This window comes from Argentina silus (genome assembly GCF_951799395.1).
Source record: "Argentina silus genome assembly, chromosome: 21".
Classification (NCBI taxonomy): Eukaryota; Metazoa; Chordata; class Actinopteri; order Argentiniformes; family Argentinidae; genus Argentina; species Argentina silus.
This window is the reverse complement of record NC_139675.1, coordinates 7,959,361-8,031,449: the sequence shown is the minus strand read 5'-3', so window position 1 is coordinate 8,031,449 and position 72,089 is coordinate 7,959,361. Positions and strand designations below refer to the sequence as shown.

At 44.5% G+C, this 72,089-nt stretch overlaps 3 protein-coding genes across 3 annotated transcripts in view; all 3 read left to right on the top strand.

Annotated features, from left to right (window-relative positions):
- hgsnat (heparan-alpha-glucosaminide N-acetyltransferase) overlaps positions 1–2,916 on the top strand; it is a gene marked incomplete at its 5' end in the record, with an annotated part of 11,445 nt that extends 8,529 nt beyond the window's left edge. Inside the window, 4 exons of the mRNA XM_083693364.1 lie at positions 316–393; positions 894–964; positions 1,497–1,609; positions 1,789–2,916. Coding sequence (XP_083549490.1) covers positions 316–393; positions 894–964; positions 1,497–1,609; positions 1,789–1,970 — 444 coding nt within the window. The 3' untranslated portion in view covers positions 1,971–2,916. The remainder of the gene's footprint in view (positions 1–315; positions 394–893; positions 965–1,496; positions 1,610–1,788) is intronic.
- A 2,984-nt stretch (positions 2,917–5,900) lies between these two features.
- Positions 5,901–16,306, top strand: rbpja (recombination signal binding protein for immunoglobulin kappa J region a). Its single transcript, XM_083693363.1, has 11 exons — positions 5,901–5,948; positions 6,951–6,989; positions 7,507–7,602; positions 8,249–8,414; positions 9,789–9,963; positions 10,991–11,128; positions 11,553–11,665; positions 11,929–12,069; positions 12,470–12,625; positions 13,221–13,324; positions 13,860–16,306. The coding sequence occupies exons 1-11, from the start codon at positions 5,929–5,931 to the stop codon at positions 14,227–14,229; spliced, it is 1,518 nt and encodes a 505-aa protein (XP_083549489.1). The 5' UTR covers positions 5,901–5,928; the 3' UTR covers positions 14,230–16,306.
- Positions 16,307–22,737: 6,431 nt separating this feature from the next.
- On the top strand, positions 22,738–29,394 carry LOC310820995 (stromal interaction molecule 2-like; the record flags this gene model as incomplete). Its single annotated transcript, XM_083692839.1, has 11 exons — positions 22,738–22,866; positions 23,744–23,855; positions 23,991–24,102; positions 24,300–24,415; positions 24,649–24,826; positions 24,922–25,099; positions 25,755–25,916; positions 26,183–26,283; positions 26,691–26,944; positions 27,563–27,749; positions 27,921–29,394. The coding sequence occupies exons 1-11, from the start codon at positions 22,765–22,767 to the stop codon at positions 29,392–29,394; spliced, it is 2,976 nt and encodes a 991-aa protein (XP_083548965.1). The 5' UTR covers positions 22,738–22,764.
- Positions 29,395–72,089: the final 42,695 nt, after the last annotated feature.

Below are 72,089 nucleotides of genomic sequence, written 5' to 3'. Positions count from 1 at the left end.
ACTACACCACTCCTTTTCTCATTCTATCTCTCTCTTGTTTCTTGTTGTTTACTCTGTGTCCATCTCTCCCTCTCTATCTCTTTCTCTTTCTCTCTCTCATCTCTCCCTCCCTCTCTCTCTCTATCATCTCTCTCTCTCTCTCTCTCTCTCTCTTTATCTTCTTATCTGTCCTACTTACTCCTCTCCCCCTGTCCCGTGTGTGCGCGTAATTGCAGACATTGTGGATATCCATCAATGTAATGAATTTGATTAACTCTGGGGCTGCTGGGGTATATAATTTTGTGCTCTACAATTTGTGTGTGTGTGATTTACCAGGCAGGAAAGATTCTCCTACACTACAAGGACCTCCACTCAAGCATAATAGTCAGGTTTCTCATGTGGGGCCTCATGCTGGTAAGCACATTATACCACTGCTTTATTGGATTCTGTGCATTATGTTTACACAACTGAACCCTTACGTTCCTCATATGACAACATTAGGGATTGTGGAAGCTCAATTGGTTAGAGGAGGGTGCTTGACTTTGAGCTTTGGGTTTGCTTTCCACCGACTGGACATACTTATACAGAATAATGTATTTCTGTGAATATCTTTCTGTCACTGATGTCTGTTCACAATCAAATGAAATGTAACATACAGATACTTGAATTGAATAGACATTGCAGAAAGAAAAGATTATACAAATATAATTATTTAAAAAATATATATATATCTTTAAATCACAGTTAAATGCTAAATGTTTGGATATATTATTCTTAAAGAGATAATTGGCTGCTTTCAGTCAACATTGGGTAATGGGTAATGTCTCAGAGCAGTGCATTGAGGCAGAGATGAGTTTGTGGGTAATGTAGTTTTTATTCAACTTTAATTTTCATCCTGATGCTTCTCTATGCAGGGAGTTGTATCAGCCATTTTGACCATGTGTTCAAAAGACCAAGGCTTCATCCCTGTCAATAAGAACCTGTGGTGAGGGGACCTCACACACACCCGCACACACACACACACACACACACACACACACACACACACATGGATATACACATGCACTCACTCACATTACCTTATCTTAGTGACTTCTTAAATATGATTCAATGTGCTAATAGTTTAAAGGGGTAGTTCATTAAATGAGAATATCACATATTTGGATGTCAGTTATTGCAATCAGTTTGTGACAGTGCCCAGATAAACAGAACCAAAGTGGGGATTGAAGTCTGTCATTGTCCATAGACTAGCACTACAGTAGCATTGCATATGATGTACTATATGTCAATTATTAGCCGACAATTTCGAGCTGAAAAAGAATAAAAATGACTATGTAGGTTGTCAGTGGAGTGCCCCTTTAATGTGTGTGTGTGTGTGTGTGTGTGTGTGTGTGTGTGTGTGTGTGTGTGTGTGTGTGTGTGTGTGTGTGTGTGTGTGTGTGTGTGTGTGTGTGTGTGTGTGTGTGTGTGTGTGTGTGTGTGTGTGTGTGTGTGTGTGTGTGTGTGTTGGATCCCAGGTCTCTGTCCTATGTGACCACGCTGGCCTGCTTTGCCTTCGTGATGCTGGTGCTGGTTTACTACACTGTGGACGTGATGAGGTGGTGGTCCGGAGCCCCCTTCTACTACCCCGGTGAGTAACACTATACCCCCCTTGTACTACCCCGGGGAGGAACACTATACCCCCACTTCTACTACCCCGGGAAGTAACACTATACCCCCCTTCAACTACCCCCCCGTGTGCTAGGTATGAACTCCATCTTGGTGTATGTGTTGACCTCTGACCCTTGACCCCCTCTGTATGTGTGCTAGGTATGAACTCCATCTTAGTGTACGTGGGTCACGAGGTCCTGGAGGACTACTTCCCCTTCCGCTGGCGCATGGCCAACAGCCAATCGCACGCCGAGCACCTCACTCAGAACCTGCTGGCCACTTCCTGTTGGGTCTTCATCTCCTTCCTGTTATACAGGAAGAAGATCTTCTGGAAGATTTAGACCCCTGTCCGACCCTAACCTCCTCAGTAGACAGAAACAGGAGAAGAAGAAGTCATTTTTCAGAAGAGAACAGGGTTCAGTTTCTCTAAAGCTTCGTAGTGTAAAGGTCCAGCATGTCGTTTTGTGTGTTGCTGCCCCCGCTGGCTACACTGAGAATTTTAAAACGTGCATCTGCTACATTATCTAAGAGCGCCAAACATGTGCATATCCTTGTAAACAAACCAAGCGTGTAAAAAGGCACGTAAAGGCCAGTGTCCTAACCGACACCAGATTTTAGAAGATGCTTTGTTTGGACCAACACAGCACTCTTCACTGAACGTTCATCATGTGATCTCATTCCTTGACGGCTACCGATTTATAATGCCCATTAGCACTATTTTAAAGCTAAAAATGTACATACTGGACCTTTAATTTCTCAGTGTGAGCAACGGTGTGAGATCAGATACATTCTACCTCCACCTGCCTCCCCTGGATAGTAACAACGGTCAAATCAATGTTTGAAATGTCAAAATCAATCTTAATCTGTAATTGTACATGACTGTACACTACCACCTCCATTTCGTGATGTTTTCTTCAGTTTGGGGTCTACTGAAGGTAGCCCTGGCCGTGGGCCCCAAAATCTGTTCCAGGGTCAGCTTTTTGTGTTCCCCAAGGGGTTGAGCAGTAGATGAGGGGGCATGGAACACTGTTCCTAAGTCAGAGCTTCAGGGCAGCTGTCCTCTTACTTTTCACTCAGGTAAAAAAACTGGTCTGGGACCTGTTTAAGATAAGCGAAGGGTCAAGGGCCCTGTTTGAACACTTGAAAATATGTCCTTCCTTCCTTCCTTGAAGAAATCACTGATCTGACATGACTTGATTGGTTAAGGCAATGCAATGGGAAGCTTGCTTTGACCAATCCCGTGACAGTAGATCAGTGGTGATATCGAGGGAGGGAGGGAGGCAGGGAGGGAGGGAGGGAGGGAGGGATGGATGGATGGATGGATGGATGGATGGATGGATGGATGGATGGATGGATGGATGGATGGATGGATGGATGGATCGATCGATCGATCGATCGATCGATCGATCGATCAATCAATCTCTGAAGGTTTTCCAAACAGGGCCCAAGGACCATGACTGTAACTGACTGAATGCATCTTCTGCCAAGCCACAGACTCTTGAGGTGTTATTCCACAGCCAAACGCTTCCAGGTACCATGCAATATAATGGTTGAACGTACACTAGGGAGCAAACACTTCACTGTTGTTTCCTTATATTGTTTCAAGAAGCTGTACTTTGGTGTGTGTGTGTGTGTGTTTGTGCATGTGTGTGTTTGTGCGTGCGTGCATGTGCGTGCGTGCGTGCATTTGTTTTCTTAGGATCAAATCAACCAATGCCAGACACTTGACAGAACTTGTTTAACTGATTAAGGAGTCCAATGCACAGACTGATATGGTTCTTATTTTAAAAAAAGTATTTGCCAATGTTATCAAAGAAATAGAGTAGATGATCAAATTACCAATTAACTGTATGTTGACCGCTCACATCAACATACACCAACATGCCATATCACTATACCAGGGAGGCTGGTGGAGGTAGAAATCGGAGGATGGGCTCACGTGTTTGATACCATTCCTCATTCCATTCCATGCATTACAATGAGCCCGTCCTCCGATTTCTACCTCCACCAGCCTCCCCTGGTACCATATCACTAAACCACATCATATACTGTAATTGTCCTCTTGGTAGTAGTCAGTGATGCAGAAGGTGGGTAAGCGCTGGACACCAGAGAAAATGACGAACCTCAACGCTATTAACGCTCATTTTAAATTTCCATCTGCTAATTTCCTCAATAGGAAAACAAAAGGCTCATAAGCGCGTTTACCTCCACTGCATCACTGGCAGTAGCGTTGTACGGTCTCATCAATGTCTCATGTCAATTGTCTTGTGACACCGTTTAGTCAAAATCAAGCCAACGCTGCAACGTTTCCCATTTCCATCTCTCACTTTCTATCATGGTTTTGAATGGATTGCTAATGAATTTGTGTGTACATATCAAACTTGTAGCAGCTAAGCATACATAGAAATAACGATGTGATGTGTGTTGTTAATGAGGATGAATATACATTTTCGTACAACCTGTTCAGTAGGGGTGTTCGCAGAGTACATTCACCGTGATTTTTCTTTTGTCAACCTTTTATACATTTGAATTTGGGATGTGATGTACCAATAAAATAAACATTTTTATTTTAATAAAATATACTCAAATATTATGTCTGGTCTTTTGTTATTTGGGCATCATTTGAGTTTGAAGGAATCTCTTTGCTTGAAGGATTATGATTCTATGGTTGATTTAGGACTACCAGGGTTTAGTGCTCATCAGGGGAGGCTGGTGGAGGTAGAAATTGGAGGACAGGCTCATTGTAATACATGGAATGTTATCAAACACATGGTATCAGACACCATTCCCTATTCCATTCCATGCATTACCACAAGCCCGTCCTCCGATTTCTACCCCCACCAGCCTCCCCTGGTGCTCTCTTTAGTAGCCTTGGTCTACAATTTACTGAGTTTATGCATGCAAATCACTGTTAATTTTGGCACTTTTTAAAAAAGAAAAAAAGAAGTTTAGTAATTTTGACTAAAATAGTAATAATAATAATTTTTTTACCTCATTGCCTCATTGAAAAGCCAACATAAATCACTGACTTCGATGTGCGCCATCGTAGCTTGTACTACTAATAACATATTTTTCTGCATTACATACTATCGCAGGATTCTTTTCCGAACAGCCAAATTAGCAGAGTAATGACTGCAGCAGATTAAAAGTCACACACAGGACAGGACACATAAAGGGCAGTAGGCCTAACCAATGCCAAACAAGCTCTGCGTTTGAGAGGATCAGCCTCAGCAAGGCACTGCACCAGTTCTCTGATATTTATCACACAATCGGTGGTTATGTCTTTACCGAAGGTGAGTTGTAGATCAGTGATCTGCGCAGCGCATTGCTCAAACCAACCGACCCTCTCAAACGCAAATATTCGCTGACTGTCTTGAGATTGGGCAGTGTTTCCCCCCGTCAGCTCGTGTGTACAAAAGCTTTCTTCTCCGATGGAAACTTTGCATTCGGTTTAGTTTTAATCGATTTCTCGATCTATTTAGTCAGTTATCGTCTCGTCTTTTGCCAGAGAAAAATAGGTGTTTGACGAAAATTTCCCTCACACTGAATAAATACATTTATAATAAAAAGAACACATATTAGATTGTATATTTACATTTATGCATCAATCTATCCTTAATGTGTATTTATTAATAGGTGTTTGACGAATATTTCCCTCACACTGAATAAATACATTTATCATAAAAAGAACACATCATCAATGTCTGTGTCTGTGGTAACACGGCTGCTTAGCGTATACAAATATGACATGTGTACTATGATTATGAATAAATGATTTTAAAAGGGCAACCTGGTATTAGTACACTTTTTTACTTTTCAAATAAACGATATATAGCCGTTGATTCTTGAATAATATAACTTCTAAATGCTTCATGAGCTAAGTTCGACTGTAAGCTCTCTAGCCCTCCACAGCGGTGTAGTTTATTGCTCCACAAAGGCGTGGGAATCGAGTTGCAGTGTGCAGCACCTTGTGAAAAAAAACCAAAGCAGGTTATGAGGGTATCAGTTCATCTCGCGATAGGTCAGGTTCAATTCCATTCTTGTCTATTGTGAGAGTTTTTCTGTCCTCGCGCGACTTCGGAACTTTCCCACGCCTGTTGTTGTGGCGTCTGCCCTCTGCCCGTCGCTCCCCCTCTTCTCTCACCCATTTACCCCCGTCACACCTCCCCCTCTTTCACTCCCGTCGTTTCTCCTTTTCCTCCAGTCTGGGTTCTGTTGTCCCGACAAGCTTTGGGAGGGGGTTGGGGGTTGGGGGTGGGATCTCGCGATTGTTGGACTTTTTTGGAGAGTTAGTGGAAGATGGCGCCCGTTGTGACGGGGTAAGTGTTGAAATTTAGAGCAAAATGAAGGAATGGAGTTAAAAAGTTCAGTTTGATTGTTTATGTAGATCTATACCACTTTGTTGCAATCATGCATGAATGTTTTTCTTCCTTGATATTGTCGCCCGCGTTTTTTAAATCGGCCCCACACCTCTTGCTACTTTGTCGTATCAATGTTGGTCCAGTTGTTCGTCAAAGGCTCGCACCCTTCTTTGCCAGCAATATTCGCTTGCGATAGCTGCAAAGGCTACTTCTTTTAGCTACTGGATGGCTAGCTTTTCTAGCCATCTTATTTTGAGTCCAGTCCCACTATCTTGGTTTAGCCTATTTGATTGTTTGTCAGTTGGGATCAGCAGCGGAGCCGACTGGCCGTTGTATTTTGAAACTAGGTTTCATATATTATCTTTGTCGTCCAGTAAACTGAAAACAAAGTTGGCTAATGTTGATTGATTGACACGTACTTTCACGTGCAACAAAACTTCCCACCTGCTGCAGTATGATACAACCTCGCCGGATAGCATCCTCCTCTATACAGTCCTACAGACAGATAGTCGGAGACTTTGTCATGACATGGATCGAAATAAAAATGACACCGCAAAGACACAGTTCGTAATAAAATCCTTCTTTCACTGACTGATGGTTCATCGACTGGCTGTCCCCTTTGACGGACATCAAGCTTGCCAAATGTCTCTTGTAGAGTAATGTATTGGCAAGTAAAGGGATTTAGCGACCTAACTTTGACCAAATCCCGAGTTGGAGGTTGAAGTTAGAGTTACAGTTAGTTCGCTAAGTCTCCTACTATCATCTGTCCATAGGACTGCATAGAGGAGGATGCTATCCGGCTATCGAACACTGCTGCCGTGTAACACGTTCTTACCCGTTGATAAACAGTTTGACCATTATCCACTGCTGAATTGATGAATATAGGATGATGTTTAACTATTGAGCTGCTGAGTTTAAAAAAAAAGTTGTTGACACCGCTTGTTTTATTTTGTTTCCCAGGAAGTTTGGCGAGCGAGCTCAACCGCAGCGTCTGACAAGGTACAAGAAACTCCCACGGCACACTTCCGTAACTGTAACATATCTCTGTAAAACTGTATAAACACATAGCGAGGTTGTGTAAAAACTAGAATTCTGTACCATGTGTGGTCAATAACGCTTAGCAACAGCGTGCATGCTTTTGTTCTACCCCAGCATGACACACCTGATAAGACTAGTCAAGTAACCATCAATATTTGTTGATGACCACTGATTTAAATTCTAGCTTAATTTGACGACTCTGAACGATAGGCCTATATAATGAGTGTCAACTTAAACATGTATTCTCAGTCACCATGCAAAAGATGCATGAAACGTATTGCCCCCCCCCTTAACAACTTAAATGTTATGAAGCGCTTTACATTGCTATAAATCACCTCAAAGCGCCTGTTTCTAATTGAACACTGCACTGAGGCAGCACTGCAGGCAGCTGTGATTATCTCACCATCTGTGTTTATGGGGAAGTATGGCAATGGTGAGTACACATTGCTTGAATGTTGTTCTGTGGTTTTCCCCGTAGAGAGGCCATGAGGAACTATCTGAAGGAGAGAGGAGACCAAACTGTGCTCATACTACATGCGAAAGTCGCACAGAAGTCTTACGGCAATGAGAAAAGGTGTGTGTGTGTGGAGGCTTTGTGGAGAGAGAGAGAGAGAGAGCGACAGAAAGGAAGTGATGTTATCGTGTGTGTTTGTGAGCGTGTGCACACGCGTATGTGTGTGCATGCGCAGGTATACTGGGTAGGGCCTCCCTTTGCTCTCAAAACAGCCTAAATTCTTCGTTGCATTGATTCCATAAGAAACAATGTTCCATAAGAATGTTGGAAACATTCCTTTGAGACTGCACATTTTTCAGGTGCACTTTCAAGCTGTGAATCTTCTGTTCTACCACATCCCAAAGGTGTTCTACTGGATTCAGATCCAGTGACTGGGAAGGCCACTGAAGAACACTGAACCCATTGTCATGTTCATGAAACCAGTTTGAGACAACTTTTGCTTTGTGACATGGTGCATTATCATGCTGGAAGTAGCCATTAGAAGATGGGTCAATTGTGGCCATGAAGGGATGCCCATGGTCAGCAACAATACTCAAATAGGCTGTGGCATTCAAGCGATGATTGATTGGTATTAATAGGCCCAAAGTGTGCCATGAAAACATTCCCCACACCATTACACCACCTCCACCATGAGAAGGTGTACAGGTGTGTGTTTTTAGGTCTTAACCACATTCCCTGTGTCCCCCCCCCCCCCCCCCCCCCCCAGGTTTTTCTGCCCTCCTCCGTGTGTGTACCTGATGGGCTGTGGCTGGAAGAAGAAGAAGGAGGAGATGGAAAGGGAGGGCTGCTCCGAGCAGGAGGCCCAGCCCTGTGCCTTCATTGGCATAGGGAACAGCGAACAGGAGATGCAGCAGCTTAACCTGGAGGGGAAGGTAGGTCGTCACAAATACACACACACACACAAGCTGCATAGAGTATGGCTGACATATGGCCGTGTATGTGTGTGTATGTGTGTGTATGTGCGCCCGCAATAACATATGTGCGTCAGTCGCACTCTGTTTCCAACTGTAATCTCCCTCCCTCTCTCTCTCTCTCGCTCGCACACAAGTACACATGGAGAAAGCGCTGTGTATTCTCTCTCTCTCTCTCTCTCTCTCACACACACACACACACAAACACACACACACAAACACACACACAGAAGTAGAGCTGTGTGAATTTCCTCTTTTTCTTTCACCAGAATTTCTGCACAGCTAATCTATACACACACACACATTCAAATGATAAGGTTACAGAACCTCTGCACTGCTAAAACCCTGTTCTCAAACCACAAACACACTCTCTCATGATAACATCTCTTCCTTTGTGCGTGTCTCTCTCTCAGAGCTTCTGTACTGCGAAAACCAGTCTCTCACACACACTCACTCTAATACTAACTCTTATACACACTCACTCTAATACTAACTCTCACACACACACACACACACACTCACTCTAATACTAACTCTTACACACATACACACTCACTCTAATACTAACTCTCACACACACACACACTCACTCTAATACTAACTCTCACACACACACACACTCACTCTAATACTAACTCTTACACACACACACACTCACTCTAATACTAACTCACACACACACTCACTCTAATACTAACTCTCACACACACACACACTCACTCTAATACTAACTCTCACACACACACACACTCACTCTAATACTAACTCTCACACACACACACACACTCACTCTAATACTAACTCTCACTCTAATACCAACTCACATACACACTCACTCTAATACTAACTAACTCACATACACACTCACTCTAATACTAACTCACATACACACTCACTCTAATACCAACTCACATACACACTCACTCTAATACTAACTCACATACACACTCACTCTAATACCAACTCACATACACACTCACTCTAATACTAACTCTCACACATACACACTCACTCTAATACTAACTCTCACTCTAATACTAACTCACATACACACTCACTCTAATACTAACTCACATACACACTCACTCTAATACTAACTCACATACACACTCACTCTAATACTAACTCACATACACACTCACTCTAATACTAACTCACATACACACTCACTCTAATACCAACTCACATACACACTCACTCTAATACCAACTCACATACACACTCACTCTAATACCAACTCACATACACACTCACTCTAATACCAACTCACATACACACTCACTCTAATACCAACTCACATACACACTCACTCTAATACCAACTCTCTCTGTTTAGAACTTCTGCACGGCGAAGACCCTGTACATCAGCGACTCTGACAAGCGGAAGCACTTCATGCTGTCAGTCAAGATGTTCTACGGCAACAGCACGGACATCGGAGTCTTCCTCAGCAAGAGAATCAAGGTCATCTCGAAACCCTCCAAGAAGAAGCAGTCCCTAAAGAACGCAGACCGTACGTAGACTCTTATCAACTTCACCCTCTTTGACTTTGCACTGTTATACCCAAAGTGTGGGTTATTCCAAGGCAACACAACTAATTTAAAGTAGCCTGCTGTAAAAAATAAACTGTGCAAAAGAGTTGCAGGGTTCTCCCCAGGATTTTAGTGCGTAGCACTGACATTTGTTTATTCAAACTCAAAATGCACCAGAAAAATTCAGCTGAAATGCTGAATTCACTGAGGGACGCCAGAATGCTTTCACTTTCGCTTTGAACGACGACGTCGTTTGGCGATGAAAGACGGTAACTCGTCACTAAGTGGACAGTTTAATTTGCCATGAAATGTTTACGTAGTGGCGCCGCCAAGTTCACAGCGTGGCGCAGCGCCACTCTTCCGTCCTTTGGCGAGAACGCTGGGGTTGGCTGCCAATTATTTTTTCGATTCCATCAATTCAGGAAGTGATTTAAATCTCTGATTCGGTTCCACAAAAAGCTGTTTATCTGCAATTCACTGTTGAATGTGAAGAAACCCACATAGTTGAGTTGCCGACGATTGTGACACGCCAGTATACGCAGCTGCTCAGAGATGATTATTTGTTTCAATGGATTGAAAAGTCATTGAAAATTAATGCCCTTTTTTCAATTATGGAATTGGAATTCAATTCACTTTCCGGAATTGATGGAATGGAAAAGGAATTCGTGAAGACCCTGGTAGGCACACACACACACACAAACCCAAACATACCATATGTATGCACATATGCTTGCAGGCATTCACACATACACACACAATTACACACACATGCATGTAAGATGACCTCACACAATGCCATGTACACATGCTAGTTGTCTACTCTATGCATTGTGCAATAACTTGCATCGCTATGGTTACGAAACTGTTGCTAAATTTGCTTTGCTGTTTTTTTTGCTTAGATTGCTGTGAAGTGACTGGGTGCAATGATATGGTCTCTCTGTGTCTGTGTCTCTCTCCCCCCACTCTCTCTCCCCCCTCCCTCCCTCCCTCCTCTCTCTCTCTCTCCAGTGTGTATAGCGTCAGGGACCAAAGTGGCGTTGTTCAACCGTTTGCGGTCACAGACGGTCAGCACGCGCTACCTCCATGTGGAGGGGGGGAACTTCCACGCCAGCTCCCAGCAGTGGGGCGCCTTCTACATCCACCTCTGTGAGTCACCCTCTTTCATTCCCTTCTTCCATCCCGCCTCCTTCTTTGTCTGTCATCTGCGAGTGACCCTCGTCTCCTCTTGTCCTACCTTCTTTACCTCCTCGTTCTCTCCATCCACCTCTGTGAGTCACCCCTTTCCCTCCCTCTCTCTTCCCTCCCTCTTTCATCTCTCCTCCTCCCTTCTCTGTGTCGTCCGTGAGTGACCCTCCTCCCTTCTTTACTCCCTCGTTTTCTCCATCCGCCTCCTGTGAGTCTTCAATTTTCTTTACTCTCTGCTTCATTGCCATGGTGATGCAGATGTTGTTGGCACCAGCGTAAACAAAGCAAAACAAAATGGAGGAACACAATAACACTGACACCAACAAAAAGCAATGACCTGAAACACTGATTCTGTGTGTGTCTGTGTGTGTCTGTGTGTGTCTAGTGGATGAAGAGGAGTCTGAGGGAGAGGAGTTTGCAGTGAGGGACGGATACATCCACTACGGACAGACAGTGAAGCTGGTGTGCTCCGTCACCGGCATGGCCCTACCACGACTGGTGTGTGTGTGTGTGTCTGTGTGTCTGTGTGTGTGTGTGTGGTTTTAGCAGCGCGTGTGATTTTAGCAGTGCAGAAGCCCTGTTGAGAGAGAGGCCGAAAGGAAGAGATGTTATGGTGTGTGTGAGAGAAGGAGAGCCTGCAATAAACAACATGTGGTTATGTGGTGCTACTGTACAAGTGTGTCACCTAGATGTAATGAGAGCATCGTGTGTGTGTGTGTGTGTGTGTGTGTGTGTGTCCGTCCGTCCGTCCGTCCCTCCAGGTGATCCGTAAGGTTGACAAGCAGACAGCGTTGATGGACGCCGACGACCCCGTCTCCCAGCTCCACAAGTGTGCCTTCTACCTGAAAGACACAGAGAGGATGTACCTGTGTCTGTCCCAGGAGAGGATCATCCAGTTCCAGGTCACACACACACACACACACACAAATGCATGCATGCACGCACGCACACACAAATACATGCATGGATACACACACACACAAAAATACCTGCATGCACACACATACAAATGTATGCATGCACACACACACACACACACACACAAATACATGCATGCATGCACACATACACATGCGCGCATACACAAATGCATACATAAACACACACACACATGCACCAATGTATGCATACATACACACACACACATACACAAATACATACACACACACATGCACGCATACACAAATACACACACGAAAATACACCAAAAAAAGAAAACAAAAATAACCTTGACACACACGCACAGGTTTATGTCCTACTTCACGTCAAGTTAAAACCCACATTCCCATCCCCTCCCCCCAGGCCACGCCCTGTCCCAAAGAGACCAATAAGGAGATGATCAACGACGGAGCTTCCTGGACTATCATCAGCACTGACAAGGCAGAGTACACCTTCTATGAAGGCATGGGCCCTGTCCCCTCCCCTGTCACCCCTGTCCCTGTGGTGGAGAGCCTACAGGTAACACACACACACACATACCGACCTCTTCTCATTGCCATAAGACTTCTGTGTGCGACGTGTTTGTGTACACGTAATTGCTTCATGTGTATCAGTCGCCTTCTGTTTACAACTGAAATCTCTGTCTAACACACACACACACACACACACACACACACACACACACACACTCTCTTACACACCTGTCCCTGTGGTGGAGACTCTACAGGTAACACGTACACACTTTAACCCTATTTATTCTCTCCTTAGTTGAATGAAGGAGGAGACATGGTACACACACACACACACACACACGATCATCACATCTGACAGAGAGGGAGAGGATCAGAGACGTGCACACACACACACACACACACACACACACAGGATGCTCTCACCAAATCTAGGATCTGGATACACAGTTCAAAACTACAGATTACACAGTTGCCGCCACATAACTTCTCACTCGCTCAGCGTCACTCACACACTCACACACACTCACACACACTCACACTCACACACTCACACACTCACACACACACACACACACACACACACACACACACACACACACACACACACACACTCATACTCACCCTGTCTATTTTGTCCTTAGTTGAATGGAGGAGGGGATGTGGCCATGTTGGAGCTGACAGGACAGAACTTCACCCCGGATCTGAGAGTGTGGTTTGGAGATGTGGAGGCTGACACTATGTACAGGTGTGTGTGTGTGTGTGTGTGTGTGTGTGTCTGTGCGTGTGTGTGTGTGTGTGTGTGTGTTTGTGTGTGTGTGTGTGTGTGACGCTGAGTGAGTGAGAATTTATGTGGTGGCAACTGTGTATTTGTCCTAGATTTGGTGAGAGCATCGTGTGTGTCTGTCTGTTTGTGTGCGAGTGTACTTCTCAGATCCCCTCCCCCTCTGTCGTGTGTGTGTGTCATTCATAAAATAGAGCACTATTTTCATGATTCTGTGAAAATGTATCTTACCATGAAAATAGTCTGAACCATCCCTTTTAAGTGATCAAACACCATCCCTTTAACTGTCGACGCACGTCTACACCATCAAGAGCATGCTTCAGCATACTTCACACCACGTCAATTGAAATCAAAATATTAATGAGCAGATACATATAAGGACATATGGAGGAAAACTAAAAACTAAATAAATGTGTGTTTCAAGTCCAATGTGCGTGTGTGTATATGTGTGCGTGCCTTCCTCCCCCTCTAACCCCCCTCCTCTCCCTCTCTCCCCCAGGTGTGGCGAGAGCGTCCTCTGCGTGGTCCCGGACATCTCGGCCTTCAGGGAGGGCTGGCGCTGGGTCCGCCAGCCGGTTCAGGTGCCCGTCACCCTGGTCCGAAACGACGGCATCATCTACTCCACCGCCCTCACCTTCACCTACACGCCCGAACCGGGCCCGCGCCCCCACTGCAGCGCAGCGGGCGCCATCCTCCGAGCCCACAGCAACTCTTCGTCCTCGCCCTCGTCGTCCTCGCCCTCCTCCTCTTCCTCGTTGGGCGGGCTGGGGGACGGAGGGCCGGGGGGATACGCCACAAGCGGCTCCACCAATAGCATGTCGTCATCGTCCGTGTCGGGGATGTCAGTGACGATGTCGGTGTCTTCATAACGTAGGGTATATGTGCGTGTGTGTGTGTGGGAGAGGGGGGATTTGTGCGTGTGTGTGTGTGTGTGTGCGTGCGTGCGAGTGAGCGATAGAGTGTAAGAGAGGTTCCGATACAAAGACATTGGACAGGAATCATCCTCCCTCTCTCGTTGGCGCCCCCTGAGGACATTTGTGGACATGACAGCCTGATGCTACTGCATGGACTCCTCTCTGAGAGAAGTGGTAGTGTCAGACCACGATGCATCAAATCGTGATCGGCCAACTCTCACGGACGTCTCATTTCGTAAGAGAAGCATTTATTTTCTTTTTACGAGTTTCAGACGAGAACGCCGTTTATCTCCGCTCGTTGTTCGTTCAACCGAGGTTATTTGAAACGAACAAGGCCATCGTGATGTGTCCGTCGTGTGCAAGGGAAACCAAGTTGGGGAAAATGTTATTATCGTAACATAGGGTTTTTTTTCGGACCAAGGACTGTTATTATTATATTATTATTTTATTCTTATATTTTATAAGCTTTAGCTGAGGTACATTTTCACGTTTTTGTATTATAACGTATAGTAAGTAAGTACGTACACTTTTGTTACCAAATAGTTTGTTTGATTGTTTTTATCAACCCCCCCCCCCCTTTGAGAGTTTTAGCTCAGAGGAGGTTGGGGGAAGGATAGAGGGTGCGTCCCAATCGTCTAGAGTCGCTTCCTCTTCTTCTTTACTTTCCGTCATCTGCACTGATGTTTGAGAGCAGTTGCTTCCACCAATCCTTTCTTTGTTTTAAATCAGCGCAAATTAAGGAGAGGATGAGAGGAGGACGCCGCTCTCAGACTATCGGGACACACTCCTAATCTGGATTTCTAGGCCGACTGCCTTAATCGATCAGTCTCTTACCAGACCTTTTTTTAAATATGTTTTTGTACGTATGTATAAGTTGTTGTGTTCACTATCAGTGTATTTGGGAGGGTCTCAGACCAAGGCCTGGGATTTCTAATCAAGTTGTGTTTTTACAGGAACGCTCGATACCCAATCGATCCCTTTAACTCACTAACTGCCAAAGAATTCCGGAACACTCACCACCTAGAGTGCCAAGTGTTTTATGTGGCGTTTACCTAGCAACAATACTTTGATTGCTTCCGAAATGAAGCATCATATTTTATGCATTTTTGGTTGAATAAAGTCACCCTTGGCACTCTAGTATGTTGACAATTTGGGCGACTTTATTCACCTGTGGCACTAAATGAGTTAACCCAACCGCCTACCCACTCGATCTGAGAGGTATTAGTAATGTGGCTATAAACCTCGTCCACCAAGGCCACGTTTGACAAGCATATTGGCCAGAAGTGTCTGAGAACATGATTTTGTCGCAATATCTCCATCTTCCCTTCTGAATGTGTGTCATCACCTGTCTGGGTCTTCTTGGTGTTAGCAATATTTTAATAGTTCCACCATCGTGGAATTTGAATAATTGGAATATGTGTCATTTAGCGCACTATTCAGTCCTCTTAGATCTACTCAAGTGCGTAGGTCAGTGACCCTCAATCCTGGTCCTGGAGAGCCACAGTGGGTCCAGGATTTTGTCCCATTCTAGTGGTGTATCACACCCGATTGAACTAATCAACTGATATTCAAAACCTTGATTACCCTGAATCAGGTGTGTCACTGCTGAGCTGGGAGCAAAAGCCTGCGGCTCTGAAGCGCCAAGAGTGAGGATCACTGACGTAGGTTGTAGGGGCTATGTGTCTGTTTGGGATTGGGTCGAAGTCTTTAAAGAAGAGCTTTAAAACACCATGTATGCCTTTAGCCTTGCGATACCCCCACCGAACCCACCCTGACTGATGGAACATTAGCATGGACAACAGAGAAATCAAACTAAACCGTCGCCACAGTGCTAACTAGCCGACCGAACGCTACATCGCTAACTCAAATAGCTAAGATAGCCTTAAGCTAAACCACATTGCAATTTAAGTCACTCTGCTAAAACTTAAGCTACAGTGTCATTTGAATTGCGTTGCCTTAAAAAACCACTACCTATGGGAGACTCTTTTCTCTTGCCACTTTCTCTAAACACACCATAGCCTATTCGTCTGATGTAGCTAAAGCTTTACGTTACACAATGTAGTCTGGTCATTATTTTCTTATTTTTTTGGGGGGGGGGGGGGGGGGTTCACCATCAAGCAGCAGTTTCATTTGAGTGCCAGTCAGCTACGGTCGTGTCAACAGATGTCGTTTCTGATCCAGCACAAGTATGCTAAGTTCAGATGAAGTTGCACCTGGCTTCTAACCCAGAGCCCCTGGATTCTCTTTTGGGTCAAAGTTGAGGGGGATTTAAGTGTTGTCCTGTTGGGTGCAGAGGTATGGTTTCTCTGCATTACACCTGAGCTGTGTTTCCAATGGGGGAAACTAAGGCGACTCGACTGACCAGCAAACTGATGTTTAATCTCCAAATTGGTTACATTTTGGTTCGGGACAAGGGTTTGGTTAAGGGTTTGGTTTAGGTTGCAGTTCAGGGTTTGGTTTAGGTTAGGGATAAGGGTTTGGTTAAAGATAAGGGTTTGGTTAAGGATAAGGGTTTGGTTAAGGATAGAGTTAAGGGTTTGGTTAAGGATAAGGGTTTGGTTAAGGATAGAGTTACGGGTTAGGTTAAGGATAGAGTTAAGGGCTTTGGTTAAGGGTTTGGTTAAGGTTAGAGTCAGTTTTAGGTTTTATTATCTAGTCGGCTGTCAATGGGGTGCTGGTTCGATAGAAAGGTCCTTTTAGTTTCTCCTGTTTCCAATGCAGCGGTGACCAACTCCTGACTGGTGAGCTACTGTGTGTAACAGGCTGTTGTTCCATCCCAGCATTAAGACATCAGTAGCCTGTTCCAGAAAGGAGGACCACTAAATTAGCCAGCAGATGCATCTTGATTTTCCAGTTTATTAAGACTGCTAAACTTGAATATGAGTTTGTTTATTTTTTTTATTTTTTTTATCAACTGTGATGATTATAACGATATAAAACGGTTATTTCCTGATGTTTTGGAGAGTTGGCTGGTTAACTCATTGATCTTGCTTCGTGACCCCCCCCCCCCCCCCCCCCCCTCCCTGCTTAATGAACTAAGTCAGGTGTGTGTTAGTGCATGGCTGGAACAGCACACCCCGCATCTCTGCACTGTCCTCAACCTTTCTCCAGCCCCACTTCTCAATATAACCTTTGACCTTTCCAAAATTAGCCCCACAACTCCCGTCGTAGGTTTGCGTAAACCCTCACTGTCGCCTGAACGTGTCACCACTGTGTCACCATTACTTTTAAATCATTACGAACTGCCTTAACGATCAATTTGTAGGTCACCTAGCAACCAATTGGTGTTTGTTTTTTGTTGTTTGTTTTGTCAATGAGGGAATCGTGTGTGTGTGTGTGTGTGTGTGTGTGAGAGTGAGAGCAGCGATTTTACAGTATACCCTACAATGTTCACTTTGTGTACAAAGGTCGTTGTTCAATGTTCTTGAACTTGATTGCCAAACAGTGTACACTTTTGGGGTTGGTCTGTGACCTCGAGGAGGTGTGGCCTATTTCATCATTGGTGCTGTACTACGTTGAAAGGGATGGTTGCTCTGTTGCTATGGGAACAGGTTACTGCTATGCTGTAAAGTAACAGAGTCAAACTGATCTCCTTATTTGTTTTTTGTTTTTTTTAACAAAGTTGTGTTTTTTGTAAACATTGTTGTTTATTCTCATCTTGGCATCTTAGTGCTCCTCTTCTTCCTGGTTAATGCCCCATCGATAAACTCTGTGTGAGTTATTAGTTGACCTGTTTTTACAAACGTCGGTCACTCGGCTTTGGTAAATGCTAAGTGGGATGCTTGGGACGGCCCGACTCTGACGTCACCCCACTGATGTTTAAGAAACGGTTAGGGTTAGATAAGGGTTAGGGTTAAGGTTTGCGCTTAGGGTTAAGGTTAGGGTCATCACAAGAAATCACTTCCCATGAGGAATGTCCCCAAGGCTTGGTTCCATTCAGTCCCTAGTCTGCTCCCTTGGGCTCCTACTCCCTTGGCTCCTACCCCCTTGGTGTTCACAGATGGAAGCGCCACTGTGCCGGTGTAAGCAATATTACGATGGCTCAACTCGGCCTATCCGTAGGCCAAGTAGACCTGTTGCCTTAGTACTCACACCTATGCAATCTCCTCAGATCTGCAAACACACGAGGGGTGGATCTCAAACTCAATCCCTTACCATGGCCTGTAACCGTTATAAGCTACACAACTAAACTTGGCCTGGGATCCTCTAGAGAAACACCGTCCTCTCTGGTATTGGGCGGTGTTTCTCTCAGCCAACAACATGTCCTTCCTCCCCTGTTACAGAAACACAAACCACTCATATTGCCTTAGCCCGTGTTGGGTCATGCTGACACCCAGGTGCCAGTGTCTCGTCCTCTACCTTCAGTCGGCCTGTGTGTCTGTCTGAGAGGATTGGGTCTGAGAAGGGCGCTGCGCAGAATCCACCCATCTGTTTGCAATGAAACAACTATTTTTAATTTTTTTTTTAATTTACGCGATCACTGTTAGCGAATCTGCGCAGTGCTTTGCTCGTACCGGTCCCTACGCATGCGGGTCACCAATCCGGGTCCCCCGGGAAACCTGCAGTATTATCTGGCTTCGGTTTCAGTCAGGCACCAACACGGCCAATTCAGCTAACTTGCCATTCATCAGGACCTAGGCCCTGTTTGAATACTAGATACTCTTTCTGTCTTTTGTCCATCCTTTCCTTGAAGTAATCACTGACCTGACCTGACTTGATCGTTTGGAAGCAATGCAATGAAAAGCTTGCTCTGACCAATCCAGTCACGTTAGATCTGTGATTTCCTGGAGGGAGGAAGGAGGCATTTTGAAGGTATTCAAACATAGCCCTTGACTTCAGGGGAGGCTGGTGGAGGTAGGACTCAGAGGACGGGGCTCATTATGATGCTTGGAATGGAATGACACACTTGTTTGATGCCATTCCTCATTCCTTCCCTTGAATAACAATGAGCCGTCCTCTGATTTCTAGCTCTACCAGCCTCACTTGCTTGACTTGTTGAATGTGGTAGTGTTTGTTCCGGGCTAGGACTAAAGCCAGAACACACTGTATCTTACTGGGACCAGGATTGGTCAGCACTGATCCCAGGTGAGGCTGGTGGAGGTAGAAACTGGAGGACATTGCTCATTGTAATGCATGGAATGGAATAAAGAATGGTTTTAAACATACCATTACTCATTTGATTCCATGCATTACAATGAGCCTGTCCTCCAATTTCTACCTCCACCAGCCTCCACTGACTGACTGCACGTGTTTTCCTATGGCTTCAGAACTAAAATAATAACCGTACTCTTAACATGCCAAATGACAGTGTCTGTTTTTTGGTTGTTGTTTTTTTACTTTGTGTGTTTTTCATGCTTTGGACCTTGACAGGCAGCTTTTCTACAACATGCAAGGCGGATAGAAAGAGTTGTTTCATTAGTACTTTTGTCTTAGAAGGGTGGACCAGGGGAAACTCTCTCTCTCTCTCTCTCTCTCTCTCTCTCTCTCTCTCTCTCTCTCTCTCTCTCTCTCTCTCTCTCTCTCTCTCTCTCTCTCTCTCTCTCTCTCTGTCTGATTGTGCTCATCACTCTATAAAGGCAAATGTGACAGTGTTGGCAAAAGAAAGGTCAAGAAATAAAAAGTTGAAGTTTGTTTGTCTTTTTTATTTTATTTGTGTGTGGTTGTATACTAAGCTATCTGCTGTGCTGTACACACAAACACACACACACCTGTCTGCCTGCCTCTCAAAGGGCTTTGACAGACACCTGCGCATGCTCCATAGGGTAAAGGTCAACCCTGCCCTCTTTATTTTTAGACCTGGGGGGGGGGGTTGCCGGAGCGAAAACCGACACTGTTTCTGTTACCATGAGAGCGCATGTGTGTGTCCGCTCATTCACTCTGCTCAACCCATAGGTCAGTGAGAGAGAGAGAGATTGTGTGCACGTGTGTGTGAGGAATGCAGGCATATACAACTTTGTAACTTTGCATCACATAGCATACAGATATCAGAGAAGCCGCATCAACAGCTGCATAATCACCGGTTAAGACCATCCGTATAGCACTTGGATCTGTGAACATGCGTAAACGTTGAGACCGGTGCGCCTGTGCTCTCACGCGCACAAAGATCCAGCTCTCGCAGTGTCGTCCAGGAATGAGATTCCGTGTTCCGAGGTGTTTGTGCAAGCTGTTAGGACAACTGTATGGTCCGTGTGTGTGTGTGTGTAAATTACGCTCAGACGCGTCACGACTCGACGCACTCCGGACGGGAAGGAGAGAGGGACAGCGACAGAAATGTGGAAAAGTACGGAGAGTTGAGTTGACATCTCTTTAAAGATAAAGCAGTGACCCGCTGTTGGATTCTAACTCGACAGCAAACGGGAGTATTCTGTTGATGGATTATTCGTTAATTAAAAGTGTTGGTCTGGACCCAGTTTGAAGTTATCCTTTGGATCTTTGGTGGGAGACAATATTACGCACGAATATCCCGTTTGGAAATACGTTTTTCGAACTTCGTTTGTGGGCGAGTCTTTTGGGTGATGTTGGAATTATGCCCCTTTATGGAGTTTTTATGTCACGTTTGAGTTGTATACTGCTACCGAATGTTCTAATCCTCTAGGTTTAGTTGCTCAACATATTCATTAGCGTCACATCTCGCCTCGGCGGTGCCGTTAATAGCCGCCAACGATCGCGTAACACTTTTTGCGCACGGTGGTGGCATCGTCAAGAGGGGGGTCGGTTTGTGTACATGTGTTTTGTGGATCTTGTCCGCTCCACCCGGGAGTGCAAGTTGCACTTAACCCCTGCGATGTTGCTCCTCTCCCCGGCCTTGCTCGTGTTGCTCCACGGTGTGCTCTTTGCGGCTGTGCAGGGCACTGACAGTAGGGACCATCAAAACGATGACCACCAAGGGTTCGCCTTCCCCGGCGAGAGAGCGGTGTTCGACTGGGCAGGTAAGCCGTCCGCCTCACCGTATGATCGGCGCCACCTGCGACGGCAAGGGTTAAGCGGGGTCTCTCGGGGACACGGAGAAACTGTTCACTGTTTAGGAGCGCTTTTGCGCACTCAGCGGATATCTGACACGCTTGTACGAGTCATCACTGTTGGGAAACATTGATGTGGGAGAAATTTGTGTTATATCAACACCTATAATGATGAATGACAGTTATGTTGGCCTGCTGGTGTAAGCCTACAGGTCTGGGTGGAGACGGGTAGCGGCCAGAGAGTGGATCAGTGGTCACCAGGGGTTAGGGTTCAATTCCATTTCAATTCAGTCAAATAATCGCATTCTAAATGTTCCTCATTGAAAAGTATAGAGGACATTTGGAATTAGTAGACTAGTAGACTACTCCCCTGGTGACCACCAACCCTGATCCTGGAGAGCTACAGGGAGGCCGGTGGAGGTAGAAATCAGAGAACAGGCTCATTGTAATGCATGGAATGGTATCACACACACACACACACACACTATTGAAGACACACAGTCTTCAATGGCACAGGGGAGGCTGGTGGAGGTAGAAATCAGAGGACGGGCTCAGTGTAATGCATGGAATAAGGAATGGTATCAAACATACCATTCCTCATTCCTTATTCCATGCATTACAATGAGCCTGTCCTCCACCAGCCTCCCCTGTGCCATTGAAGACTCTCTGCTGTTGTAGATGCTTTGACAGTGATCCTGACCCCAATACCTTTCACATTTGACCCCTGTGAGGATGACTAGGTGTGAGTTATTCCTTAAGTATTTACTCTGGCAATCCTATAGCTTCGTTTACATGTCACCAGGGGAGGCTGGTGGAGGTAGAAGTCCTGAGGACCTCATTGTAATGCATGGAATGGAATGAGGAATAGTATCAAACACACCATTTCTCATTCCATGCCATACATAATAACAATAATGCATTTATTTTGTGTAGCGCTTTTCTTTGTACTCAAAGACACTACATTCCATGGAGAGAACAAGAATAGGTAGATAAAAAAGATTAAAAGCAAAAGATGGGTTTTGTGGGATCGTTTGAAGTAGGAGAGCGTGCTGGATTCTTTGATGTGGTTTGGGTTTTTGACCCATTGAGGTAAAATGAGGCTGTCCTCCAATTTCAACCTCCACTAGCCTCCCCTGGACCGGGAGTTGGCGACCAGTGCTTTACTTCATGACCAAGGAGAAACCGGTCAGGCAAAACCTCACCATTGCACCAGGCTTAGTTGAGCTCGTATGCAGAGCTAATCAATAAGTCATGACAAATATTGTAAATCAACCACTCCGTACACACACACACACACACACTGGACTTTTTATTTAGTTTTCCTATGCCCCATATTTCCATATGTCCTCATATATCTGCTCATTAATATTTTTATTTCCATTGGTGTGATGTGAAGTATGATGAAGCATGCTCTTGATGACACCCCCCCCCCCACACACACACACACACACAAGAGCAAGGGTTAGTTAATGATTGTAACCCCCCCCCACCTCCCTCCATAGACCCATGCCTTCTGGTCTCCCCCCCCTGTATGGGCGAGGCGGACCGCTTCAGCCTGGAGGCCCTCAGACACATCCACAGAGAGATGGACGACGACCAGGATGGAGGGATCGAGGTGGAGGAGAGCATGGAGGTAAGAAGTAGCCTCTTCTTTTCCTTTTGAACCTTTGACCTGCTGTGTATTCATGCAGGTTGGCCAGTTGAAAACTGAGGCTGACTCTTGAGAGGGTGTAGCATTGGTGCCCATGTCACTGTAATGTGTGTGTGTGTGTGTTTGTTTGTGTGTGTGTGCGTGCGCGTGCAGGTCTGTCTGTCAGTTTTCCTGTCTGCCTGTCTGTTAGTTTTTCTGCCTGTCTATTTGTTTTCTTGTCTGTCTCTCTGTCTTAGTTTTTCTGTCTGTCTGTTAGCTGTCCTGTCTGTCTGTTAGTTTTCCTGTCCGTCTGTCTGTAACTCTATAACGTTTGGGGGTGGTTCTGGAACTAGAACTCAATGTCGGGACACTCCAGAATGTCGTCTCAGGGTGGGGTAGAGGATCCCAGGGCTCGGGTTTCTGTTACCAAGGAGACTGGAGGGGAGGGGTCTGCTCATCAGAAGACAGGCCTAGGATTCCTGTGTCCATCGCATGAAGGGTCCTGTTACAGCCAGGGCAGATACCAAGACAGTGGACACACACACACACAGCCAATTCTATCCCCAAATTAAAACATGAGTGCATGTTTATGAGTTAAAAACATACACTGGCCAAAAGTGGTGTGGAAATGTACTACGTGCGCATGTGTGTATGTGTTTGTGCGTGACCCCTAACCTTATGCTTTTTATGCTTTTTTTTTTATGCTAATTGACTGAGCTTTATGAATTCCTTATCCTGTGTGTGTGTGTGTGTGTGTGTGTGTGTGTGTGTGTGTGTGTGTGTGTGTGTGTGTGTGTGTGTGTGTGTGTGTGTGTGTGTGTGTGTGTGTGTGTGTGTGTGTGTGTGTGTGTGTGTGTGTGTGTGTGTGTCTTGGCTGTAGTTCATTATAGAGGACATGAAGCAGCAACAGACCAACAAACACAGCAACCTCCACAGAGAGGACCAACACATCACGATAGAAGAGCTGTGGGGGGGATGGAAGGCCTCTGAAGGTAGGATATGTGTGTGTGTGTGTGTGTGTGTAATGACTTCATATGTGTATCCGTCGCCCTGTTTACAACTCTCTCCCCCCCCCCCCCCTCTCTTCTCTCTTCCCCCCCCCCCCTCTCTTTCTCTCTCTCTCTCAGTGCATAACTGGACTCAGGAAGAGGTTCTTCGTTGGCTGAGAGACTTTGTCGAGCTGCCACAGTACGAGAAAAACTTCAAAGACTTTAGAGTCAATGGAAACACCCTCCCCAGGTGAGAACAACCAATGAGAAACTCCGCTGCAACACTTCCTGGTGAGCACATCCAATCAGAACATTTCGGGGTGAAACTCTCTCACCATTCTGCCCAATCAGGACACTTGATTGTATGTCACTTACTAGTAACCAGCTATATACTGTATCTATGGAAACCTTAGCCAATCAGTGCTGGTCTTATTGCTTTGTGTGTAGGATTGCAGCCAATGAGCCGTCATTCATGAGCGCCCAGTTGAAGATCCTGGACCAGAGAGACAAACAGAAACTCAACATCAAAGCGCTTGACGTGGTGCTGTTCGGACCCCTTACACGTACGTGTACACACACACACACAGACACAGACGGACGGACACAGACACACTGAACACGCGTGTTCTAAACAAGATCATCTGAAGTGAGTTAACACACACACACACACACACACACACATACCTTCCATTCACCTCACACGTTTAACAGTCAATATGTCAGCATATACACCTGGGGGGGGCTAGGCATTCCTGTGGCTGTTGTTGGCATTCACATGGCTGTCGTTCCCCCTCAGGACCCCCTCATAACTACATGAAGGACCTTGTGCTGATCGTGTCGGTGGTGATGGGTGTGGGAGGCTGCTGGTTCGCCCAGGTCCAGAACAAGAACAGCAAGATCCACATCTCCAGGATGATGAAGGACCTGGATGGTCTGCAGAAGGCTGAGCTGAGCCTCCGAGAACTACAGGGACAGTGAGTGACGGTGACGCGTGCGTGCGTGCGTGTGCGTGCGTGCGTGTGTGCACGTGTGATTGCTAACGTGTGTGTGTGTGTGTGCACGCTCCCAGACTGGAGCTTGCCCAGGAGGAGAAGCGGAACGTGGCAGAAGCCAAACAGAACCTGGAGGAGAAGATGAGAGATGAGATCATTGGAGCGCAGGAGGAGGCGCACCGCCTCCACCAACAGAGAGAGGGCGCTGTGAGTGAACTGAGCAGGCTGAGATACGCAGAAGAAGAGCTGGAACAGGTACAACTATCACAAGGTCATTTTAAAATTATGAAGACAAAACAAGTATTCTGTATGTCTGTCGATATGGCCACACCAGGGGAGGCTGGTGGAGGTAGAAATCCCGGAGGATGGGCTCATTATAATGCATGGAATGAGGAACAGTATCATTTGTACCTCCACCAGCCTCAACTTCTAGTCCTAGAGAAGGGACCTGCTATCTTTCCTATTCATTGCACACTCACAGGGCTGGTTATCCCAGACACAGATTAAGCGTAATCGTTCGTCAAATGCATCTTCTATTGACAATGTGGTTTAGTCCAGGACTGGGATTAATCTGTGTCCAGGAAAACTGCCTACAGTTAATTTAGGGGAGTACAATCTCTAGTGTTTATTACTCTTACTACATGTGTGTAACCCATTCCATGTCCCGTCCTGTGTTGTGTAGGTGAGAACTTGAGAGTGCCTATTTTCAGTCGGAAATAACTTCCTGGGCTTATTCTAGGTGGCTTTCGCTCGCACTCAGGAGACCTACAGTAGCTAGCTTTACAAGGCTACTTTCACCAATAACAGGAAATGAGGGACATTACCGCCATCCAAAAGGTTAAGGGTCAAAGGTCAATAAATTGTGCATTTTTTTTTACCCCTTTCCTGTGTTGTCCTTTGCTGTGTATAGGTGCGTGGAGCGTTGAAGAAGGCTGAGAAGGACATGGTGGCCCACTGGTCAGTCAGCGAGGCCCTGCAGCTCTGGCTACAGCTGACCCATGAGGTGGAGGTCCAGTACTACAACGTCAAGAAGCAGGGCGCAGAGCTACAGCTCAAAACTGCCAAGGAGGAGGTAGGAGGGAGAAGTGAAACTGTCAATACATCCATCAATGTTTGGTTTTATTTATTGTTTGCGTATGGCTATGAGTAGCTGTAACTAGGGTCCAGTGTTTTTCCTGGTCAGGGAAATGGCCGTGGTCCTAAAGTAACCCAATCAATCCATATATCATCAATGGGTGGATTGATTGGGTGCAGAGAGAGATTTTCCACTCTTTCTAGAGGTATTTTAAATGTCTGTGTGTGTGTGACTGCGTGTGTGTGTCTGTGTGTCTTCTCCAGGCAGAGAAGATAAATAAGAAGAGGAGTTCAGTCCTGGGGACTCTACACGTGGCCCACAGCTCTTCTCTGGACCAGGTCGACCACAAGATCCTGGAGGCCAAGTGAGTAAGGGTTAATGTTAGGTTTCGGTTTGGGTTATGGATAGGGTATGGGAGTCATTCCAAGGATCCCACTTAGCATCTACCAAACCCAGACCACCACCACCTCTGTTCCGTTATTGTAGAATGTTATGGAGTTGACACTGACTGGTGTTACGGAGATGATTTGTGGGAGTGGTTCCACAGTAACGAAGTGTGTGTGTGTGTGTGTGTGTGTGTGTGTGTGTGTGTGTGTGTGTGTTTGTGTGTTTGTGTGTTTGTGTGTGTGTGTGTGTGTGTGTGTGTGTGTGTGTGTGTGTGTAGAGAAGCCACTGTTGTTGTTGTTGCTGTTAAGTGTGTATGATGTGACGGCTCTGACATCTACATCGTGTTCCGGAGTTGACACATATATATACGTCATCCTGTTCCAGGACTTCCCTGTCGGAGGTGACGGCCTGCCTGCGGGAACGTCTCCACCGCTGGCAGCAGATCGAGCGGCTGTTTGGGTTCCCCGTCCTCCGAAATTCTGGCCTAGCCAGTCTGACTGCCACCCTCTACTCCGACCACAACTGGGTGGTAATGCCCAGGGTCTCCGTCCCCCCATTCCCCTCCCACGGGTCGGTACACGGGTCGGTGGAGGATCTATTGGAAGACAGTGTATCGACCATCTCACAACAGATCCCTGGTATGTGAATGAGTTAATTTGTTATGTTCTAACATTCTATCCAACCAACCAACCTAACCATCTCTAACTTAATCCGCTACCATAATAAGACTCTCATTTTCTTTCAACTACCCAACAAAAAGTTTGTACAGCACCTTCTCAGATCCAATGAGGATGTATGTAGTAAACACACTGGATAAAAGCAACACCAACTGTAAACAATGAGAAGGGCATGTTTTGAAGCATTGGATACAAACACCGATGTATTAATCTCGACAAAGAGTCAGAGTCAATATGGGGCCATACAATGTCTCATTGTGGGAAGGAGGATGCTCTCAGAACATCCAGGGTTCTCCACAAAGAATGTAAGTGGGGCGCTTGGCTCTGCCAAGTCTGTAAACCATTCAGAGGAAATGAAACTGATATTTAGTAATGATAGAGTAACTATCTTTGATTGCCAATAACACTGTTTGTTAAAAGCGAAAATGAAAGTGAAAGCAGTATTATGTTCCTCAGTTAATTCAGTATTATAGCTGCATTTTTAGCAACATTTTGACATGAAAAATGAGGGGAGAACCCTGACGTCATGTACAATCATGTTATATGTTAGGATGGAGTGATTCTATGACCCTCCTCCAGCTCCTCCAATGAAGCGTTCCCCTCGGTCTCGGGGAGGCCCTACTGTGTGTCGGTCCCGTCGCCCCGGCCACATGGGCCAGCCCCCCAACATGATCTCCTCCGACCCGGACATCCTGATCCCCAGCCGAGCCCCGCTCCCCTGCTTTGAGGAAGAGGAGCAGCTCTTCATCAACCCGCAGAGGAGACAGTACGTCAAAGATGACAACACCAACAGCTACACAGCTATATCATTGAATTCAGTCTTTATGCTGTATAAGAATGATCTACACATTAACAGAATGTATCTTTATCTCTTCTCTCTTTCTTTCTCTACCCCCTCTCCCGTCCTTTATTCCCCCTTCTCTCACTCTCTTCATAGGGAACCTCAGGAGATGTTCAAAGACTCTGACTTCATGACCACCCCTTCTGTCGGCAGAATGTTTCCTAACACCACCATTGACTCGTCCCCTCGCAAGGTCTTCCACGATGAAATTAAGATGTTCGCCAACACCCCAGTGAGAAAAATCTCCAGGGAAGAAGTGGAAGCGTCACTGGAACCCCCAATCCACATGATGTCCAGAGAAGAACTGAAGGCTTCACTGGAACCCCTAATCCACAAGATATCCAGAGAAGAACTGGATGCTTCACTGGAACCCCTAATCCACAAGATATCCAGAGAAGAACTGGATGCTTCCGCAGACATGGCCACAGGAAAGACGATGAGAGACAAAATGGAGTCTTCCACAGACACTCCCATAGAAAAGGCATCTATGGACGAGATCGACCCTTCCATGGACACTGCTTCAAGGAAGATATCTCGAGATAGCGGCAACATTTCATTGGACCACACAGCCAGGATGATGCTGAGGGATGAGCGTGGAGCCTCAACAGATGTGGAGACCAGAAAAAAAATATCGAGAGATATGATGGGTTTCTCGATGGACAGCGCGTCAAGACAGATGCTCAGAGATGATTTTGAGCTTCCGTTGAACACTGTCTCCAGGAAGTTATCTCGGGAGATGATGGGAGTGTCTTTTGACACCGGCTCAAAAAGGTTAGCAAGAGACAAAGGGGACGTTCCTACAGATTATCTTTTGAGAGGAATACCCAGGGACAAAACGGTGGATACTATTGGCGGCCCGGTGAGAAAGATATCTCGAGATGAGCTTGAGTTCTTAATGGATAACCCCTCGAGGAAGATGCTTGCTAGAGGACAAATGGAATTGCACGCGGACAGTTCTCCTCGCAGAATGCCCAAGGAACAGCCAGATTTTCTCAAGGACTCAACGTCTGCCGCAAGGAAGATGACGAGAGAAGAACTTGAGATGTCTGCAGGCTCTCACAGAAGACATACATCCAGAGATCAGATTGACAGTTCTATAGACACACCCACAGGAAAGATCTGCAGGGATAGGATCATCGTTGCCATGGAAATGCCCAAACATAGGACATCCAGGGAGGAGTTTGTGGAGTCCGAATCATTGAGTTCAGTTCAAAGTAGTCAGTTGGGACAGCCTGACCTCACCTTGACCTCCCTGGCGCCATGGCAACGGACCTCTGACCCTTTGAACCAGCTGGTGTATGACAGCATTGTGGAGAAGTCCTGTGTTCCAATGGCGACTACAGCCACGACCCCTGACCTGCCCAAGGACATGATGGAAGGAGACAGGCCACCTCTCCAGGGGTTAGCCCCATCCTCAAAAATGTTGCCCCTGGAAACAAGAGGTGAGAGGCACAAGGGCAAAGACAAAGATAAAGAAAAGGTCAAAAAGTCATCGAAACTCAGGAACCTGTTCAAGAAGAAGAAGGATTGCACTTCAGAGAGGCCACAGGGAGGCCTCCAGAATCTCTGACTGAAATGACACTTTCTTAAACCTTTATTTGACCCGGACGTCTCCTGAGGTTCACAACCTCTGTTTTTTATTGAGAGAGACCTGGAGGCAAAGCAAAGGATAAATGTGAACACAAGTCTTAGAGATTAGGGTTTTTTCAAAGCCAACTGAAACTGTGATTGTTGGCTGGGATTACATAGAAGAACAATAAACATTCGTCTTATGTTTGATTTCAACAGGGACTGGACAGCCCTGGCTGAAGTGGAGATTGAAATAGTGTAATGAATGCTTCTTGGTACATCTAGTCAATGGCATATGCTAAATTGGTGAGTTAACATTGATTTAAGGCCTCAGGGTGTTAATTCATCGTGGTTTCCAAAGACCCATTGTCAGGGATGTTGCCTATATGTCTTAAGCAGACAGAAGATTGATGCTCTCTTCGCCTTGACCTTATTGAAGCAGTGCTCAATTAGGTCCCCTCCCCCTCCCCCTCCCCCACCCCCACAGCACGACTCCGTCCACACTGTGGTTCAGGCGACACAGATCTTGCTAGAATGACGACACCTGGCGTAAGACAATGCTTCGCCCATGTTTAGCCCAGAGATCTGAGCACTGAGACATTTGAGTGTTTGAGCAGGGGTGGTTCATCTGACGGGTAACACTGGGGAGGAGAGCTAAGGTCATTGTTCAGTTTGGAACCAGGCCTGTACAGTAGGTGAATTTGGAACTAATGCTACAGTTTGGAACCAGGCCTGTACAGTAGGTGAATTTGGAACTAATGCTACAGTTTCATGAGAACGAGGCCAATAGTTTCATTGAGAGCCTAGGCTGTAGTTTCATTGGAAAACATTTTTGATAGTTCATTGTCATTTCTCTCAGTGCACTCACTTTATTTGGAAGAGAGATATTATTTATTGACTTAGTCCTCTACATCCCCGCTGGGACATCGAGCAACAAGATGGAGATATATAGTACATGGAAACCTGGTTAAAGGCCATGCTACTCTGTTTTTCAGACTGTGCTTTTTCAGAGGATGTGATTTTGAATGGATAAAATTGGTTTTGCGAGCATTTTTGTTTACTGCTCGTTTTGTTCATTTTTGGTAGGAAGGTGTTTTTTTGTTTTTGAATTGTTTACAGGCTTGATTTAAAGTTAAAGGTGCTTTAGGTCATTTTTTTCACCAAAAAAATGTAATCTTTAATTCTTTTCACTGTACGTCTTTTATTTGTTTGTAAATTAAGTTTATTTATTTTTGTTGATAATTTCAGAGTCTATGACTTGTTTTGAAGAACTTGTCAAAGTCTTTTCTTTTCTTTCATAAGTCAGAGAAAAGAGCCTGCACTGTAATATTTATTTGAGGGGTAGTAAGGTGATGTATCATGGATTGATAATAATATACTTTGAAATAAATTTGGACAAACTGGCCGATTCGTAATCATGTTGTGCACACATCTCCTACTTTTAATACCAAGTTCTGATTGGTCATGAAAGTCTCTTTTGTGTCAAAAGACTGCAAAGCAACTCAGAGAGTAATCATTTTGTTGATTAAAGGTTGAAGGGGTCGACATGAACAGTAGGTGTAGTGCTGGATCTGCCCAGTAGAGGTCAGGAGAGGGGCACAATGAGCTGAGCCATACAGTTGCGTACTATCCTCCACTTCCAAATATTGTTATTGCTCATACTAGTGGGCTTGCTTCAGCAAATACACATTGCTTGTTTGACAAATACAAACATTATATTATAATGTATATACACATAATGTACTGTATATGTGTACTTACTGAAGTTTGAACAAGCAATTCATCGTTAGAATTTTAGCACCCAAATGAGCAAATTTAACACCCAAATGAGCAATTTTTAGTTCTAAAGGGACAAACGGATGACGTCACAATCATAAACATCGAGATTACATTTTACGTCATATAAATGACACCCAGGCGACTATTTATAGATCGCACGCTCAGGGTGAAATACTTCAATCGGGACACTTTCATATCAGAGCGACGCCTGCATCACTGCAACTCCTCATGACTGGAAGAAGAGTGCAGGAAGAGTGACACAAGCATCCACTACTGTCATAAGGTAAACACTTATGGACGTTAGCATACATTGAGGCCGAAGTTAACCTTTACCATTGGAGATTTAGCATCACAATGTTGCGCAATCTCAACATCAGTCACCTGTGGAGCAGGCTGAAACAGCCCCACAGTCATCTGTGAACTCATAGGGGAACTCATAAGTAATTTTAACATCCTCTTTCTGGTTTTAATTTTGTAGCCATCAATCGGAAGAATCGCAGGAAGCAGGGGAAGGTATGACAATTTAATGCTATTTTAATGCTCATGAATAGGTGTTATTTTTTTGGTGATATTGAATGTTTTACTTTTAGTATGTCTTGTCTTATCTGTTGTGCCTGTGCACTTTATCTGTCTCACCGTGGGAGAATGAGAAACGTCCTCTCGATTCCTTTGTATGTCTTGACATGTGAAGAATTGACATTAAAGCCACTTTGACTTTGACTTTGATATACTTCTGAAATCAAATACCTTGGAAAAACTATACTGAAACTTGACTATACTGAAGCACACACATCTCTGCAGTTATACTAGTCTTGTGTAACCACTGCCATGAATTATGCAACAACTCTGTTTCGGCTCCTGCAGGTCCAGTGGGCTGACAAGGCCACCACATATGTTTCTGTAGCCATGGCAGCCCCCCAGGTCAACAACCAGGCCCAGAGGCCCGCAAACAGGAGGCCAGTCCCCCAGGCCAAGAGAGCAGCCCCCCAGGCACAGAAGGGAGCCCCCCTGGAGGTCAAGACTGTCCCCCTGGAGATTAAAGCAGGCAATGCTTCATATGCCTCTATGGCCAAAGCAGCCCCCCAGGGAGTGAAGGCAGCCCCCCTGGACATCAAGACAGCCCCCCAGGAGGTCAAGATAGCCCTCCAGGGTGAGAAGCCAGCCCCCCTGGATGTCAAAGCAGCCCTCCAGGGTGAGAAGCCAGCCCCCCTGGAGATCAAGGCAGCCCCTCTGGAGGTCAAGCCAGCTCTCCACTCTGAAATGGAGGAAGAGCAGTTGGCCAGGAAGTCCCGTATGGCCGGATGCACTAGCGTCTGGAGGCCAAGAGCGCTCAGGCAAAGAGAGAGATGGAGGGAGAAGGTGAAGGAGGGCAGACGGAGAGAGAAACGGCTCCACAGAAAGCTCAATGGGATGGAGCAGGAAAGGAGGAGGCTCCTGAACAACAACTATGAACTGGAGGAGCAGAGGGAGATGGAGGGGAGACTCACCCAGGTTAGGGTGACCCTGCTGGAGATGGTGAACGTCAAAAGGAAGGCAGAGGTCCAAATAAGAGCCTTCCAGAGTGAGATGGTCTCTCAAAAGACACTGAAGAGTGAGGCCCTGCTTGCCAAGGCTACAGCTGAGGAGGATCTGGTCCTAACCAGAGCCACCCTGTTGGACCTGGAGCACAGCACCAAAGAGGCTTCAGAGAAGCTCCAGGAGGAAAGAAACCAGTGGGAGAAGGAGAGAGCCCCCCTGATGACCTCCCACCTGCTGGCCCTAGCAAACCAAGCCCAGGGAGGGAGGGAGGGAGCTGAATCTGGCCATGGCTAGCCTGCTGGAGGTTACAAAGACCAAAAAGATGGAGGCATGTAAGAAATGGTCTTCTAGACTTGTCTCTACAGGCATGCTCTGACAGCCAGGGGGTAGCTAAGCAGGCTAGGGCTAGCCTGCTGCAGGTGGCTGAGGAGAGGAGCACAGCGGAGGTGGACTCTCTGAAGAGAGGCCCTGTCATCGTTCGACATGAGCAGTGGCTCTCTGAGAACAAGCTGAAACAGCTGCAGCTCCAGTGAAAGGAGGTCTCTTCAGGTGGGGGCCTGAAGAGGCAGATGGAGGTTGAGAGGAAGGAGTTGGAGAGAAGAGGGAGAAGAACAAATCAAAATGTTACGTTAAACATGACACTTAGAAAAAAAGTGTGTGACTGACACACACACACACCCCACCCCACCCCCTCACCCCCAACATCTGCACACACTGTAACCCTCCCAGACACACACACACACACACACACACACACACACACACACACACACAAAACAATGAGAGACTTGGTGGTTTCATTTCAAAGATTGGTAATAGCCCAGGCCCTATCTTGCCTAAACATAAGGACAGATTTGTGTGTCTGTAATCATGGCGATAGACGATTGTTATTGCTCATACTTATTAGTAGGGCTTGCTTCACCAAGTCCAGTTTTTATTGCTCATACTTATTCTTATTATTAATGGGCTTGCTTTAGAGGAGTGAAATCATTAATATACGACTCCATTAAACAGCACACCCAAGAAAACTCTAAAGGCTGTATGTTGTATATTGTATAACTCTTCATTTTAATGACAGTGTGTATGAAGAGCTGTGTTGAAACAGCAAGATGTGATACTGAGATCAGATCAATGCTTTTGTTTCGTCTTTCTAGTGGAAACCGAACACGATGAAGGTGCAAGATACTCACAGTCGTGTAAACATGAAAGGTTTGGGCTTACCAGATGACTACACTTGGAATGTCATTACCGTAGGAGTCAGGGGAGGCAGAAGTTTGAGGACGGGCTCATGGTGATGCACGCCCTGGAATGATGAATGGTATCAAACACAGACCACATTCATGCACGAGCATGCACACACACATGTACACAGACTGTGTGTTGTGTGTGTGTGTGTTTGTGAGCATGGGTGTGGGCTAGGGTTAGTGCACATTCATACATGTGGTCTCTTCAGCTAGCTGTGCTGCTCGGAAATGAAAGATACTATCTAGAGGAATTCAGGTCTGCAGAAACCACAACAGTTTCCATTTACTTCATCGACCTCTTGGCCTGCTGCTGTGGCCCTGTGTGTGTAGTTGATAAAATGGCAGAATCTGATAGCCTCGTGATTGTTCATGTCCATTGTGCTAAGCTTAATATTAAAGAGGTTGTATAGGAAGTATATCTACCTCATGATGGTACCTTGGTTAAAACATCAAAAAAGAGATCCAATCTTTTTTCCTGTGACATACGATAAACCTGATTTCACTTTGTAGTTTAATTACAGATGTGGTTGAGGGCAACACTGAGCTGCTTGTGTTACTGTAAACATCTTGTACCACATCACCTTGTACCACAGAAACTACTGTGGTTGTGGCTTGCGTCTCTGTCACCCTCTGAAGCCACTTTCCCGTTGTCTCTAAGCCACACCCTCTCTTCTCGAGTCAGTTGAGAATGACAGGCTGCATCTAAATATGATCAGTGACCAGGTCTGATCAATTGTCTCTCTGATTGGTGTTATTGATTCTGACCAGCGTGTGTGTGTGTGTGTGTGTGTGTGTGCGCTGGAAGAGAGGGCTCCTCGTCTGCAGAAACCACACACCACAACAGTCTCCGTCACGTAGTCACGTGTCAACTTCTCGCCACACAGTGTGTGAGAAAGAGAAAATGGCTAACATGTAAATGAAACACAGATAAAACAAAGTCTTCTCCTCCAGGTTCCCACAGTTGAAAGCATATTAATGAAGGCCGGATGGGAGAAGGACAGATTTAAAAAAAAAAAAAAAAAAAAAAAGGGGTTGTTTTGGATGTTTTTTTTAGAGAAACATCATTCAGTTAACAGGCTCAAGCAAGGGGGTGTGGCTTTCTCACAAGTGTTTAGGCGAGGGTTTAAATTGGTGAGTGTGTTCACACGGAAAGTCCATCAGGGCTTTGGTTTTATCTGTTGACCTGTTTAATGCTTAATCAAACATTATGAATGATGCCCAGACTATAGATATGATTCAGGCCTATTTTTTGGCCTTTGTGACAAAAACCTACTTTTTTTAAGTTTCAAAAGTGACTTAAAGTGCCTCTAGTTATGAAAATTAGGCTAACACATATTTGATTGGTTTCTATTGCTTGGGTGTTTCTATCTGCATTGACCACATCTCAAAGCTAAAAGTTTTCCATTGATGCTGTTCACCTGGATGTTGAACCCTCCCCTCGATGCGACTTAAGTTTCAAAGAAAACCTTCCACTAGAACGATGCTCAAATAAAAATATGATGCTCAACTCGGTGTGATCTGGAGTTGCTTGTGTGTTGCCTGCTGCCCTGGCCACCTCAAAGCAACAAATGTTTCCATTGACGTTGATGTGAGACTTGTTTACCTCAATGTTCAATCTTCCCCTTGATGTTACGCGACACCAGAAAAGGACCCTCAACCTGAAAACTTTCCATCAGAGTGAACCATTCGCTGCACGCCTGTCCATCATTAGTAAAGACTGTCTCCTCATCAACACAGAAATACGCATCAGACCCTGCTCCTCTCCATCACTCATCATCAGACCTCGAGATGGACAGGCTGTGTGTCGCTCTTATGTGAGTAAACGTTTATATTATTGGTCTAGCTGTTTGATCAAGATAGGATGAGTGGTTAATTATTCTTCACCTCAAATTTAGAGATATTTTCAATGCACTGTACTGTACTAGTAGTGTATTCTTCTTCTGTTACGGCATATGTTTTTTCATACCTGTAAATGGGGAGTTGGTGGGTCATTTGTTAGGGTTTTCTCAAGTTCATCCTGACACTGTTCCTCTGCTCCAGGTGCTGTTTCCTCCAGTCAGGATGGGATCTCTGGAGCAGAGGTGGAGCTGAGAGTCAGACCAGGAGACAACGTCACTCTCTACTGTGTCTGCATCTCGTCCACTGGAATCCTTATCAGGTGGTTCAGGAACTGCTCTCATGAGTACCAGCCTCCTCTTATCATATCAACATATAGTATCAGTTTTGAAACCCATGACTATAAGTCGACCAAAAACCGTTTCCCTCGCTTCACGCCGGTGTGGAACCCCTCTAATCAGTCCTGGGATCTTCTGATTGAGAAGGTCTCTGAATCTGACCTGGGATTACACATAATTTGTTGTCTTGTAGAATTGCTGTCGAGGAAATTGTCCGAATACTGTGTGTGAAGCCTTTTTGTGGGGATGCAAACTTTTAGTCTCAACAAATTAATTGAAAGGGGAAGTCATTGGTCTGAACTGCACACAGGGAGCTGTTGAGTGATGCTGCACCTCTCTGTTGTGAAGAGTCAACTGATGACTTCCTGGATCGCCTTGCTACTGACTGTGGTCTCAGCTGGGCCCTGGTGGTGGCCTCTAGAGCTCTTTGTGCTCCTCCTTCCATGTGCCTTCTGGGTTGGGAAGATGGATCAGACCATAGGTCAATGCTAGACATCAGTCTGTGTTTACCCATCAACCTGTGCAGCCTCTTTTACATCCGTCTCCTTATCAACTAAAATCTACACCATTGTAACACTGATAGGCCTTTATGTTTTTGGCAATATCATGACTGATCCTCTCACTAGAACTCTGAAGTTCATCTGGAGTGTGACTTTAAATGCATAATACTGGTTTGAATGAATGTTTGATGTTGACATTTTATGTTGTTTGTTTGATGTTTCAAAACCAGGAGCCCTCTTCAGGAGACAGTCCGGGAGAGAAGCAAAGACAGGTCATTCTCCATGTCAGTCATGTAATCACTTGATACGAATGTCCTCTGAGATCAGGACACCATCTCATCATTATCAGTGATCTGTAATATACGCTTTTGTTTTCACTTAAATTGAGTATTATTTTACTATTTGTTATAAAATTGTATTGAATTTGAATTTGTTGAAATTGAAATCTACGCTTTCTAGTTTTCAGGGAAATCTCGTATTATTTGATAATTGGCCAACATGTCACAATTTTTTTTTTTAAATCTAATTGTTTTAGAATTGAATTGCTGTTGACTTATGTACATTTAGTGGAAGCTTCTTTTTGTAATGCACTTTTTAGTGTGCGTGTGTATGATAAACCTGATTTCACTTTGCAATTTAATGAAGGCTGTGGTTGTCAAGCCTACTTTATCAGCTACTTTGTTTAGATATGTTCAACCTTGCACCACTGAAACTGCTGTGGTTGCGGCTTGCAACTCTGTCACCCTCTTCACCTCTAAGCCACACCCTCTTCGCCACATCCTCATATCATCTAAGCCACACCCTCTTAGCCTCTAAGCTACAGCTATAAGACACGCCCACTTACCCCTCTCCCCAAGAGTCAGTTCAGAATGACAGAATGCCCCTCTGTACTCTAAAGTGTCCTCCTCTTCGTGTCTCCTCTCCTTCGTCTGCACTGACTTGCTGTTGGGAGCTGCTGTAGTTCCAATGCAACCTCATTAACATGGTTAAACCTAAATGCTACCTCATTAACATGGTTAAACCTAAATGCTACCTCATTAACATGGTTAAACCTCAATGCTACCTCATTAACATGGTTAAACCTAAATGCTACCTCATTAACATGGTTAAACCTCAATGCTACCTCATTAACATGGTTAAACCTAAATGCTACCTCATTAACATGGTTAAACCTATATGGGACTATCACACATTGGTTTAACCTTATCACCTCATGGTCTAACAGGAATTAAAATCTAACAAATTCAACCTTTATTTAATAAAGTGTATTTAAAAAATCTCAACATGTACAGTACTTATATATATATATATATAAATCCTACAAAAACAATATAAATAAACTGTTACAAATTACAGCTTTGTGAACATATTCCCTATTTGAAAAGTTGGACTTTGATTTGGCAGACCCAGATGTGCTGTAGCAGCTTATCATCAGCAGGAGTAATGCATGCTTAAAAACAACACTGAAAATTATCAATTACAATATTTGCTCGTAAACAAAATTGGCCGTAGAAAGAATATCAATGAATAAGCATAAAGCTAAACTTTCGGTATAGGTGTGTGCACCAGTTTGGTGAAGCCTACGTGTCTGGTAGAGAAATCCTCTTTGAATAATGGAAGTCCCAGTAGTTCATCAGATCAGATGATTTGGATATCACAACACACAGTACATTTTTACTACAGAAAAGTGAGAAAATGGCCACACCATAGTGATCAGAAACTGATTGGAAAGTATTAGTCAAATCACACGTGAAGAAGATGAAAACCCCACAAAGTAATTGCCAAAATCAAGTCAGACAAAACAAAGGTTTACTCACCTAAGAGCATCAGAGCGACACACAGCCTGTCCATCTCGAGGTCTGATGGTGAGTGATGGAGAGGAGCAGGGTCTGATGCGTATTTCCGTGTTGATGAGCAGACAGTGTTCACCATCAAAGGACATGCGTGCAGCGATTGGTTCGCTCTGATGGAAAGTTTTCAGTTGAGGGTCCTTTTCTTTGAAACCAATGTCACGTGACATCAAGGTGAGGGTTCAACATTGAGGTGAACAAGTTTCACATCAACGTCAATGGAAACATTTGTTGCTTTGAGGTGGCCAGGGCAGCAGGCAACACACAAGCAACACTATCACACCTCGTCCGACTATTAGAGGATTATCTGTGACCAGTTCTGATCTGGGTGTTGTATTTTATTTTATGCTAGGACTGGTCTGTGTTCAGCTGTACTGTCAGGGCCTTCCATCAAGAGGAGGGAGGGGTTTGGGGTCTGCAGAAACCACACTAGTTTCTATCTACATGTCACCTGTCAACTGCTTGGCCAGCCACTATAGGGGTGTGCACCAGTTTGGTGAAGCCTACGTGTCTGGTAGAGAAATCCTCTTTGAATAATGGAAGTCCCAGTAGTTCATCAGATCAGGGTGAGGGTTGTATCTGTAATGACTGTTAGGACACAAAGATGCACCAAAGAGGTTACTACCTGTACATGTACACCCCCATCCACTAGAGGGCAGTAGCGACATAATGTAAGGAAAGGGTGTGTCCAATGTCTCTCTCTCTTCCTGTCAATCAAGTGGGGAGAGATTTGACAATCAAAGCCACATGGAGAGTGTGTTTGGACTGATGGAGTATTGATGCACTGTGAATGGTCCCTCCCTCGAGGAAGTTAAGTTTAATATATAGTCTGGTTCACCTCAGCATCTTTACCAATACCAAAGACCTGAAAAGGAAAACCCAATGCTGGAACCGGCTGACAGAGAGCATCAAGGTCAATGCTGCAGGTTGGAGGCTCAGGTGAGTTCTCTGGGGCCTACCAGCCCAGTTAGCCTGTATTTGCCCCGAAGACAAACAATGTGTTTCTGGTTGTAGGGTTAAAGGGATAGTTAACTATTTCAACCCTCATGGTCAGATGGTTCCTTGATATTCTGTGGGCCAGGAGAAACTGTAATCCAGGGTCAGAATTGTTTAAACAGGCATTACAAACTTCAGCTAACTTTTGCCACTGGTAACTAAAAAAAACAATGGGAGTGATAGAAAAACAAAGGTCAACATTATTCCTTGCTCGGACACGACACTCCATATAATTGAGGGAGTATCGTCCCAATGGCTTGCGACACAGGATCGTACTAATAGCTTGCCAGAGCTATTAGTACGAAATATCCAAAAGGCTGCTTAATAACCATTCATTTCTGCATAGTGTGCAGGTAAACCAGAGGGTGATTGGCTGAACACCATAATTGCAAACAAAGAAGCGGTAATGCAATTGCGATGCGGAGTGCCATGCTTGGAGGTTTCCATCATGGCTTCGGGTATGAAGTTTATTGAACCTCTGTCACTCTCATAGCCTCGCCATGTTAGACTCTAAGCCACACCCTCTCCTCTAGAGACAGTAAAATGGCTTCCTCTCCTATCCTCGTCTCCTTTCCTTCATCTGCGCTGACTTGCTGTTGGGAGCTGCTGTCGTTCCAATACAACCTCATTAACATGGTAAAACCGAAGTGCTACCTATATGGGACTATCACACATTGGTTTCATCTTATCTCCTCATGTTCATGAAGGGGCTCAAATCAATTATTATTAAATCAAACTTTATTCAAAAAATCAATGTACTTTATAACATTTCACGGAATCTATTACAATAAGCTTTTAAAAAGAAAAATAAGCTATTTTAACATATTCCCTGCACTTTTAGCAGTCTTGATTCTGAAAAACAACACTTGAAAAGGGACGGACTTAGCAATATTACAATATTTGCGTTGTAAACAAAACTGGCTACAGAAAGAATATCAATGATTAAGCATGAAGCATATCTTTGAATATTGATACTCTCATATGTTTGACATTACAGCTAATGCTACAGTGGTATACAGTGAGCCTCACACTCTGCTAGTATTGATGGCTGCGTAGGTACTGAAGTCAGAGCTCTTGGCTGTTTTCTTCTTTGGTCTCCTCGATCCCTGGCGGATATCCACCGTGGTGTAAACCAGGTCTCCTTCCTCCTGAGACAGAGAGAGAGGGTAGAGATATGGAATTAGGATGTTGATATTGTTCAAATAATATTATCAATATGTTGTTGACTTCTCCCTTTTGTCATGATTGTACATGCTGTTACCTTGAATCTGACTGTTACCAAACACACGGACTACAGATCAAGATGGCCACCCTTCATAAAACTACAAACCCCAGTGTGACTGCATAGGCAGGCCTACCTTCTCTCTGCTGTCACTCTCAGTGTCAGTCCTGCTCTGCTGAACCTGAGATTCTGCTGAAGCTGCAGAGAAGAGTTTATTACCATTAGAACACACAATATCAATTCAAACAAGAGTAGTTGCATTTAATTAAGTTTGTCACTCAAAATGTAGTTATCTTTTTACATTACAGCCATGGTTACCGTATGCATAGTGAGTTCATTATGGCGTGGTGATATTGATCTGAATGAGTTACTGAGTTTGTTTACAGGTGAGTCATAGAGGAAGTGAGAGTGATTGTACCTGTTTTCCTGCAGAAGGAGAACACACAGGCGGAGGAGAGGAGGGAGGAGAGGAAAGCACAGACAGGACACAGAATCCAGCACAGTCCACACTCAGGAGGGGAGGGGGGCTCAGGAGGACTGGGGAGGGTCTCTGGATAGAACACAAGCTGACATGAATAATTCCTCTCTGAGACATATGTAGGTTCCTCTCCAGGATCTCAGGTTCATCTTGGTTGGTTGGATGGTTGAGGAGGGTAAAGAGGAAGATAGTCATGAGACTCATGTAATCCCCTCTCCTTCCAGGAAACCATTGAACAATATACACCTTGAAAAGCAAATATCAAGGAGAAAAATCAGTGTTCTTACCGAATGAAAGCCTGGTGATGATATCTCCATAGTGGTCGATCACTTTATGTGTAATATGTTCTCCCACCACCACCTTGTTCTCCTTTGTCCCACAGTAGTAGATTCCCAGGTCAGATTCAGAGACCTTCTCAATCAGAAGATCCCAGGACTGATTATATTGGTTCCACTCCGGCGTGAAGCGAGGGAAACGGTTTTTGGTCGACTTATCGTAATGGTCCAAACGGGTAGGATACGTTGATATGATAAGAGGAGGCTGGTTCTCATGAGAGCAGATCCAGTACCACACAGTGTAAACTCCACTAGTTATGCTACAGTCACAGTAGAGAGTGACGTTGTCTCCTGGTCTGACTCTCAGCTCCACCTCTGCTCCAGAGATCCCATCCTGACTGGAGGAAACACCTGTAACAAGGGGAAAGAACAAGGATGAAACAGGGGATGATTTGGATATCACAACACACAGTACATTTTTACTACTGCAAAGTGAGAAAATGGCCACACCATAGTGATCAGAAACTGATTGGAAAGTATTAGTCAAATCACACGTGAAGAAGATGAAAACCCCACAAAGAAATTGCCAAAATCAAGTCAGACAAAACAAAGCTTTACTCACATAAGAGCATCAGAGCGACACACAGCCTGTCCATCTCGAGGTCTGATGGTGAGTGATGGAGAGGAGCAGGGTCTGATGCGTATTTCCGTGTTGATGAGCAGACAGTCTTAACCATGAAAGGACATGCGTGCAGCCATTGGTTCGCTTTGATGGAAAGTTTTCAGTTGAGGGTCCTTTTCTTTGAAACCAATGTCACGTGACATCAAGGGGAAGATTGAACATTGAAGTCAACAGGTCTCACATCAATGTAAATGGAAACATTTGTTGCTTTGAGGTGGCCAGGGCAGCAGGCAACACACAAGCAACACTATCACACCAAGTTGAGCATCATTTTCGATAACTCAGAATTCACCAGAAATGAGAGGCTTGTTTTAAAGTCACTTTTGAATTCAACAGAGTAGGTTATTGTGGTTGAAAGAAGGCCCTCCTGCCAGCATAAATACATCTTTGATTAAATAATACATTGAATATATGGTCAACAGATACAACCACAGCTCTGATCTATATTTCAGGGTAACAGACTTTCGGTGTGAATTTCTCCACAGAACATCTAGGCCTCACAAAGCTGGGACACACACAAATATGACCCTGTTGGTCCAAGTCCAGTGGCTCAAACCACAAGACTCTGGAATGGAGACATGGTCATAGTAGATGATATACACAGATCTTCTGAATCTATATCAATATTGTCACTGCTAAGAAATTGTGGAGGCAATCAGAAACTACACTACCCATGATGCACTAGACTCTTTGCACCAGTGACAAGAACATGTGAACCCCAATTGTAGTTCTTTTTTATTATCAGAGTTGATGAATCTGATTTAATAGCATTGAGAAGTGGACATACAAACACAGATCTGAGAGTGAGACATCGAATATGTGTGAAATAATGCTTCTGTTTCAACCTGCCCAAGGACTACAGATGAAACTGTGCTCTCCAGCTGACCCTGGCACATTTACATTGATGTAGAAACTGAAATGCTGTCCCTGTCAAATAAATTGAATAAATAAATATAATTTGACAGACTATGAATCAACCCGTAGTAGCTTATGTGAACTCAGCCTCAGACCAGAGTAGTGATGAGCGCAGCAACAGGATGTCAGCGTGGGTTTCCTGTCTACTGTCTCTTGTCAGTTACTAAGTTTGTTGTAATGGTCACAATAATCTCTCTCTGATTGGGCTTATTGATACTGACAAACATTAGTTGTCTGTGTGTGTCTGTTCAGCTTGCTCTGCTGCTCTGTGACTAGGGAGGGGTTTGGGGTCTGCAGAAACCACAACTGTTTCCTTCTACGTGTCACATGTCAATGCTCTGTGAGCCACTATGGTACAATGTGTGTGTTTGCCTTCGTGTCTGCGTGGGTGTATCGTGTGCTTATGTGGGTGCATGTAAGTGTGTTTGCATTGGAGTCGTATGCTTATCGTTAGTGTGGGGCTCCTATGAGAGGGGTGGGGGGGTTAGGGTTAGTGTGGGCCTCCTATGGGAGGGGTGGGGGGGGGTTAGGGTTAGTGTGGGGCTCCTATGGGAGGGGTGGGGGGGGGGGGGGTTAGGGTTAGTGTGGGGCTCCTATGAGAGGGGTGGGGGGGAAGGGGTTAGGGTTAGTGTGGGCCTCCTATGGGAGGGGTGGGGGGGGGGGGGTTAGGGTTAGTGTGGGGCTCCTATGAGAGGGATGGGGGGGGTTAGGGTTAGTGTGGGCCTCCTATGGGAGGGGTGGGGGGGGGGGGGGGGTTAGGGTTAGTGTGGGCCTCCTATGGGAGGGGTGGGGGGGGGGGGGGGTTAGGGTTAGTGTGGGGCTCCTATGAGAGGGGTTGGGGGGGGTTTGGGTTAGTGTGGGGCTCCTGTAAGAGGGGTGGGGGGGGGCTCCTATGAACAGGAACCTAAAGTACTGAATGTGTTACACACGTCTACTTCAACCCTGTTACCAAACCTTTGTGGAATGACTTGCTGAAGTGTTGATGGTGGACATTTAGCAGGTACACTTTCATCAAAAGCTACAGTACATGATACTGTCACTGAATTCAGAATATGTGACAAATGGCAGAATCAAACCCCAAAACAGAAACAATTACCCTCATTTGAAACAGAAACTGCTGTGGTTTTGGCTTTGGCCTGGAGCCCACACTCACTCTCTAAACTCCCGGCCTTTTAACCTCTAATCCAAAACCCCTGTTCTAGAATCAGTGGAGAATGAAGGACATGAGGAACTGCTCTCAGACAACTCCACAGTCTTCACAACGAAGCTAAACCTGAATGCTACCAGTATGGGTCATTCACCTGTGTTTAATGTTGTAATGGTCACAGTAATCTCTCTCTGATTGGGCTTATTTATAGGGACAAACATACATTTGTGTGTGTGTCTGTCTGTGTGTCTGTTCAGCTTGCTCTGCTGCTCTGTGACTAGGGAGGGGTTTGGGGTCTGCAGAAACCACACTCATTTCCATCTACAAGTCACCTGTCAACTGCTTGGCCAGCCACTGTGGCCCAGTTTGTTAAAATTAAAAAACAAAACAATGCAATAATTGGTGATATATTTAATATCTTTGTAGGTGTATTACCCTGGTTCATAAATATGACAGGAAGATGTATGGGGGAAAGATATGTTGCAGATAACGACACTATGATGTTAAAACAACATAATTCAGAAATCAGTGTGGGTTATCTGTGTAATGAGTATTATCTGTGACCACATCTGATCTGGGTGTTGTGTGTGTGTGTGTGTGTGTGCTTGAGTAGCCTCTATGCTAGGACTGGTCTGTGCTCAGCTGTACTGTCAGGGCCTTCCATCAAGAGGAGGGAGGGGTTTGGGGTCTGCAGAAACCACAACTGTTTCCTTCTTCGTGTCTCATGTCATTGCTCTGCCACTGTGATCCTGTGTGTGTGTTCATGTGTTTGTGTCTGCATGTGTGTATATCGTGCGCGTGTATGCGTGCTTGCATGTGTATCATGTGCGTGTATATTGTGTGTGTATTGTGCGTGCATGTGTATCGTGTGTGTGTGTGTGTTCATCTGTTTGTGTCTGCGTGTGTGTATATTGTGTGCCTGAATGCGTGCTTGCATGTGTATCGTGCGTGTGTATGGTCTGTGTGTATTGTGTGCATGTGTATCTTGTGCATGCGTACGTGCATGTGTATTGTGCGTGTGTGTGTGTATTGTGTGTGTTGTGTGCATGTGTATCATGTGCTTGTGTATATGTGCATATGTGTGTGTGCACACAACCACAGCCCTGATCTATACTTCTAGGTAACAGATATTCAGTGTGAATTTCTCCACCAAACATCTCATCCTCACCAAGCTGGGACACACACACGACCCTGTTGACACTCTCACAGGGTCCATCACCTGTGTTTGTGTTCACTTGCCAACTCTTGTAAATTTCCTTTTACTTTGTACTCTCTTTTTATTTGAGACAGAATAATAGCAATGAGCTTCCACCAAATCAAACGTTATTCAAACAGTCAAAGGACTTTAACACATGAAATGAAAATGAAGATTAAGAAACAACTTGCATATGTTTTAACATATCTCCTGACTATTTCAAAATAATGGTTTGCAGAGGATCTCCAATTGATGAATCCAGTTATTAAAAACAACTCTCAAAAAGGTACACAATTGTTATCATTATAACATTTACAAGCACAAGGTAAACAAAAGAGAATTGCTCAAGGCAAAATAGGACAATTCAAAAAAATTATAAATCAATGTCATCAGATTCTCATCATAACTTGTTTTTGCAGCTAATGCTGAAGTCAAGTTAGCCTTACACTAACCCTGACACTCACACTCTGCTAGTATTGATGGCTGCGTAGGTACTGAAGTCAGAGCTCTTGGCTGTTGTCTTCTTCTTTGGTCTCCTCGATCCCTGGCGGAAATCCACCGTGGTGTAAACCAGGTCTCCTTCCTCCTGAGACAGAGAGAGAGAGGGTAGAGATATGGAATTAGGATGTTGATATTGTTCAAATAATATTATCAATATGTTGTTGACTTCTCCATTTTGTTTGTCATGATTGTACATACTGTTACCTTGAATCTGACTGTTACCAAACACATGGACTACAGATCAAGATGGCCACCCTTCATAAAACTACAAACCCCAGTGTGACTGCATAGGCAGGCCTACCTTCTCTCTGCTGTCACTCTTTGTGTCAGTCCTGCTCTGCTGAACCTGAGATTCTGCTGAAGCTGCAGAGAAGAGTTTATTACCATTAGAACACACAATATCAATTAAAACAAGAGTAGTTGCATTTAATTAACAGTTTGTCACTCATAATGTAGTCAAAATGAAAACAATAATGGACAGGTTGGCGGGTTATCTTTTTACATTACAGCCATGGTTACCGTATGCATAGTGAGTTCATTATGGCGTGGTGATATTGATCTGAATGAGTTACTGAGTTTGTTTACAGGTGAGTCATAGAGGAAGTGATAGAGTGTACCTGTTTTCCTGCAGAAGGAGAACACACAGGCGGAGGAGAGGAGGGAGGAGAGGAAAGCACAGACAGGACACAGAATCCAGCACAGTCCACACTCAGGAGGGGAGGGGGGCTCAGGAGGACAGGGGAGGGTCTCTGGATAGAACACAAGCTGACATGAATAATTACTCTCTGAGACATATGTAGCTTCCTTTCCAGGATCTCAGGTTCATCTTGGTTGGTTGGATGGTTGAGGAGGGTAAAGGGGAAGTGGAGGACCGAGACTTTGCATTTCCTGCTTAAATGTATTTCTTGGTTGTCATAACTTGACCTCACAAATATGACTTAATTGAACATCAGAAGAAAGGAAGACAGTCATGAGACTCATGTAATCCCCTCTCCTTCCAGGAAACCATTGAACAATATACACCTTGAAAAGCAAATATCAAGGAGAAAAATCAGTGTTCTTACCGAATGAAAGCCTGGTGATGATATCTCCATAGTGGTCGATCACTTTATGTGTAATATGTTCTCCCACCACCACCTTGTTCTCCTTTGTCCCACAGTAGTAGATTCCCAGGTCAGATTCAGAGACCTTCTCAATCAGAAGATCCCAGGCCTGATTATATTGGTTCCACTCCGGCGTGAAGCGAGGGAAACGGTTTTTGGTCGACTGATCGTAATGGTTCAATATGATAAGAGGAGGCTGGTTCTCATGAGAGCAGTTCCTGTACCACACAGTATAAACTCCAGTAGTTATGCTACAGTCACAGTAGAGAGTGACGCTGTCTCCTGGTCTGACTCTCAGCTCCACCTCTGCTCCAGAGATCCCATCCTGACTGGAGGAAACACCTGTAACAAGGGGAAAGAACAAGGATGAAACAGGATGATTTGGATATGACAACACACAGTACATTTTTACTACAGCAAAGTGAGAAAATGGCCACACCATAGTGATCAGAAACTGATTGGAAAGTATTAGTCAAATCACACGTGAAGAAGATGAAAACCCCACAAAGAAATTGCCAAAATCAAGTCAGACAAAACAAAGGTTTACTCACATAAGAGCATCAGAGCGACACACAGCCTGTCCATCTCGAGGTCTGAGGGTGAGTGATGTACAGGAGCAGGGTCTGATGCGTATTTCCGTGTTGATGAGCAGACAGTGTTCACCATGAAAGGACATGCGTGCAGCGATTGGTTCGCTCGGATGGAAAGTTTTCAGTTGAGGGTCCTTTTCTTTGAAACCAATGTCACGTGACATCAAGGGGAAGATTGAACATTGAAGTAAACATGTCTCACATCAACGTCAATGGAAACGTTTGTTGCTTTGAGGTGGCCAGGGCAGCAGGCAACACACAAGCAACACTATCACACCTCGTCCGACTATTAGAGGATTATCTGTGACCACATCTGATCTGGGTGTTGTGTGTGTGTGTGTGTCTTTGTAGCCTCTATGCTAGGACTGGTCTGTGTTCAGCTGTACTGTCAGGGCCTTCCATCAAGAGGAGGGAGGGGTTTGGGGTCTGCAGTAACCACAACTGTTTCCGTCTACATGTCACGTCAATGCTCTGTCTGCCACTATGGTACAATGTGTGTGTGTATCGTGTGCTTATGTGGGTGCATGTAAGTGCGTTTGCATTGGAGTTTTGTGCGTGTGTATTGTGTTTGTGTGTGCGTGCATGTGTATCATTATCGTTAGTGTGGGGCTCCTATGAGAGGGGTGGGGGGGTTTGGGTTAGTGTGGGGCTCCTATGAGAGGGGTGGGGGGGGGTTTGGGTTAGTGTGGGGCTCCTATGAGAGGGGTGGTTGGGGGTTTGGGTTAGTGTGGGGCTCCTATGAGAGGGGTGGGGGGGGGTTTGGGTTAGTGTGGGGCTCCTATGAGAGGGGTGGGGGGGGGGTTAGGGTTAGTGTGGGGCTCCTATGAACAGGAACCTAAAATACTGAATGTGTTACACACGTCTACTTCAACCCTGTTACCAAACCTTTGTAGAATGACTTGCTGAAGTGTTGATGGTGGACATTTAGCAGGTACACTTTCATCAAAAGCTACAGTACATGATACTGTCACTGAATTCAGAATATGTGACAAATGGCAGAATCAAACCCCAAAACAGAAACAATTACCCTCATTTGAAACAGAAACTGCTGTGGTTTTGGCTTTGGCCTGGAGCCCACACTCACTCTCTAAACTCCCGACCTTTTAACCTCTAATCCAAACCCCCTGTTCTAGAATCAGTGGAGAATGAAGGACATGAGGAACTGCTCTCAGACAACTCCACAGTCTTCACAACGAAGCTAAACCTGAATGTTACCAGTATGGGTCATTCACCTGTGTTTGCGTTCACTTGTGAACTCTTGTAAATCCCTTTTTACTTTGCACTCTCTTTTTATTTGAGACGGAATAATAGCAATGAGCTTCAATCAAATCAAACTTTATTTAAACAGTCAATGGATTTGAACACATCAAATGATAATGAAGATTAAGAAACAACTTGCATATATTTTAACACATCCCCTGATAAATATAAATTGACAGACTATGAATCAACCTGTAGTAGCTTATGTGAACTCAGCCCCAGGCCAGACCAGAGCAGTGATGAGCGCAGCAACAGGAAGTCAGCGTGGGTTTCCTGTCTCTTTTGTCAGTTACTAAGTTTGTTGTAATGGTCACAATAATCTCTCTCTGATTGGGCTTATTGATACGGACAAGCATACATTTGTGTGTGTGTGTGTCTGTGTGTCTGTTCAGCTTGCTCTGCTGCTCTGTGACTAGGGAGGGGTTTGGGGTCTGCAGAAACCACACTAATTTCCATCTACAAGTCACCTGTCAACTGCTTGGCCAGCCACTGTGGCCCAGTTTGTTAAAATTAAAAAACAAAACAATGCAATAATTGGTGATATATTTAATATCTTTGTAGGTGTATTACCCTGGTTCATAAATATGACAGGAAGATGTTTGGGGGAAAGATATGTTGCAGATAACGACACTATGATGTTAAAACAACATAATTCAGAAATCAGTGTGGGTTTCCTGTGTAATGAGTATTATCTGTGACCACGTCTGATCTGGGTGTTGTATCTTTGTGTGTGTGTGTGCTTGAGTAGCCTCTGTGCTAGGACTGGTCTGTGTTCAGCTGTACTGTCAGGGCCTTCCATCAAGAGGAGGGAGGGGTTTGGGGTCTGCAGAAACCACAACTGTTTCCTTCTACGTGTCACATGTCGATGCTCCGTCAGCCACTGTGGTCCTGTGTGTGTGTGTGTGCGTTCATGTGTTTGTGTCTGCGTGCGTGTGTGTGTGTGTGTGGTCGTGCCCGAACAGTAGCCCTAACCTTTACAGCGAGAGGCAGAAGGAAAGTGTGTGAGGACTGTACTGTTGATGCACTGTTCATGGACCCCATGTTCCCTCAACATGACCCCCATGTTCCCTCAACATGACCCCTGTAAATCCTCTTGTGGTTTGATTGTGGAACATCTTCTTTGGTCTAAAGTGGCTTCCTCTCCTTGCCTCCTTTCCTTCATCTGCGCTGAGGAAGAGGAACGGGACAGGTGAAGGGAAACACCCAGTTGACCTCCACCACATCACTGTCACCTTTCTTGTGTTTATAGATCAGTGTAGATGGAGGAGAGGAGGAGAGGAGGAGAGGAAGCCACCTTAGAGTATAGAGATGCAGCCTGTCATTCTCAACTGGCTCTTGGGGAGGGGGTGTGGCTCAGAGGCTCAGAGGGTATGAGGGGACAGAGATGCACATCAAAATCAGCAGGTTTCACTGATACAAGGTTGAAGTTAACAACTTGATTCAACCAAAGAAGCTCAGTGTCGCTTTCAACCACCTTCTACTACGAAGTGAAATCAGGTTTATCGTATGCCAGGAATTTTTTTTCCATCTCCTTAAAAACAGCTATTTTATTCCAAAAGACAAGCATTAAACGGATCATTAAAACTAAATGCAAAACGTACATCAATCAAAATTATTCCAATTCAATAACATGTTATATATGTTAACAAATAGTCAAATACAACTCAATTTAAGTGAAAACAAAAGCGTATATTATAGATCACTGATAATGATGAGATGGTGTCCTGATCTCAGAGGACATTCATATCTAGTGATTACATGACTGACATGGAGAATGACTGGTCTCTGCTTTTCTTCTGGACTTTCTCCCTCTCCCAAAGGGCTCCTGGTTTTAAAACAACAGACAAACAACGTTCATTAAGTTAACATCAAACATATATCAAATATCAATCAAAACCATTACGTCTACCGTAGCATTGACCTGTGGTCTGACCCACCTTGTATCTTCCCGACCCAGAAGGCGCATGGAAGGAGAAGAACAAACAGAGCTCTGGAGGCCACCACGAGGACCCAGCTGAGACCACAGTCAGTAGGAAGGTCACTGGTGAGGTCCTCTGTAAGAGAGAGAAAAGTGACTTCACTAACTGGATTGTTGTACACTTATTTTTCTTTCTACGTTACACACACGGATAATCTATGTATTATTTACCACAGTATTGCATCAGCTAAGATATGTGTTCAAACAACAAGATGTGATCCTGCACAAGATCAATTCTTTATGAGAGCGATCATTACTCACTGTTTTTTAAACATGATAAAAGGTGTTATTGTACCAACAGCCGAGTGATTACATCTCCTTAACAATTGACCTGTTTCTGTTGAATATGTGCTCCCAGTGCAGCTCAGCTTAGCTCGGCCCTGTAGTGTGAATTATGATTTAGAGACAACTTGGTGATATCGTTCATCTTGTTTTGACAGGGTAAAGAGGAAGTGGAGGACCTAGAAGTCCAGTAGACGCTCAATGGGATCCTTGGGAAGACACTTCCATAAACTATAACCCTAACCTTATCCCTAACCTCAACAGTTAAGAGTAAATCTCAACTTCAATAGAGTGATGTCAGAGTTGGGCCTTCCCAAGCATCCGACTTAGCATTTACGATGGAAGTTCTCTGAGCTCAGATCAGTAAACAGTCCTGAAGGAAAGATTAGTTTTACACAGAATATGTATTTCCTGGTTAAATGTATTTCCTGGTACTCATTACTTGACCTCACAAATTTGACTTAATTGAACATCAGAAGAAAGGAAGACAGTCATGAGACTCATGTAATCCCCTCTCCTTCCAGGAAACCATTGAACAATATACACCTTGAAAAGCAAATATCAAGGAGAAAAATCAGTGTTCTTACCGAATGAAAGCCTGGTGATGATATCTCCATAGTGGTCGATCACTTTCTGTGTAAGACGTTCTCCCTCATGCAGCTTGTTCTCCTTTGTCCCACAGTAGTAGATTCCCAGGTCAGATTCAGAGACCTTCTCAATCAGAAGATCCCAGGACTGATTATATTGGTTCCACACCGGCGTGAAGCGAGGGAATCGGTTTTCGGTCCGCTTATTGTAATGGTCCAATATGATAAGACGAGGCTGGTTCTCATGAGAGCAGTTCCTGTACCACACAGTGTGAACTCCAGTAGTTATGCTACAGTCACAGTAGAGAGTGACGCTGTCTCCTGGTCTGACTCTCAGCTCCACCTCTGCTCCAGAGATCCCATCCTGTCTGGAGGAAACACCTGTAACAAGGGGGAAGAACAAGGATGAAACAGAGGATGATTTGGATATCACAACACACAGTACATTTTTACTACAGCAAAGTGAGAAAATGGCCACACCATAGTGATCAGAAACTGATTGGAAAGTATTAGTCAAGTCACACGTGAAGAAGATGAAAACCCCACAAAGTAATTGCCAAAATCAAGTCAGACAAAACAAAGCTTTACTCACATAAGAGCATCAGAGCGACACACAGCCTGTCCATCTCGAGGTCTGATGGTGAGTGATGGAGGGGAGCAGGGTCTGATGCGTATTTCCGTGTTGATGAGCAGACAGCCTTAACCATGAAAGGACATGCGTGCAGCGATTGGTTCACTCTGATGGAAAGTTTTCAGTTGAGGGTCCTTTTCTTTTAAACCAATGTCACGTGACATCAAGGGGAAGATTGAACATTGAAGTCAACACGTCTCACATCAACTTCAATGGAAACATTTGTTGCTTTGAGGTGGCCAGGGCAGCAGGCAACACACAAGCAACACTATCACACCAAGTTGAGCATCATTTTCGATAACTCAGAATTCACCAGAAATGAGAGGCTTGTTTTAAAGTCACTTTTGAATTCAACAGAGTAGGTTATTGTGGTCGAAAGAAGGCCCTCCTGCCAGCATAAATAAATCTTTGATTAAATAATATATTGAATATATGGTCAACAGATACAACCACAGCCCTGATCTATATTTCAGGGTAACAGATTTTCGGTGTGAATTTCTCTCCAAAACATCTAGGCCTCACAAAGCTGGGACACACACAAATATGACCCTGTTGGTCCAAGTCCAGTGGCTCAAACCACAAGACTCTGGAATGGAGACATGGTCATAGTAGATGATATACACAGATCTTCTGAATCTATATCAATATTGTCACTGCTAAGAAATTGTGGAGGCAATCAGAAACTACACTACCCATGATGCACTAGACTCTTTGCACCAGTGACAAAAACATGTGATCCCCCAATTGTAGCTCTTTTTTATTATCAGAGTTGATGAATCTGATTTAATAGCATTGAGAAGTGGACATACAAACACAGATCTGAGAGTGAAACATTGAATATGTGTGAAATAATGCTTCTGTTTCAACCTGCCCAAGGACTACAGATGAGACTGTGCTCTCCAGCTGACCCTGGCACATTTACATTGATGTAGAAACTGAAATGCTGTCCCTGTCAAATAAATTGAATAAATAAATATAATTTGACAGACTATGAATCAACCCGTAGTAGCTTATGTGAACTCAGCCTCAGACCAGAGTAGTGATGAGCGCAGCAACAGGATGTCAGCGTGGGTTTCCTGTCTACTGTCTCTTGTCAGTTACTAGGTCTGTTGTAATGGTCACAATAATCTCTCTCTGATCGGGCTTATTGATACTGACAAACATTAGTTGTCTGTGTGTGTCTGTTCAGCTTGCTCTGCTGCTCTGTGACTAGGGAGGGGTTTGGGGTCTGCAGAAACCACAACTGTTTCCTTCTACGTGTCACATGTCAATGCTCTGTGAGCCACTATGGTACAATGTGTGTGTTTGCCTTCGTGTCTGCGTGGGTGTATCGTGTGCTTATGTGGGTGCATGTAAGTGCGTTTGCATTGGAGTCGTGTGCTTATCGTTAGTGTGGGGCTCCTATGAGAGGGGTGGGGGGGTTAGGGTTAGTGTGGGGCTCCTATGAAAGGGGGGGGGGGGGGGGGTTAGCGTTAGTGTGGGGCTCCTATGAGAGGGGTGGGGGGGGGGGGGGGGTAGGGTTAGTGTGGGGCTCCTATGAGAGGGGTGGGGGGGTTAGTGTGGGGCTCTTATGAACAGGAACCTAAAGTACTGAATGTGTGCACACGTCTACTTCAACCCTGTTACCAAACCTTTGTGGAATGACTTGCTGAAGTGTTGATGGTGGACATTTAGCAGGTACACTTTCATCAAAAGCTACAGTACATGATACTGTCACTGTATTCAGAATATGTGACAAATGGCAGAATCAAACCCCAAAACAGAAACAATTACCCTCATTTGAAACAGAAACTGCTGTGGTTTTGGCTTTGGCCTGGAGCCCACACTCACTCTCTAAACTCCTGACCTTTTAACCTCTAATCCAAACCCCCTGTTCTAGAATCAGTGGAGAATGAAGGACATGAGGAACTGCTCTCAGACAACTCCACAGTCTTCACAACGAAGCTAAACCTGAATGCTACCAGTATGGGTCATTCACCTGTGTTTGCATTCACTTGTCAATTCTTTTAAATCCCTTTTTACTTTGCACTCTCTTTTTATTTGAGACAGAATAATAGCATTGAGCTTTAATCAAATCAAACTTTATTTAAACAGTCAATGGATTTGAACACATCAAATGATAATGAAGATTAAGAAACAACTTGCATATATTTTAACATATCCCCTGATAAATATAAATTGACAGACTATGAATCAACCTGTAGTAGCTTATGTGAACTCAGCCCCAGGCCAGACCAGAGCAGTGATGAGCGCAGCAACAGGAAGTCAGCGTGGGTTTCCTGTCTCTTTTGTCAGTTACTAAGTTTGTTGTAATGGTCACAATAATCTCTCTCTGATTGGGCTTATTGATACGGACAAACATACATTTGTGTGTGTGTGTGTGTGTCTGTGTGTCTGTTCAGCTTGCTCTGCTGCTCTGTGACTAGGGAGGGGTTTGGGGTCTGCAGAAACCACACTAATTTCCATCTACAAGTCACCTGTCAACTGCTTGGCCAGCCACTGTGGCCCAGTTTGTTAAAATTAAAAAACAAAACAATGCAATAATTGGTGATATATTTAATATCTTTGTAGGTGTATTACCCTGGTTCATAAATATGACAGGAAGATGTTTGGGGGAAAGATATGTTGCAGATAACGACACTATGATGTTAAAACAACATAATTCAGAAATCAGTGTGGGTTTCCTGTGTAATGAGTATTATCTGTGACCACGTCTGATCTGGGTGTTGTATCTTTGTGTGTGTGTGTGCTTGAGTAGCCTCTGTGCTAGGACTGGTCTGTGTTCAGCTGTACTGTCAGGGCCTTCCATCAAGAGGAGGGAGGGGTTTGGGGTCTGCAGAAACCACAACTGTTTCCTTCTACGTGTCACATGTCGATGCTCCGTCAGCCACTGTGGTCCTGTGTGTGTGTGTGTGCGTGTGGTCGTGCCCGAACAGTAGCCCTAACCTTTACAGCGAGAGGCAGAAGGAAAGTGTGTGAGGACTGTACTGTTGATGCACTGTTCATGGACCCCATATTCCCTCAACATGACCCCCATGTTCCCTCAACATGACCCCTGTAAATCCTCTTGTGGTTTGATTGTGGAACATCTTCTTTTGTCTAAAGTGGCTTCCTCTCCTTGCCTCCTTTCCTTCATCTGCGCTGAGGAAGAGGAACGGGACAGGTGAAGGGAAACACCCAGTTGACCTCCACCACATCACTGTCACCTTTCTTGTGTTTATAGATCAGTGTAGATGGAGGAGAGGAGGAGAGGAGGAGAGGAAGCCACCTTAGAGTATAGAGATGCAGCCTGTCATTCTCAACTGGCTCTTGGGGAGGGGGTGTGGCTCAGAGGCTCAGAGGGTATGAGGGGACAGAGATGCACATCAAAATCAGCAGGTTTCACTGATACAAGGTTGAAGTTAACAACTTGATTCAACCAAAGAAGCTCAGTGTCGCTTTCAACCACCTTCTACTACGAAGTGAAATCAGGTTTATCGTATGCCAGGATTTTTTTTTCCATCTCCTTAAAAACAGCTATTTTATTCCAAAAGACAAGCATTAAACGGATCATTAAAACTAAATGCAAAACGTACATCGATCAAAATTATTCCAATTCAATAACATGTTATATATGTTAACAAATAGTCAAATACAACTCAATTTAAGTGAAAACCAAAGCGTATATTAAAGATCACTGATAATGATGAGATGGTGTCCTGATCTCAGAGGACATTCATATCTAGTGATTACATGACTGACATGGAGAATGACTGGTCTCTGCTTTTCTTCTGGACTTTCTCCCTCTCCCAAAGCGCTCCTGGTTTTAAAACAACAGACAAACAACATTCATTAAGTTAACATCAAACATATATCAAATATCAATCAAAACCAGTACGTCTACCGTAGCATTGACCTGTGGTCTGACCCACCTTGTATCTTCCCGACCCAGAAGGCACATGGAAGGAGTAGAACAAACAGAGCTCTGGAGGCCACCACGAGGACCCAGCTGAGACCACAGTCAGTAGGGGAGGGGGGCTCAGGAGGACTGGGGAGGGTCTCTGGATAGAACACAAGCTGACATGAATAATTCCTCTCTGAGTCATATGTAGCTTCCTTTCCAGGATCTCAGGTTCATCTTGGTTGGTTGGTTGAGGAGGGTAAAGGGGAAGTGGAGGACCGAGACTATGCATTTCCTGCTTAAAATTATTTCCTGGTTGTCATAACTTGACCTCACAAATATGACTTAATTGAACATCAGAAGAAAGGAAGACAGTCATGAGACTCATGTAATCCCCTCTCCTTCCAGGAAACCATTGAACAATATACACCTTGAAAAGCAAATATCAAGGAGAAAAATCAGTGTTCTTACCGAATGAAAGCCTGGTGATGATATCTTCATAGTGGTCGATCACTTTATGTGTAATACGTTCTCCCTCCACCACCTTGTTCTCCTTTGTCCCACAGTAGTAGATTCCCAGGTCAGATTCAGAGACCTTCTCAATCAGAAGATCCCAGGACTCATTATATTGGTTCCACACCGGCGTGAAGCGAGGGAATCGGTTTTCGGTCCGCTTATTGTAATGGTCCAATATGATAAGACGAGGCTGGTTCTCATGAGAGCAGTTCCTGTACCACACAGTAAAAACTCCACTAGTTATGCTACAGTCACAGTAGAGAGTGACGTTGTCTCCTGGTCTGACTCTCAGATCCACCTCTGCTCCAGAGATCCCATCCTGACTGGATGAAACACCTGTAACAAGGGGAAAGAACAAGGATGAAACAGGGGATGATTTGGATATCACAACACACAGTAAATTTTTACTACAGCAAAGTGAGAAAATGGCCACACCATAGTGATCAGAAACTGATTGGAAAGTATTAGTCAAATCACACGTGAAGAAGATGAAAACCCCACAAAGAAATTGCCAAAATCAAGTCAGACAAAACAAAGGTTTACTCACATAAGAGCATCAGAGCGACACACAGCCTGTCCATCTCGAGGTCTGATGGTGAGTGATGGAGAGGAGCAGGGTCTGATGCGTATTTCCGTGTTGATGAGCAGACAGTGTTCACCATGAAAGGACATGCGTGCAGCGATTGGTTCGCTCGGATGGAAAGTTTTCAGTTGAGGGTCCTTTTCTTTGAAACCAATGTCACGTGACATCAAGGGGAAGATTGAACATTGAAGTAAACATGTCTCACATCAACGTCAATGGAAACGTTTGTTGCTTTGAGGTGGCCAGGGCAGCAGGCAACACACAAGCAACACTATCACACCTCGTCCGACTATTAGAGGATTATCTGTGACCACATCTGATCTGGGTGTTGTGTGTGTGTGTGTGTCTTTGTAGCCTCTATGCTAGGACTGGTCTGTGTTCAGCTGTACTGTCAGGGCCTTCCATTAAGAGGAGGGAGGGGTTTGGGGTCTGCAGTAACCACAACTGTTTCCGTCTACATGTCACGTCAATGCTCTGTCTGCCACTATGGTACAATGTGTGTGTTTGCCTTCGTGTGTGTGTATCGTGTGCTTATGTGGGTGCATGTAAGTGCGTTTGCATTGGAGTCGTGTGCGTGTGTATTGTGTTTGTGTGTGCGTGCATGTGTATCATTATCGTTAGTGTGGGGCTCCTATGAGAGGGGTGGGGGGGTTCCTATGAGAGGGGTGGGGGGGGTTAGGGTTAGTGTGGGGCTCCTATGAGAGGGGTGGGGGGGGGTTAGGGTTAGTGTGGGGCTCCTATGAACAGGAACCTAAAATACTGAATGTGTGCACACGTCTACTTCAACCCTGTTACCAAACCTTTGTGGAATGACTTGCTGAAGTGTTGATGGTGGCCATTTAGCAGGTACACTTTCATCAAAAGCTACAGTACTTGATACTGTCACTGTATTTAGAATATGTGACAAATGGCAGAATCAAACCCCAAAACAGAAACAATTACCCTCATTTGAAACAGAAACTGCTGTGGTTTTGGCTTTGGCCTGGAGCCCACACTCACTCTCTAAACTCCCGACCTTTTAACCTCTAATCCAAACCCCCTGTTCTAGAATCAGTGGAGAATGAAGGACATGAGGAACTGCTCTCAGACAACTCCACAGTCTTCACAACGAAGCTAAACCTGAATGCTACCAGTATGGGTCATTCACCTGTGTTTGCGTTCACTTGTCAACTCTTGTAAATCCCTTTTTACTTTGCACTCTCTTTTTATTTGAGACAGAATAATAGCAATGAGCTTCAATCAAATCAAACTTTATTTAAACAGTCAATGGATTTGAACACATCAAATGATAATGAAGATTAAGAAACAACTTGCATATATTTTAACATATCCCCTGATAAATATAAATTGATGGAGTATGAATCAACCTGTAGCAGCTTATGTGAACTCACCCCCAGGCCAGACCAGAGCAGTGATGAGCGCAGCAACAGGAAGTCAGCGTGGGTTTCCTGTCTCTTATGTCAGTTACTAAGTTTGTTGTAATGGTCACAGTAATCTCTCTCTGATTGGGCTTATTGATACGGACAAGCATACATTTTTGTGTCTGTGTATGTAATGTGTGTGTGTATGTAGTGTGTGTGTATGTAGTGTGTGTGTCTGTTCAGCTTGCTCTGCTGCTCTGTGACTAAGGAGGGGTTTGGGGTCTGCAGAAACCACACTAGTTTCCATCTACAAGTCACCTGTCAACTGCTTGGCCAGCCACTGTGGCCCAGTTTGTCAAAATTAAAAAAAAAAAAAAAAATGCAATAATTGGTGATATATTTAATATCTTTGTAGGTGTATTACCCTCGTTCATAAATATGACAGGAAGATGTTTGGGGGAAAGATATGTTGCAGATAACAACACTATGATGTTAAAACAACATAATTCAGAAATCAGTGTGGGTTTCCTGTGTACTGACTATTATCTGTGACCACATCTGATCTGGGTGTTGTATCTTTGTGTGTGTGTGTGTGCTTGAGTAGCCTCTATGCTAGGACTGGTCTGTGTTCAGCTGTACTGTCAGGGCCTTCCATCAAGAGAAGGCATGGGTTTGGGGTCTGCAGAAACCACAACTGTTTCCTTCTATGTGTCACATGTCATTGCTCTGCCACTGTGGTCCTGTGTGTGTGTTTGTGTCTGTGTGTGTGGATATCGTGTGCCTGAATGCGTGCTTGCATGTGTATCGTGCGTGTGTATGGTCTGTGTGTGTATTGTGTGCATGTGTATCTTGTGCATGCGTACGTGCATGTGTATTGTATGTGTGTGCATGCATGCATGTGTATCGTGTGTTGTGTGCGTGTGTATGTGTATTGTGTGTGTGTTGTGTATCATGTGCTTGTGTATATGTGCATATGTGTGTGTGCACACAACCACAGCCCTGATCTATACTTCTAGGTAACAGATATTCAGTGTGAATTTCTCCACCAAACATCTCATCCTCACCAAGCTGGGACACACACACACACGACCCTGTTGACACTCTCACAGGGTCCATCACCTGTGTTTGTGTTCACTTGCCAACTCTTGTAAATTTCCTTTTACTTTGTACTCTCTTTTTATTTGAGACAGAATAATAGCAATGAGCTTCCACTAAATCAAACGTTATTCAAACAGTCAAAGGACTTTAACACATGAAATGAAAATGAAGATTAAGAAACAACTTGCATATGTTTTAACATATCTCCTGACTATTTCAAAATAATGGTTTGCAAAGGATCTGCAATTGATGAATCCAGTTATTAAAAACAACTCTCAAAAAGGTACACAATTGTTATCATTATAACATTTACAAGCACAAGGTAAACAAAAGAGAATTGCTCAAGTCAAAATAGGACAATTCTAAAAAAATATTAAATCAATGTCATCAGATTCTCATCATAACTTGTTTTTGCAGCTAATGCTGAAGTCAAGTTAGCCTTACACTAACCCTGACACTCTCACTCTGCTAGTATTGATGGCTGCGTAGGTACTGAAGTCAGAGCTCTTGGCTGTTGTCTTCTTCTTTGGTCTCCTCGATCCCCGGCGGATATCCACCATGGTGTAAACCAGGTCTCCTTCCTCCTGAGAGAGAGAGAGAGGGTAGAGATATGGAATTAGGATGTTGATATTGTTCAAATAATATTATCAATATGTTGTTGACTTTTGTTGATGTCTTTTGTTTGTCATGATTGTACATGCTGCTACCTTGAATCTGACTGTTACCAAACGCACGGACTACAGATCAAGATGGCCACCCTTCATAAAACTCCAAACCCCAGTGTGACTGCATAGGCAGGCCTACCTTCTCTCTGCTGTCACTCTTAGTGTCAGTCCTGCTCTGCTGAACCTGAGATTCTGCTGAAGCTGCAGAGAAGAGTTTATTACCATTAGAACACACAATATCAATTAAAACAAGAGTAGTTACATTTGATTAGCAGTTGTATGTCACTATGAAAATATTGTAGTCAAAATGAAAATATTAATGGACAGGTTGACGGGTTATCTTTTTACATTACAGCCATGGTTACCGTATGCATAGTGAGTTCATTATGTCGTGGTGATATTGATCTGAATGAGTTACTGAGTTTGTTTACAGGTGAATCATAGAGGAAGTGATAGTGATTGTACCTGTTTTCCTGCAGAAGGAGAACACACAGGCGGAGGAGAGGAGGGAGGAGAGGAAAGCACAGACAGGACACAGAATCCAGCACAGTCCACACTCAGGAGGGGAGGGGGGCTCAGGAGTACAGGGGAGGGTCTCTGGATAGAACACAAGCTGACATGAATAATTCCTCTCTGAGACATATGTAGGTTCCTCTCCAGGATCTCAGGTTCATCTTGGTTGGTTGTTTGAGGAGGGTTGAGGCCTCACAAATATGACTTCATTGAACATCAGAAGAAAGCAAGACAGTCTTGAGACTCATGTAATCCCCTCTCCTTCCAGGAAACCATTGAACAATATACACCTTGAAAAGCAAATATCAAGGAGAAAAATCAGTGTTCTTACCGAATGAAAGCCTGGTGATGATATCTCCATAGTGGTCGATCACTTTCTGTGTAATACGTTCTCCATCCACCACCTTGTTCTCCTTAGTTCCACAGTAGTAGATTCCCAGGTCAGATTCAGAGACCTTCTCAATCAGAAGATCCCAGGACTCATTATATTGGTTCCACACCGGCGTGAAGCGAGGGAAACGGTTTTTGGACGACTTATCGTAATGGTCCAATATGATAAGAGGAGGCTGGTTCTCATGAGAGCAGTTCCTGTACCACACAGTATAAACTCCACTAGTTATGCTGCAGTCACAGTAGAGAGTGACGCTGTCTCCTGGTCTGACTCTCAGCTCCACCTCTGCTCCAGAGATCCCATCCTGACTGGAGGAAACACCTGTAACAAGGGGAAAGAACAAGGATGAAACAGGATGATTTGGATATGACAACACACAGTACATTTTTACTACAGCAAAGTGAGAAAATGGCCACACCATAGTGATCAGAAACTGATTGGAAAGTATTAGTCAAATCACACGTGAAGAAGATGAAAACCCCACAAAGTAATTGCCAAAATCAAGTCAGACAAAACAAAGCTTTACTCACATAAGAGCATCAGAGCGACACACAGCCTGTCCATCTCGAGGTCTGATGGTGAGTGATGGAGGGGAGCAGGGTCTGATGCGTATTTCCGTGTTGATGAGCAGACAGCCTTAACCATGAAAGGACATGCGTGCAGCGATTGGTTCACTCTGATGGAAAGTTTTCAGTTGAGGGTCCTTTTCTTTTAAACCAATGTCACGTGACATCAAGGGGAAGATTGAACATTGAAGTCAACACGTCTCACATCAACTTCAATGGAAACATTTGTTGCTTTGAGGTGGCCAGGGCAGCAGGCAACACACAAGCAACACTATCACACCAAGTTGAGCATCATTTTCGATAACTCAGAATTCACCAGAAATGAGAGGCTTGTTTTAAAGTCACTTTTGAATTCAACAGAGTAGGTTATTGTGGTCGAAAGAAGGCCCTCCTGCCAGCATAAATAAATCTTTGATTAAATAATATATTGAATATATGGTCAACAGATACAACCACAGCCCTGATCTATATTTCAGGGTAACAGATTTTTGGTGTGAATTTCTCTCCAAAACATCTAGGCCTCACAAAGCTGGGACACACACAAATATGACCCTGTTGGTCCAAGTCCAGTGGCTCAAACCACAAGACTCTGGAATGGAGACATGGTCATAGTAGATGATATACACAGATCTTCTGAATCTATATCAATATTGTCACTGCTAAGAAATTGTGGAGGCAATCAGAAACTACACTACCCATGATGCACTAGACTCTTTGCACCAGTGACAAGAACATGTGATCCCCCAATTGTAGCTCTTTTTTATTATCAGAGTTGATGAATCTGATTTAATAGCATTGAGAAGTGGACATACAAACACAGATCTGAGAGTGAAACATTGAATATGTGTGAAATAATGCTTCTGTTTCAACCTGCCCAAGGACTACAGATGAAACTGTGCTCTCCAGCTGACCCTGGCACATTTACATTGATGTAGAAACTGAAATGCTGTCCCTGTCAAATAAATTGAATAAATAAATATAATTTGACAGACTATGAATCAACCCGTAGTAGCTTATGTGAACTCAGCCTCAGACCAGAGTAGTGATGAGCGCAGCAACAGGATGTCAGCGTGGGTTTCCTGTCTACTGTCTCTTGTCAGTTACTAGGTCTGTTGTAATGGTCACAATAATCTCTCTCTGATCGGGCTTATTGATACTGACAAACATTAGTTGTCTGTGTGTGTCTGTTCAGCTTGCTCTGCTGCTCTGTGACTAGGGAGGGGTTTGGGGTCTGCAGAAACCACAACTGTTTCCTTCTACGTGTCACATGTCAATGCTCTGTGAGCCACTATGGTACAATGTGTGTGTTTGCCTTCGTGTCTGCGTGGGTGTATCGTGTGCTTATGTGGGTGCATGTAAGTGCGTTTGCATTGGAGTTTTGTGCGTGTGTATTGTGTTTGTGTGTGCGTGCATGTGTATCATTATCGTTAGTGTGGGGCTCCTATGAGAGGGGTGGGGGGGTTTGGGTTAGTGTGGGGCTCCTATGAGAGGGGTGGTTGGGGGTTTGGGTTAGTGTGGGGCTCCTATGAGAGGGGTGGGGGGGGGTTTGGGTTAGTGTGGGGCTCCTATGAGAGGGGTGGGGGGGGGGGGTTAGGGTTAGTGTGGGGCTCCTATGAACAGGAACCTAAAATACTGAATGTGTGCACACGTCTACTTCAACCCTGTTACCAAACCTTTGTAGAATGACTTGCTGAAGTGTTGATGGTGGACATTTAGCAGGTACACTTTCATCAAAAGCTACAGTACATGATACTGTCACTGAATTCAGAATATGTGAAAAATGGCAGAATCAAACCCCAAAACAGAAACAATTACCCTCATTTGAAACAGAAACTGCTGTGGTTTTGGCTTTGGCCTGGAGCCCACACTCACTCTCTAAACCCCCTGTTCTAGAATCAGTGGAGAATGAAGGACATGAGGAACTGCTCTCAGACAACTCCACAGTCTTCACAACGAAGCTAAACCTGAATGCTACCAGTATGGGTCATTCACCTGTGTTTGCGTTCACTTGTCAACTCTTGTAAATCCCTTTTTACTTTGCACTCTCTTTTTATTTGAGACGGAATAATAGCAATGAGCTTCAATCAAATCAAACTTTATTTAAACAGTCAATGGATTTGAACACATCAAATGATAATGAAGATTAAGAAACAACTTGCATATATTTTAACACATCCCCTGATAAATATAAATTGACAGACTATGAATCAACCTGTAGTAGCTTATGTGAACTCAGCCCCAGGCCAGACCAGAGCAGTGATGAGCGCAGCAACAGGAAGTCAGCGTGGGTTTCCTGTCTTTTATGTCAGTTACTAAGTTTGTTGTCATGGTTACAGTGATCTCTCTCTGATTGGGCTTATTGATACGGACAAGCATACATTTTTGTGTCTGTGTATGTAATGTGTGTGTGTATGTAATGTGTGTGTCTGTTCAACTTGCTCTGCTGCTCTGTGACTAGGGAGGGGTTTGGGGTCTGCAGAAACCACACTAGTTTCCATCTACAAGTCACCTGTCAACTGCTTGGCCTGCCACTGTGGCCCAGTTTGTCAAAATAAAAAAAAATAAAAAAAAGATGCAATAATTGGTGATATATTTAATATCTTTGTAGGTGTATTACCCTCGTTCATAAATATGACAGGAAGATGTTTGGGGGAAAGATATGTTGCAGATAACAACACTATGATGTTAAAACAACATAATTCAGAAATCAGTGTGGGTTTCCTGTGTACTGACTATTATCTGTGACCACGTCTGATCTGGGTGTTGTATCTTTGTGTGTGTGTGTGTGTGCTTGAGTAGCCTCTATGCTAGGACTGGTCTGTGTTCAGCTGTACTGTCAGGGCCTTCCATCAAGAGAAGGCATGGGTTTGGGGTCTGCAGAAACCACAACTGTTTCCTTCTACGTGTCACATGTCATTGCTCTGCCACTGTGGTCCTGTGTGTGTGTTTGTGTCTGCGTGTGTGTATATCGTGTGCCTGAATGCGTGCTTGCATGTGTATCGTGCGTGTGTATGGTCTGTGTGTGTATTGTGTGCATGTGTATCTTGTGCATGCGTACGTGCATGTGTATTGTATGTGTGCATGCATGCGTATCGTGTGTTGTGTGCGTGTGTATGTGTATTGTGTGTGTGTTGTGTGCATGTGTATCATGTGCTTGTGTATATGTGCATATGTGTGTGTGCACACAACCACAGCCCTGATCTATACTTCTAGGTAACAGATATTCAGTGTGAATTTCTCCACCAAACATCTCATCCTCACCAAGCTGGGACACACACACACGACCCTGTTGACACTCTCACAGGGTCCATCACCTGTGTTTGTGTTCACTTGCCAACTCTTGTAAATTTCCTTTTACTTTGTACTCTCTTTTTATTTGAGACAGAATAATAGCAATGAGCTTCCACCAAATCAAACGTTATTCAAACAGTCAATGGACTTTAACACATGAAATGAAAATGAAGATTAAGAAACAACTTGCATATGTTTTAACATATGTCCTGACTATTTCAAAATAATGGTTTGCAAAGGATCTCCAATTGATGAATCCAGTTATTAAAAACAACTCTCAAAAAGGTACACAATTGTTATCATTATAACATTTACAAGCACAAGGTAAACAAAAGAGAATTGCTCAAGTCAAAATCGGATAATTCAAAAAAAATATTAAATCAATGTCATCAGATTCTCATCATAACTTGTTTTTGCAGCTAATGCTGAAGTCAAGTTAGCCTTACACTAACCCTGACACTCGCACTCTGCTAGTATTGATGGCTGCGTAGGTACTGAAGTCAGAGCTCTTGGCTGTTGTCTTCTTCTTTGGTGTCCTCGATCCCTGGCGGATATCCACCGTGGTGTAAACCAGGTCTCCTTCCTCCTGAGAGAGAGAGAGAGAGGGTAGAGATATGGAATTAGGATGTTGATATTGTTCAAATAATATTATCAATATGTTGTTGACTTCTCCCTTTTGTTTGTCATGATTGTACATGCTGCTACCTTGAATCTGACTGTTACCAAACACACGGACTACAGATCAAGATGGCCACCCTTCATAAAACTCCAAACCCCAGTGTGACTGCATAGGCAGGCCTACCTTCTCTCTGCTGTCACTCTTAGTGTCAGTCCTGCTCTGCTGAACCTGAGATTCTGCTGAAGCTGCAGAGAAGAGTTTATTACCATTAGAACACACAATATCAATTCAAATAAGAGTAGTTGCATTCTATTAACATTTTGATGTCACTCATAATGTAGTCAAAATGAAAACATTAATGGACAGGTTGACGGGTTATCTTTTTACATTACAGCCATGGTTACCGTATGCATAGTGAGTTCATTATGGCGTGGTGATATTGATCTGAATGAGTTACTGAGTTTGTTTACAGGTGAGTCATAGAATAAGTGATAGTGATTGTACCTGTTTTCCTGCAGAAGGAGAACACACAGGCGGAGGAGAGGAGGGAGGAGAGGAAAGCACAGACAGGACACAGAATCCAGCACAGTCCACACTCAGGAGGGGAGGGGGTCTCAGGAGTACAGTGGAGGGTCTCTGGATAGAACACAAGCTGACATGAATAATTCCTCTCTGAGTCATATGTAGGTTCCTCTCCAGGATCTCAGGTTCATCTTGGTTGGTTGGATGGTTGAGGAGGGTAAAGAGGAAGTGGAGGACCGAGACTTTGCATTTCCTGCTTAAATGTATTTCCTGGTTGTCATAACTTGACCTCACAAATATGACTTAATTGAACATCAGAAGAAAGGAAGACAGTCATGAGACTCATGTAATCCCCTCTCCTTCCAGGAAACCATTGAACAATATACACCTTGAAAAGCAAATATCAAGGAGAAAAATCAGTGTTCTTACCGAATGAAAGCCTGGTGATGATATCTCCATAGTGGTCGATCACTTTCTGTGTAATACGTTCTTCCTCCTGCAGCTTGTTCTCCTTTGTCCCACAGTAGTAGATTCCCAGGTCAGATTCAGAGACCTTCTCAATCAGAAGATCCCAGGACTGATTATATTGGTTCCACACCGGCGTGAAGCGGCGAGGGAAACGGTTTTCGGTCGACGTATCGTAATCGTCCAAACTGCTACGATCCACTGATATGATAAGAGGAGGCTGGTTCTCATGAGAGCAGTTCCTGTACCACACAGTATAAACTCCACTAGTTATGCTACAGTCACAGTAGAGAGTGACACTGTCTCCTGGTCTGACTCTCAGCTCCACCTCTGCTCCAGAGATCCCATCCTGACTGGAGGAAACACCTGTAACAAGGGGAAAGAACAAGGATGAAACAGGATGATTTGGATATGACAACACACAGTACATTTTTACTACAGCAAAGTGAGAAAATGGCCACACCATAGTGATCAGAAACTGATTGGAAAGTATTAGTCAAATCACACGTGAAGAAGATGAAAACCCCACAAAGTAATTGCCAAAATCAAGTCAGACAAAACAAAGGTTTACTCACATAAGAGCATCAGAGCGACACACAGCCTGTCCATCTCGAGGTCTGAGGGTGAGTGATGGAGAGGAGCAGGGTCTGATGCGTATTTCCGTGTTGATGAGCAGACAGTGTTCACCATGAAAGGACATGCGTGCAGCGATTGGTTCGCTCTGATGGAAAGTTTTCAGTTGAGGGTCCTTTTCTTTGAAACCAATATCACGTGACATCAAGGGGAAGATTGAACATTGAGGTAAACATGTCTCACATCAACGTCAATGGAAACATTTGTTGCTTTGAGGTGGCCAGGGCAGCAGGCAACACACAAGCAACACTATCACACCTCGTCCGACTATTAGAGGATTATCTGTGACCAGTTCTGATCTGGGTGTTGTTTTTTATTTTTTCGTGTGTGTTTCTTTGTAGCCTCTATGCTAGGACTGGTCTGTGTTCAACTGTACTGTCAGGGCCTTCCATCAAGAGAAGGCATGGGTTTGGGGTCTGCAGAAACCACAACTGTTTCCTTCTACGTGTCACATGTCAATGCTCTGTCAGCCACTATGGTACAATGTGTGTGTTTGCCTTTGTGTCTGCGTGTGTGTATCGTGTGCTTATGTGGGTGCATGTAAGTGCGTTTGCATTGGAGTCGTGTGTATTGTGTTTGTGTGTGCGTGCATGTGTATCATTATTGTTAGTGTGGGGCTCCTATGAGAGGGGTGGGGGGGGTTAGGGTTAGTGTGGGGCTCCTATGAGAGGGGTGGGGGGGGGTTAGGGTTAGTGTGGGGCTCCTATGAACAGGAACCTAAAGTACTGAATGTGTGCACACGTCTACTTCAACCCTGTTACCAAACCTTTGTAGAATGACTTGAAGTGTTGATGGTGGACATTTAGCAGGTACACTTTCATCAAAAGCTACAGTACATGATACTGTCACTGTATTCAGAATATGTGACAAATGGCAGAATCAAACCCCAAAACAGAAACAATTACCCTCATTTGAAACATTTGTTTGTTTTGGCTTAAGAAATAACTTGCATTTGTTTTAACACATCCCCTGATAAATATAAATTGACAGACTATGAATCAACCTGTAGTAGCTTATGTGAACTCAGCCCCAGGCCAGACCAGAGCAGTGATGAGCGCAGCAACAGGAAGTCAGCGTGGGTTTCCTGTCTCTTATGTCAGTTACTAAGTTTGTTGTAATGGTCACAGTAATCTCTCTCTGATTGGGCTTATTGATACGGACAAGCATACATTTGTGTCTGTGTCTGTCTGTCTGTTCAGCTTGCTCTGCTGCTCTGTGACTAGGGAGGGGTTTGGGGTTTGCAGAAACCACACTAGTATCGACATGTCAACTGCTTGGCCAGCCACTGTGGCCCAGTTTGTCAAAATTAAAAAAAAAACAATGCAATAATTGGTGATATATTTAATATCTTTGTAGGTGTATTACCCTGGTTCATAAATATGACAGGAAGATGTATGGGGGAAAGATATGTTGCAGATAACGACACTGATGTTAAAACAACATAATTCAGAAATCAGTGTAGGTTTCCTGTGTAATGAGTATTATCTGTGACCACGTCTGATCTGGGTGTTGTATCTTTGTGTGTGTGTGTGTGTGTGTGTGTGCTTGAGTAGCTTCTATGCTAGGACTGGTCTGGTCAGCTGTACTGTCAGGGCCTTCCATCAAGAGGAGGGAGGGGTTTGGGGTCTGCAGAAACCACAACTGTTTCCATCACGTCAATGCTCAGACACTGTGGTCGTGTATGTGTGGGGGGGTAGGCTTGTAGTTTTTAGTGAATGTTTGGATGTGTGTTTGAGCATTACATGAGCGGGGCGGTAATACATTTTTTTTTAAAAAGCCACATTCTGTGTGTGTGCAGGCAGGCAGGCACACTGTATCGGCAATATGCATTTCCCCAATGACATGCACAAGGTCATTGCTCCCGTGCACTGTGAACAGTTGGCTCTGACCGTCATCAAAGTTGCCATTTCTCTTGATCACCACCAGGTGGTAATGTGGCTGTTTGCTGATCTTTATGTACCAACCTGACTATCTGTGGTACGGTCATTCGATAGACGCTTGTTTTCATCAATAACATGAAGAGCCAGGAGTTTTTCTGACCGTGGTAACTAGCCAATGATGTCCACTGATTATATTCAAATTAATAGTCACTATGAGTGGTAATAGTGTTTGATTATTGATTAAATGCAGATGTTCTACATAGCACATACATACACATCTATTCATTCTCTCTCTGTCTCTCTCTCTCTCTCACTCTCCCTCCCTCTCTCACTCTCCCTCCCTCTCTCCTCTTTCTCTCTCTCTCTCTCACTCTCCCTCCCTCTCTCCTCTTTCTCTCTCTCACTCTCTCACTCTCCCTCTCTCTCTCCTCTTTCTCTCTCTCTCTCTCACTCTCCCTCCCTCTCTCCTCTTTCTCTCTCTCACTCTCCCTCTCTCTCTCCTCTTTCTCTCTCTCTCTCTCACTCTCCCTCCCTCTCTCACTCTCCCTCTCTCTCTCCTCTTTCTCTCTCTCTCTCTCACTCTCCCTCTCTCTCTCCTCTTTCTCTCTCTCTCTCTCACTCTCCCTCTCTCTCTCTCACTCTCCCTCTCTCTCTCCTCTTTCTCTCTCTCTCTATCTCTCTTCATATCCGTCTCGGTGCATCCGTTTAAAGCGCTGCTGTTTTTGCCCATTAGCTTTATTAATCCAGCAGTGCTCTAACTCGTTAGCATCTGGGTTAGCTGCGCAAGGCCCCAATGGAGATTGACATTCAATGGGTTAGCGATGATGTTAACTGTAGCATCTGTGCTAGATATGTCATTTAGTGACCTATTGGGATGAGTTGTTCTTTAGCTAGTGACCAACCCAGACACACACACACATACGCACGCACACACACACACACACACACACAATGCAGAAGTGGAGCAAGTGTAATCAAGCGTAGGAGACGAGGAGGGTTAAGTTCAATGAAGGAGAGAAGAACAGCTTTCCTTTCAACCTCATTCTAATTTGTTGTGATCGTATCCATGCTCTGGTCTGTCAGCAGCCAGATGGTACAGCACACACACACACACACACACACACTAGGCCTATACACACGAACCTAGACACATCCATGCATCAAGCATGGCATACTCAGGAAGACTGAGACACATTGTGTACGGTACGTGCTCACAACCTCAAGCGCGCGCACAGACACACAAACTCTCACACACACACACACAAACTCTCTCTCACACACACACACACTTGCACACACACACACACGTCCACACACTCACTCAATACACTGCATTACTTTTTCTAAATGAAAGCAAATTGGTGTAGAGAGATTGAATAGAGAGAAATAGCGAAGCAGAATGGGATAAGAACAAGATATTCAATTAGACAATGAGAGATGAAAGATGAAACAGAGAGACTTTTTAAAAAAAGAGAGAGAGTAAAGGCAGAGGAGAGGCAAAATAAAAGACAAAATTAGACTTTTCTTTTCTTTTTTTCTGTTCCGTTTTCTTGGTGCGTTGTGTTTGGGCCCTCTGGCGGAGGTTTTTGCATTCAATCACCATTTCCTCCGAGACGGAAATTAGAGCGGTACCCTTTCTCATCTCTTTACTGTCTGGCCTTACGGCACACACACATGCACGCGCACACACACACCCGCACACACCCGCACACACACACACACACGCGCACACACCCGCGCACACACCCGCACACGCACACACACACACACACACCCGCGCACACACACACACACACCTGCACGCACACACACGCACACACAGGCACTTACGCACGCACACACACACACACACGAGCACACAGGCACGCACGCATGCATGCACACACACATACAGGCACTTACATACACGCACGCACACACACACACACACACACACACTTATAAAAGCACTCCTCACACACACACACATCTTCAGACCCCCCCCCACTCCCCCCCAGCACTAACAAACTAACAAACATAACAAACATCTCGATGCTTGCTCTCATCCTCATTCTCTGTAAAAACAGACCCTGCTTTGGGGCGTGTTTGACATGAATCTTGTTTGATGTGTATTTTTGCACTCATGATTCAATTAAGGGGGTAGGGCAAGCTGTGACGCCTGTACCGGTCACAGGTTCTGTCATAACCCCAGGCCATAGGTTCTCATGCCAGAAGCATTAAAATCCCAGAAATCTGAAGCTACTGGGATACGGAAGTCAAGTTTCCCCGTTGGCCTTCGCGACGAGGCTTACTGTTGGCCACATTCAACATTCGCTGTTGTTGTTGTTTGTCTCAATCTACTTTTTTTCTGAGTTTGGGGTGTAGAAACAGTGAGCAGTCATCACCGTCAATCACCTGCATCATAGTTAAAAGACGATTGGAAACCCCATTGGAAACCTCTCTTCCATACGCCAGGAAAACGTCATGCCGTGAGCATCTGTAGAGGAACGGTGAGAGGGGGTCAGGTCAAATTCATCCCCACCTCCATTCACTGATCAGAAGAGACACATGGAACCAGGTGTGGAACCTGCAGGGCCTCTTACTTATGAAAACATTTGGCTCTTTAAACAGCAATTGAAGGCTTTCCTTTAGCCTTGATTTTAATAAGCCAACCCTTAATGTTCTTTCATTCTACAATTTATATGTATTTATTTAAATGTCTACATTCTAGGCCTACACAGTTATCTATATTATTACTCTATTAATCTATTATTCCGATGATGTCTTGTTATTATTATTGCGTCATTTGAAATTCTAAAAATAAATA

Coding starts and splice junctions, on each gene's coding strand:
- rbpja (XM_083693363.1), top strand. CDS start 5,929: ATGGCGCCCGTTGTGACGGG. Junction 8,415..9,788: donor AGCTTAACCTGGAGGGGAAG/GTAGGTCGTCAC, acceptor CTCTCTGTTTAG/AACTTCTGCACGGCGAAGAC. Junction 9,964..10,990: donor GTCCCTAAAGAACGCAGACC/GTACGTAGACTC, acceptor CTCTCTCTCCAG/TGTGTATAGCGTCAGGGACC.